General features: G+C 40.1%; 1 protein-coding gene across 2 annotated transcripts; it reads right to left on the bottom strand.

Annotated features, from left to right (window-relative positions):
- Nucleotides 1-31,487: 31,487 nt before the first annotated feature.
- On the bottom strand, nt 31,488-59,779 carry N4BP3 (NEDD4 binding protein 3). Of its 2 annotated transcripts, none has more exons than XM_072146277.1 (5): nt 59,599-59,779; nt 41,159-41,593; nt 38,183-38,755; nt 37,258-37,518; nt 31,488-34,828 (listed from the first exon to the last, which is right to left on the bottom strand). In XM_072146277.1, the coding sequence occupies exons 2-5, from the start codon at nt 41,564-41,566 to the stop codon at nt 34,283-34,285; spliced, it is 1,788 nt and encodes a 595-aa protein (XP_072002378.1). In that variant the 5' UTR covers nt 41,567-41,593; nt 59,599-59,779; the 3' UTR covers nt 31,488-34,282. The 2 variants fall into 2 exon arrangements, with proteins under 2 accessions (XP_072002378.1, XP_072002379.1); XM_072146278.1 differs by lacking the exon at nt 59,599-59,779 and adding an exon at nt 55,493-55,614.
- Between the last annotated feature and the right edge of the window lie 12,310 nt (nt 59,780-72,089).

The raw sequence follows: 72,089 nt of genomic DNA, 5'->3' as shown, positions 1-72,089 counted from the left end.
GAATTTATGTGTTTCTCCAAGAGCCACTACTCTTAACCGAGCCGGATATAACATGGCATATGGTAACTGTAAGGCTCTCAGACGCTTTTTAATATCCAAGTATTGTGCCCTTTTCTTCTGGACTTCTGCTGAGAAATCCGGAAATATCGAGACTCGGCGTCCACCAAGCATAAGATCAGGATTGTCTCTTGCAGCTCTCAATATAATATCTCTATCACGATAATGAAGCAATCTAAGAAGAATAGGTCGCGGAGGAGCGCCAGCAGGGGGTGAGCGAGCGGGGACTCGGTGCGCCCTTTCAATAGCAAACAGATGTGTCAGGGTATCCTTTCCAAATTGATTTGTAAACCAATCTTCTAAGAACTCAGCAGGTCGTTGTCCTTCCACCTTCTCAGGGACCCCGATCAGGCGTAGGTTATTTCTCCGTAAGCGGTTTTCCAAATCGTCCGCCTTGGATTGTAAGTTAGAGATATTGTGCACCACTCTGCCCATATCACGGTGCATTGGCGGTATCTTATCCTCCAAAACTCCCACTCGATCTTCCACCTCACGCACTCTTTCATTAACTTTCCGTATATCATGCCTAATAAGGCCCACTTCTTCCGTCAATTCTCCTATTTGGGTACCCAGAGCATTTATAGCAGCCCCACTTTGTGTGACCACTTCAAATATGTCTTGCAGAGAGGGTCCCTCTATTATCATGTCATCTGCAGCAGCCTCTCTCCCCTTAGCTGCTGTACCAGCTTTGCTGCCTGCTGATGATGCCCCAGCTCCTGCCGCTCTGGTGGTCACTTGCGGCTGTGCCTCCTCAGAAGCAGCCCCAGACATGTCTGATGTCACTTTCACTGTCCGGGCATATTTCTCCAGGCGCGCCGCTACTGCCTGTAGCTGCTCCGTAGCGGCGGCGCCATCTTGTTTGGCCGGCGTGGCGGGCATGCTCTCCTTCCCCTCACCTCCTCTGTTCTTATGGCGCCCCGGCATGTCTCCACTCTGCTGCGCACAGCTCCCGGGATCTGTCGCCTCCGTTTCGGCGTACTCGGGACCGGGCCGGAACACCCGAGCAGGATTCTATAAAGGATGGTGAGTCGGGAGCGCTGTCACATGCGACCGCTCACATCGCGCGTCAGGCCACGCCCCCCTACTTTCTTATTTTCAGTTCATCAGAGTCCAATATTTTTCAATTTTTGACAACCCCTATAATAATGAACTTTTTTGTGACACCTCCCTTTTGTGGTAACCATGGTTTATAATGCTCCCTCTTATGACCCCACTCTTAATAATACCCCTAATTATGGACCTAAATTCTTGATAATGTCCCCTTGTAGACCCCAACACTTTATTAAAAAACAAAACTTATTATTTACCTCTCCTTCCTACTGGGGACATTTGGGGCCTAGTAATGCCTCTAAGAACAACATTCTGAACTTGACTGCTGTATCAACGGTAGTCCTTAAAGAGGACCTGTCACCCAATTTATCAGCACTAGGAGCTGCTTACTAAAGTAAGCAGCTCCTAGTGCTCGATCAAACGCCGTAGTGTTATAGTGATAGCGTTACCGGAAACCTCCAGTAATGCTATCTAACACTGCTGCGGAGTACAGTGTAATCAGCGGACAGCTCCCAAAGCTGTCTGACGTATTCATGAGGAGGCGGGGTTGGGGCATGGCTAGGGGCGGTGACTGCCGCCTAGCACGCGTCAGTCTCTGCCGGCCTATGGAGCGAGCGGGGCGGTCTGGGGAAGACCGCCCCCTCATAGATTATAGTATATAAGGCTGGAAAAAGACGCAAGTCCATCAAGTCCAACCTTTAAGAATTAAATAAATGTTTTATCCCCATAACCCGTGATATTTTTGCTCTCCAGAAAGGCATCCAGGCCTCTCTTGAACATGTACATAGAGTCCGCCATAACAACCTCCTGCGGCAGAGAGTTCCATAGTCTCACTGCTCTTACAGTAAAGAACCTTTGTCTATGGTGATGGTAGAATCGCCTCTCCTCTAGGCGTAGAGGATGCCCCCTTGTCCTGGTCACAGGCTGAGGTATAAAAAGATCTTTGGAGAGATCCTTGTACTGTCCGTTCAGGTATTTGTACATTGTAATGAGGTCTCCCCTCAGTCGTCTTTTTTCTAAACTGAATAATCCCAAATTTTGTAATCTGTATTTGTATTCTCATCCCCCCATTCCCCTAATAATCCTGGTTGCTCTCCTCTGCACCTGTTCCAGCTCTACTATATCCTTTTTATGTATTGGAAAAGATGGGGTAAATATATCTCATCAAGAATTTAAGTCACACATCCATAGATATAATAATGCAAAAACAAAAGAACGAAAGAGATGTGTATGAATGACAAGAAATAAACTTTATTATGTTATACATTAAAACATACTTAAAAACCCAGGAAAAGATGGGTACATATCACATGACTTCCCCCGAAGGAACCACATGTATGGATGGTATAACCACCATATAAAGCAGCATAAAGAGGTAAGTAGGCATAAAAAGAAATACACAAAGAAATATATGAAAGTAAATATAAATACAGGACCACGGAAGTATATAGGTAAATAAATAGTTAAGTTATAACCACAAATGAGGTCAGTGACAAACCGGGTCCGCAATATATAAATCACAAAAAAATTTAATGTAGCTCTACATTACCAGGTAGTGAGGTTCAGTCTGGGGGAAGAAAAGACGCCCCACGCGTATCGCCCGACACAGCGGGCTTCGTCAGGGGATAACAGCACAAAGCATGGGATATGTTTAAATACCCTGGCCGCTCCGTCACGGCGCAACCCACTTCCGCTCCGCAATGACGTCACTTCCGGTATTATACCTCACGGAACGAAAAAACATGGCCGTGCGTTCCAATACACCGGAAATGAGTAAAGCTAGCGTGTCAGCATAGCTATAGTTAAAAAGGTATTGAACACACACTTAAAAACGAGCTGGGTATAATAGCATATGCATGTTAGATCGAATATGCAAGAAAAAGGTGCGTGTATGACTAAAAGCATGTACAGACCAATCAGCGATTAACAAGCACATGTAGATGCAGGGAATCTATCTTACATATATCGAATATAAAAATAGAAACCAAATAAGGAAAAGTGCAGACAAATGTACATAAGTTGTGAAATTTGTTTTTATACCATGTATCACCAGGTTCCGGAGTGTCTACAGGTAAGCATCAATGCAGTATAAGAAAAGGAGATCATAGTTCGACGAAGAAAAAACATGTGGACAACGTTGTAGTGTGGAATATCAGGTAGCAGCATAAAGAAGTATAAATACGGGAATGTCATAGGTCGACGAATATCAAGAGGCGGTGATAAAGTACACAAACTATCTAGGTAAGTATCGGCGCAATGATCTGTAGGGTCACTACAGATAAAAAAGAGAATCGTAAGGCAAGAAGTGATGAATTACTCAAGCTGACTCAGTAAATATCAGAGAAATAATCTATAAAGTAAAAAACTATAAATACAAAAAAAGGAAATATTCGTGGAACAAAAGATGATTGAATACACAGGCTGTCCAGGTGTATGTCAACGTGATGATCTGTATAAAAAAACTACAGATACAAAGCAAAAAATATGTATATGAGACAGAAAGTGATTATACAAGCTATCTATGAAGAATTTGTGAAGCAAGAATAATAAATCATATCAGCTATCTGAATAAATATCGACGCAATAATTTATATAGAAGTAGTAAAAATACAAAAAAAAGGGGACATGGAGCGGATAGGCGGCACCCAAACATGTAGTAGAAAAATTAGAAACATATATGATAATGTAGATCCACAAAGGGGATCTAACGTAGAGACAAAGTAATTTATTATGTGCTAAACGAAAATAAAGAGCCAATACAGACGATAATATATAGGCTACGCCTACAAGGAATGTCAACACAATCAAGTAAGCCCCTACGAGTAGTCATTGCTCGATAGACGGACATATAAGTGCAACAATTATATAAATACAAAAATAAATAAATACGCATATTAAGAATTCCAATATATTGCATATGCAGCTAATAGACACCCCAAAGGCGAAAATTAGAGGTCGTCAAGCGCGGAAAAAGTGGGCTGGGCCACAGCGGAGCAGCCAGGGCACGAAAAGGCATAGAATAAAAAACATAGACAGATATTCAAAAACCTGTATCACAAAAAAGTTAGGAATATCATAAATATACAATAAATCAAGCGATCACATTATTATCATGAAAGAACCCAATTAGCAAATATAGTAGGGGGTCAGACCAGGACTAAGGGACACTCATGGTGCAAGTATTACAGCGAAATAAATATTCATAGAGTAAATACAGCTGAGAGAGCAGAGGAGCTATTAAAGGTGGTGAGAGCAAAGCTGAGGTGTACTCAAGGATCAGGAGGGGGGGGAGAGAGAATAATAATAGATCCTGGCCAGGTGTCAATCGCTTAGACATCGATGTTAATGGTGCACGAACTCTTCAATTGGCGGATGGCTTTGAATGTCTCGACAGGTGCTTCACCAATAACAACATCAGGTATGTCAGTAATTTTGAGGAAGAATACTAGGGAATACAAAATTGAAAATTAAAATAGAGAAGCAATAATAAAATTATAAATGGAAACAGAGGACAGGAGAGAAAAAGAACAATTGCAGACACGAAACTCAAACGTAAATAGTGATGCTAGGGGGCCCAAAATAAATACGCACCGTAGGGGGTCCAGAGGTAAGGTGAAAAGTGTGAGTGAAAGGTGTGAAAAGAATGTGAAAAAATATATGAAAGATCCGGATATATGAGTGTAAAAGAACGTGGTAGAAAGGTGAACAAATAATATACACCAAATTTAAGTAAAGACAAGGCTGCAGTATCAGCCTGTGAAGGTGATGGACGTGCGATCAACCAATAGTGATGAAGTGGAAAGGTGAGATATATACGAAAAAGAGTGTGTTGTGTACCTAAAGTACAAACCCAAAAAACAGAGAATAAACAAAGATAAAAATAAAAATAAATATAAAAAAGGCATACCCTTGAAATATGTTCGAATTTTGCTGGTTTATATTCTGTAATGACCAGTGAAGAGAAGTTCCTCATTCAGTCCATTCGGTGCGGTGGTATTCAGTATATAAATCCACCTAGATTCCTGGCGCAATAGAAGAGGAATAATGTCCCCACCCCTATTATTGAGTGTAACCCTTTCTAGGCCAATGATCTGGAGCCCTCGTGGGTTGCCCCCATGAGAATGTAAGAAATGAAGTGCGACCGAGGTAAGTTTTTTACCCTTTTGTTGGTCAGAGGGGGCCATCCGGATTGTTGATAGGTGCTGCTGGCACCTCTTCCGAAGCTCCTGTGTGGTTTGTCCCACATACAATTTGCGACAGGGGCATCTCAAGACATAGATTACTCCTCGAGTTTTGCAGTTAATATAGCTCCTGATTTTATATTTTTCTTTCAATGCCTGATCCTCCAAGAACTCGGAGCGTAAGATAAAAGGGCAAACGGAACATCCCCCACAAGGGAAACAGCCTTGTAAACGTATCCCATGTCCAAGTGGAGTAGAAGGGCGTTGAAAGTGGCTGTTGGTCAGAGTATCCTTCAAGTTCTTAGAGCGTCTCGCTGTAATATGTGGCTTCTCAGTGAGGAATGGAATAAGTCTGTTGTCGCTTTTTAGAATGCTCCAGTTTTTTCCAAGGATGTCATAAATTTCAGACCACTGGTTGTTATAGGTCGTGATGAGCCTCGGTCTGGAATCTGCTGGTCGTACTCTAGTTTGAAAAAGTTGGTTGCGGGGTTGGGGCATGGCTAGGGGCGGTGACTGCCGCCTAGCACGCGTCAGTCTCTGCCGGCCTATGGAGCGAGCGGGGCGGTCTGGGGAAGACCGCCCCCTCATAGATTATAGTATATAAGGCTGGAAAAAGACGCAAGTCCATCAAGTCCAACCTTTAAGAATTAAATAAATGTTTTATCCCCATAACCCGTGATATTTTTGCTCTCCAGAAAGGCATCCAGGCCTCTCTTGAACATGTACATAGAGTCCGCCATAACAACCTCCTGCGGCAGAGAGTTCCATAGTCTCACTGCTCTTACAGTAAAGAACCTTTGTCTATGGTGATGGTAGAATCGCCTCTCCTCTAGGCGTAGAGGATGCCCCCTTGTCCTGGTCACAGGCTGAGGTATAAAAAGATCTTTGGAGAGATCCTTGTACTGTCCGTTCAGGTATTTGTACATTGTAATGAGGTCTCCCCTCAGTCGTCTTTTTTCTAAACTGAATAATCCCAAATTTTGTAATCTGTATTTGTATTCTCATCCCCCCATTCCCCTAATAATCCTGGTTGCTCTCCTCTGCACCTGTTCCAGCTCTACTATATCCTTTTTATGTATTGGAAAAGATGGGGTAAATATATCTCATCAAGAATTTAAGTCACACATCCATAGATATAATAATGCAAAAACAAAAGAACGAAAGAGATGTGTATGAATGACAAGAAATAAACTTTATTATGTTATACATTAAAACATACTTAAAAACCCAGGAAAAGATGGGTACATATCACATGACTTCCCCCGAAGGAACCACATGTATGGATGGTATAACCACCATATAAAGCAGCATAAAGAGGTAAGTAGGCATAAAAAGAAATACACAAAGAAATATATGAAAGTAAATATAAATACAGGACCACGGAAGTATATAGGTAAATAAATAGTTAAGTTATAACCACAAATGAGGTCAGTGACAAACCGGGTCCGCAATATATAAATCACAAAAAAATTTAATGTAGCTCTACATTACCAGGTAGTGAGGTTCAGTCTGGGGGAAGAAAAGACGCCCCACGCGTATCGCCCGACACAGCGGGCTTCGTCAGGGGATAACAGCACAAAGCATGGGATATGTTTAAATACCCTGGCCGCTCCGTCACGGCGCAACCCACTTCCGCTCCGCAATGACGTCACTTCCGGTATTATACCTCACGGAACGAAAAAACATGGCCGTGCGTTCCAATACACCGGAAATGAGTAAAGCTAGCGTGTCAGCATAGCTATAGTTAAAAAGGTATTGAACACACACTTAAAAACGAGCTGGGTATAATAGCATATGCATGTTAGATCGAATATGCAAGAAAAAGGTGCGTGTATGACTAAAAGCATGTACAGACCAATCAGCGATTAACAAGCACATGTAGATGCAGGGAATCTATCTTACATATATCGAATATAAAAATAGAAACCAAATAAGGAAAAGTGCAGACAAATGTACATAAGTTGTGAAATTTGTTTTTATACCATGTATCACCAGGTTCCGGAGTGTCTACAGGTAAGCATCAATGCAGTATAAGAAAAGGAGATCATAGTTCGACGAAGAAAAAACATGTGGACAACGTTGTAGTGTGGAATATCAGGTAGCAGCATAAAGAAGTATAAATACGGGAATGTCATAGGTCGACGAATATCAAGAGGCGGTGATAAAGTACACAAACTATCTAGGTAAGTATCGGCGCAATGATCTGTAGGGTCACTACAGATAAAAAAGAGAATCGTAAGGCAAGAAGTGATGAATTACTCAAGCTGACTCAGTAAATATCAGAGAAATAATCTATAAAGTAAAAAACTATAAATACAAAAAAAGGAAATATTCGTGGAACAAAAGATGATTGAATACACAGGCTGTCCAGGTGTATGTCAACGTGATGATCTGTATAAAAAAACTACAGATACAAAGCAAAAAATATGTATATGAGACAGAAAGTGATTATACAAGCTATCTATGAAGAATTTGTGAAGCAAGAATAATAAATCATATCAGCTATCTGAATAAATATCGACGCAATAATTTATATAGAAGTAGTAAAAATACAAAAAAAAGGGGACATGGAGCGGATAGGCGGCACCCAAACATGTAGTAGAAAAATTAGAAACATATATGATAATGTAGATCCACAAAGGGGATCTAACGTAGAGACAAAGTAATTTATTATGTGCTAAACGAAAATAAAGAGCCAATACAGACGATAATATATAGGCTACGCCTACAAGGAATGTCAACACAATCAAGTAAGCCCCTACGAGTAGTCATTGCTCGATAGACGGACATATAAGTGCAACAATTATATAAATACAAAAATAAATAAATACGCATATTAAGAATTCCAATATATTGCATATGCAGCTAATAGACACCCCAAAGGCGAAAATTAGAGGTCGTCAAGCGCGGAAAAAGTGGGCTGGGCCACAGCGGAGCAGCCAGGGCACGAAAAGGCATAGAATAAAAAACATAGACAGATATTCAAAAACCTGTATCACAAAAAAGTTAGGAATATCATAAATATACAATAAATCAAGCGATCACATTATTATCATGAAAGAACCCAATTAGCAAATATAGTAGGGGGTCAGACCAGGACTAAGGGACACTCATGGTGCAAGTATTACAGCGAAATAAATATTCATAGAGTAAATACAGCTGAGAGAGCAGAGGAGCTATTAAAGGTGGTGAGAGCAAAGCTGAGGTGTACTCAAGGATCAGGAGGGGGGGGAGAGAGAATAATAATAGATCCTGGCCAGGTGTCAATCGCTTAGACATCGATGTTAATGGTGCACGAACTCTTCAATTGGCGGATGGCTTTGAATGTCTCGACAGGTGCTTCACCAATAACAACATCAGGTATGTCAGTAATTTTGAGGAAGAATACTAGGGAATACAAAATTGAAAATTAAAATAGAGAAGCAATAATAAAATTATAAATGGAAACAGAGGACAGGAGAGAAAAAGAACAATTGCAGACACGAAACTCAAACGTAAATAGTGATGCTAGGGGGCCCAAAATAAATACGCACCGTAGGGGGTCCAGAGGTAAGGTGAAAAGTGTGAGTGAAAGGTGTGAAAAGAATGTGAAAAAATATATGAAAGATCCGGATATATGAGTGTAAAAGAACGTGGTAGAAAGGTGAACAAATAATATACACCAAATTTAAGTAAAGACAAGGCTGCAGTATCAGCCTGTGAAGGTGATGGACGTGCGATCAACCAATAGTGATGAAGTGGAAAGGTGAGATATATACGAAAAAGAGTGTGTTGTGTACCTAAAGTACAAACCCAAAAAACAGAGAATAAACAAAGATAAAAATAAAAATAAATATAAAAAAGGCATACCCTTGAAATATGTTCGAATTTTGCTGGTTTATATTCTGTAATGACCAGTGAAGAGAAGTTCCTCATTCAGTCCATTCGGTGCGGTGGTATTCAGTATATAAATCCACCTAGATTCCTGGCGCAATAGAAGAGGAATAATGTCCCCACCCCTATTATTGAGTGTAACCCTTTCTAGGCCAATGATCTGGAGCCCTCGTGGGTTGCCCCCATGAGAATGTAAGAAATGAAGTGCGACCGAGGTAAGTTTTTTACCCTTTTGTTGGTCAGAGGGGGCCATCCGGATTGTTGATAGGTGCTGCTGGCACCTCTTCCGAAGCTCCTGTGTGGTTTGTCCCACATACAATTTGCGACAGGGGCATCTCAAGACATAGATTACTCCTCGAGTTTTGCAGTTAATATAGCTCCTGATTTTATATTTTTCTTTCAATGCCTGATCCTCCAAGAACTCGGAGCGTAAGATAAAAGGGCAAACGGAACATCCCCCACAAGGGAAACAGCCTTGTAAACGTATCCCATGTCCAAGTGGAGTAGAAGGGCGTTGAAAGTGGCTGTTGGTCAGAGTATCCTTCAAGTTCTTAGAGCGTCTCGCTGTAATATGTGGCTTCTCAGTGAGGAATGGAATAAGTCTGTTGTCGCTTTTTAGAATGCTCCAGTTTTTTCCAAGGATGTCATAAATTTCAGACCACTGGTTGTTATAGGTCGTGATGAGCCTCGGTCTGGAATCTGCTGGTCGTACTCTAGTTTGAAAAAGTTGGTTGCGTTCACTGCTCTTGGCTCGTAAAAAGCCCTGGGAGATGATCTTCCGAGGGTAGCCTCTATTTCTGAACCGGGAAGTGAGGTCATAAGCGTGTTGTTTAAAGTCCTCCTCACTGCTACAATTGCGTTTAACCCGAAGAAATTGTCCAGCGGGGATGCCTTTTTTAAGGTGGACCGGATGGAAGCTAGAGAAATGTAAAAGGCTATTGGAAGCCGTTGCTTTACGATATAACGATGTAGTCAATGTAGGGTGAGCGTACCTGATTTTGATGTCCAGGAAATCCACTGAGGTATCCGAGATGTGTGCAGTGAGTCTTATATTCCATGGGTTGGTGTTGAGTTGATTGATGAAGTTCTGGCAGTCTTCCTGATTCCCTGTCCACAAGAGGAGAATGTCATCGATGTAACGATACCACCCCGCTACCCAGGTCTTATAGGCGTCGAGGTGGTAGACAACATTCTCCTCCCACCACCCCATAAATAAATTCGCATAAGAGGGGGCACACTTGGCCCCCATGGCCGTACCTGAAACCTGCCTATAATAGACACGGTCAAACAGAAAATAGTTTTGATGTAAAACTAGGTACAGCAGGTCCAGAAGGAAGGAGTCATGCCTCCTATCCATGGACCACTGTTTGTCCAGAAAGTAAGTGATAGCAGTGATGCCTACCTGGTGTCCAATGATCGTATATAATGCTTCCACGTCGAGAGTGACCAACAGGATAGGGGTTGTGGTTGTAAATCCTTCAATTCTCTGGATGAGGTGTGTGGTGTCGCGGACATAGGAGGATAACTCGGTAACCAGGGGCTGAAGGAAAAAGTCCAGATAAGTACAAAGTTTCTCATTCAACCCCCCAATTCCCGAGACAATCGGACGCCCTGGAGGTTTCACTGTAGATTTGTGTACCTTCGGTAACATATAGAAGGTCGGTGTTGTAGGTTTGTCTGTTGTGAGAAATTTTGCTTCACTCTTGTTCAGAATGCCCACTCTAAGAGCTGCTGCCAGTAGTCGGTCAATCTTTCCTTTGAAGATAGAGGTGGGATCTGAGGGTAGAACAACATAGAATTGAGTGTTACCCAACTGTCTTTTTGCCTCCTCTAGATATAAATCCAGGGGCCAGATGACAATGTTCCCCCCTTTGTCTGCTTCCTTAATCAGGAAGGACTGTTCCCGTTTAAGGTTATTAAGGGCAGTACGCTCAGGCTTAGATAGGTTTTCCATCTTATTGTTGTCTAATTTGAGTGCCCTGATGTCTTGTAAGGTGGTCTCATAGAAGATCTGTAAGGCAGGGAACATCCTAAAACTAGGTGTACTATGGGATGGTGTACGAAGAGAAAACTTTCTCCTACCTTGTTCAATCGGGGTCTCCTCGAGTAGGTCCAAAAGGTCTCTGAGGACCTGTCTGTCTTCAAGTGGAAAAGAATCCAAAAGAGATGGTTGGTGGTATAGCAGTTTGAAGGCTAGTTGCCTACAGAACAAATACAAATCTTTAGTTAAAACAAATTTGTCCAAGCGATTCATGGGTGAGAATGATAAACCCCTCTTAAGGACAGAGAGCTCGGTAGCATTGAGCTGATATGTGGACAAATTTATAATCTGAAGATCGCAAGTATTACCTCCATTTGTAGGTTTCCTGCTCCGGGTCGGTTTATCTCGTTTGTAATTCGGCGACCAGTCTCGGTGTCTCGGGCCGCGTTTCTTAGAGTTTTGCTGCCTAGTCGTAGAGTCATCTTGAGATGAATCAGACTCACTCGGGTCCGTAGATTGTGAATCACACATCTCGGGGTCAGTCGTTGGTTTGCTCCGTGCAGTTCTGGAATAAAAGCGTCGACCATTGCCACGGTGGGTCCAATGATAGGCTTTATTTTTCTCGTAGTCCCTCTTATCACGCTGTAATTTGTGTTGTTTCGTTTGAATAATATTTTTCTCATATTTCTCGATAGTTTCCTGAAGTTGCTTACGAAACGGCTCTACTAGTGTCGTCGCGTCGTATCCCGTTAAGCGAGATTCCAATTTCTTTATCTCCTCTCGCTGGTGGTTTAGTAGCTCCCTGTCGTGGTTTAGCAACATATTGACCAAAATCAATGAGCACTGTGCGAGGCCTTTCTCCCAGTTGGTTTTCTCTTCGTGATCCACTTCCCAGGAGGGAAAAATTTGTACCCGCAAACCTCTGGGGAAGATTTTTAATTTAAGATACTCTTCTAGTGTCCGGATATTCCACCACAGCCTGGTAATAGCCTTATGTTGTGTGGTAAGGTCGTTGGAAACTTTGTTAAAGTCCTGGTTGGTAGTGGATTCAGCTGTTTCGTGGAAAATACTCACAAATTGGTTGTTCCAGGCATTCTCTCGGGCCTGTAGGTCCATGATGTCCCGCCGGGGACCAAAAAGAAGGGGGGGAAGGGAAAGAAGGAATGGGTTCTAAAAAATTTAGATGTGTAAATTGAATTAGTAAGCGTGATCAAAAAAATTTTTTATAAACACCATAAGTAATTAACTACCCCGGAAAAATTAGGGAATAAACCCTAAATAAACATAAATTGTGTATTGGAAAAGATGGGGTAAATATATCTCATCAAGAATTTAAGTCACACATCCATAGATATAATAATGCAAAAACAAAAGAACGAAAGAGATGTGTATGAATGACAAGAAATAAACTTTATTATGTTATACATTAAAACATACTTAAAAACCCAGGAAAAGATGGGTACATATCACATGACTTCCCCCGAAGGAACCACATGTATGGATGGTATAACCACCATATAAAGCAGCATAAAGAGGTAAGTAGGCATAAAAAGAAATACACAAAGAAATATATGAAAGTAAATATAAATACAGGACCACGGAAGTATATAGGTAAATAAATAGTTAAGTTATAACCACAAATGAGGTCAGTGACAAACCGGGTCCGCAATATATAAATCACAAAAAAATTTAATGTAGCTCTACATTACCAGGTAGTGAGGTTCAGTCTGGGGGAAGAAAAGACGCCCCACGCGTATCGCCCGACACTGCGGGCTTCGTCAGGGGATAACAGCACAAAGCATGGGATATGTTTAAATACCCTGGCCGCTCCGTCACGGCGCAACCCACTTCCGCTCCGCAATGACGTCACTTCCGGTATTATACCTCACGGAACGAAAAAACATGGCCGTGCGTTCCAATACACCGGAAATGAGTAAAGCTAGCGTGTCAGCATAGCTATAGTTAAAAAGGTATTGAACACACACTTAAAAACGAGCTGGGTATAATAGCATATGCATGTTAGATCGAATATGCAAGAAAAAGGTGCGTGTATGACTAAAAGCATGTACAGACCAATCAGCGATTAACAAGCACATGTAGATGCAGGGAATCTATCTTACATATATCGAATATAAAAATAGAAACCAAATAAGGAAAAGTGCAGACAAATGTACATAAGTTGTGAAATTTGTTTTTATACCATGTATCACCAGGTTCCGGAGTGTCTACAGGTAAGCATCAATGCAGTATAAGAAAAGGAGATCATAGTTCGACGAAGAAAAAACATGTGGACAACGTTGTAGTGTGGAATATCAGGTAGCAGCATAAAGAAGTATAAATACGGGAATGTCATAGGTCGACGAATATCAAGAGGCGGTGATAAAGTACACAAACTATCTAGGTAAGTATCGGCGCAATGATCTGTAGGGTCACTACAGATAAAAAAGAGAATCGTAAGGCAAGAAGTGATGAATTACTCAAGCTGACTCAGTAAATATCAGAGAAATAATCTATAAAGTAAAAAACTATAAATACAAAAAAAGGAAATATTCGTGGAACAAAAGATGATTGAATACACAGGCTGTCCAGGTGTATGTCAACGTGATGATCTGTATAAAAAAACTACAGATACAAAGCAAAAAATATGTATATGAGACAGAAAGTGATTATACAAGCTATCTATGAAGAATTTGTGAAGCAAGAATAATAAATCATATCAGCTATCTGAATAAATATCGACGCAATAATTTATATAGAAGTAGTAAAAATACAAAAAAAAGGGGACATGGAGCGGATAGGCGGCACCCAAACATGTAGTAGAAAAATTAGAAACATATATGATAATGTAGATCCACAAAGGGGATCTAACGTAGAGACAAAGTAATTTATTATGTGCTAAACGAAAATAAAGAGCCAATACAGACGATAATATATAGGCTACGCCTACAAGGAATGTCAACACAATCAAGTAAGCCCCTACGAGTAGTCATTGCTCGATAGACGGACATATAAGTGCAACAATTATATAAATACAAAAATAAATAAATACGCATATTAAGAATTCCAATATATTGCATATGCAGCTAATAGACACCCCAAAGGCGAAAATTAGAGGTCGTCAAGCGCGGAAAAAGTGGGCTGGGCCACAGCGGAGCAGCCAGGGCACGAAAAGGCATAGAATAAAAAACATAGACAGATATTCAAAAACCTGTATCACAAAAAAGTTAGGAATATCATAAATATACAATAAATCAAGCGATCACATTATTATCATGAAAGAACCCAATTAGCAAATATAGTAGGGGGTCAGACCAGGACTAAGGGACACTCATGGTGCAAGTATTACAGCGAAATAAATATTCATAGAGTAAATACAGCTGAGAGAGCAGAGGAGCTATTAAAGGTGGTGAGAGCAAAGCTGAGGTGTACTCAAGGATCAGGAGGGGGGGGAGAGAGAATAATAATAGATCCTGGCCAGGTGTCAATCGCTTAGACATCGATGTTAATGGTGCACGAACTCTTCAATTGGCGGATGGCTTTGAATGTCTCGACAGGTGCTTCACCAATAACAACATCAGGTATGTCAGTAATTTTGAGGAAGAATACTAGGGAATACAAAATTGAAAATTAAAATAGAGAAGCAATAATAAAATTATAAATGGAAACAGAGGACAGGAGAGAAAAAGAACAATTGCAGACACGAAACTCAAACGTAAATAGTGATGCTAGGGGGCCCAAAATAAATACGCACCGTAGGGGGTCCAGAGGTAAGGTGAAAAGTGTGAGTGAAAGGTGTGAAAAGAATGTGAAAAAATATATGAAAGATCCGGATATATGAGTGTAAAAGAACGTGGTAGAAAGGTGAACAAATAATATACACCAAATTTAAGTAAAGACAAGGCTGCAGTATCAGCCTGTGAAGGTGATGGACGTGCGATCAACCAATAGTGATGAAGTGGAAAGGTGAGATATATACGAAAAAGAGTGTGTTGTGTACCTAAAGTACAAACCCAAAAAACAGAGAATAAACAAAGATAAAAATAAAAATAAATATAAAAAAGGCATACCCTTGAAATATGTTCGAATTTTGCTGGTTTATATTCTGTAATGACCAGTGAAGAGAAGTTCCTCATTCAGTCCATTCGGTGCGGTGGTATTCAGTATATAAATCCACCTAGATTCCTGGCGCAATAGAAGAGGAATAATGTCCCCACCCCTATTATTGAGTGTAACCCTTTCTAGGCCAATGATCTGGAGCCCTCGTGGGTTGCCCCCATGAGAATGTAAGAAATGAAGTGCGACCGAGGTAAGTTTTTTACCCTTTTGTTGGTCAGAGGGGGCCATCCGGATTGTTGATAGGTGCTGCTGGCACCTCTTCCGAAGCTCCTGTGTGGTTTGTCCCACATACAATTTGCGACAGGGGCATCTCAAGACATAGATTACTCCTCGAGTTTTGCAGTTAATATAGCTCCTGATTTTATATTTTTCTTTCAATGCCTGATCCTCCAAGAACTCGGAGCGTAAGATAAAAGGGCAAACGGAACATCCCCCACAAGGGAAACAGCCTTGTAAACGTATCCCATGTCCAAGTGGAGTAGAAGGGCGTTGAAAGTGGCTGTTGGTCAGAGTATCCTTCAAGTTCTTAGAGCGTCTCGCTGTAATATGTGGCTTCTCAGTGAGGAATGGAATAAGTCTGTTGTCGCTTTTTAGAATGCTCCAGTTTTTTCCAAGGATGTCATAAATTTCAGACCACTGGTTGTTATAGGTCGTGATGAGCCTCGGTCTGGAATCTGCTGGTCGTACTCTAGTTTGAAAAAGTTGGTTGCGTTCACTGCTCTTGGCTCGTAAAAAGCCCTGGGAGATGATCTTCCGAGGGTAGCCTCTATTTCTGAACCGGGAAGTGAGGTCATAAGCGTGTTGTTTAAAGTCCTCCTCACTGCTACAATTGCGTTTAACCCGAAGAAATTGTCCACCGGGGATGCCTTTTTTAAGGTGGACCGGATGGAAGCTAGAGAAATGTAAAAGGCTATTGGAAGCCGTTGCTTTACGATATAACGATGTAGTCAATGTAGGGTGAGCGTACCTGATTTTGATGTCCAGGAAATCCACTGAGGTATCCGAGATGTGTGCAGTGAGTCTTATATTCCATGGGTTGGTGTTGAGTTGATTGATGAAGTTCTGGCAGTCTTCCTGATTCCCTGTCCACAAGAGGAGAATGTCATCGATGTAACGATACCACCCCGCTACCCAGGTCTTATAGGCGTCGAGGTGGTAGACAACATTCTCCTCCCACCACCCCATAAATAAATTCGCATAAGAGGGGGCACACTTGGCCCCCATGGCCGTACCTGAAACCTGCCTATAATAGACACGGTCAAACAGAAAATAGTTTTGATGTAAAACTAGGTACAGCAGGTCCAGAAGGAAGGAGTCATGCCTCCTATCCATGGACCACTGTTTGTCCAGAAAGTAAGTGATAGCAGTGATGCCTACCTGGTGTCCAATGATCGTATATAATGCTTCCACGTCGAGAGTGACCAACAGGATAGGGGTTGTGGTTGTAAATCCTTCAATTCTCTGGATGAGGTGTGTGGTGTCGCGGACATAGGAGGATAACTCGGTAACCAGGGGCTGAAGGAAAAAGTCCAGATAAGTACAAAGTTTCTCATTCAACCCCCCAATTCCCGAGACAATCGGACGCCCTGGAGGTTTCACTGTAGATTTGTGTACCTTCGGTAACATATAGAAGGTCGGTGTTGTAGGTTTGTCTGTTGTGAGAAATTTTGCTTCACTCTTGTTCAGAATGCCCACTCTAAGAGCTGCTGCCAGTAGTCGGTCAATCTTTCCTTTGAAGATAGAGGTGGGATCTGAGGGTAGAACAACATAGAATTGAGTGTTACCCAACTGTCTTTTTGCCTCCTCTAGATATAAATCCAGGGGCCAGATGACAATGTTCCCCCCTTTGTCTGCTTCCTTAATCAGGAAGGACTGTTCCCGTTTAAGGTTATTAAGGGCAGTACGCTCAGGCTTAGATAGGTTTTCCATCTTATTGTTGTCTAATTTGAGTGCCCTGATGTCTTGTAAGGTGGTCTCATAGAAGATCTGTAAGGCAGGGAACATCCTAAAACTAGGTGTACTATGGGATGGTGTACGAAGAGAAAACTTTCTCCTACCTTGTTCAATCGGGGTCTCCTCGAGTAGGTCCAAAAGGTCTCTGAGGACCTGTCTGTCTTCAAGTGGAAAAGAATCCAAAAGAGATGGTTGGTGGTATAGCAGTTTGAAGGCTAGTTGCCTACAGAACAAATACAAATCTTTAGTTAAAACAAATTTGTCCAAGCGATTCATGGGTGAGAATGATAAACCCCTCTTAAGGACAGAGAGCTCGGTAGCATTGAGCTGATATGTGGACAAATTTATAATCTGAAGATCGCAAGTATTACCTCCATTTGTAGGTTTCCTGCTCCGGGTCGGTTTATCTCGTTTGTAATTCGGCGACCAGTCTCGGTGTCTCGGGCCGCGTTTCTTAGAGTTTTGCTGCCTAGTCGTAGAGTCATCTTGAGATGAATCAGACTCACTCGGGTCCGTAGATTGTGAATCACACATCTCGGGGTCAGTCGTTGGTTTGCTCCGTGCAGTTCTGGAATAAAAGCGTCGACCATTGCCACGGTGGGTCCAATGATAGACTTTATTTTTCTCGTAGTCCCTCTTATCACGCTGTAATTTGTGTTGTTTCGTTTGAATAATATTTTTCTCATATTTCTCGATAGTTTCCTGAAGTTGCTTACGAAACGGCTCTACTAGTGTCGTCGCGTCGTATCCCGTTAAGCGAGATTCCAATTTCTTTATCTCCTCTCGCTGGTGGTTTAGTAGCTCCCTGTCGTGGTTTAGCAACATATTGACCAAAATCAATGAGCACTGTGCGAGGCCTTTCTCCCAGTTGGTTTTCTCTTCGTGATCCACTTCCCAGGAGGGAAAAATTTGTACCCGCAAACCTCTGGGGAAGATTTTTAATTTAAGATACTCTTCTAGTGTCCGGATATTCCACCACAGCCTGGTAATAGCCTTATGTTGTGTGGTAAGGTCGTTGGAAACTTTGTTAAAGTCCTGGTTGGTAGTGGATTCAGCTGTTTCGTGGAAAATACTCACAAATTGGTTGTTCCAGGCATTCTCTCGGGCCTGTAGGTCCATGATGTCCCGCCGGGGACCAAAAAGAAGGGGGGGAAGGGAAAGAAGGAATGGGTTCTAAAAAATTTAGATGTGTAAATTGAATTAGTAAGCGTGATCAAAAAAATTTTTTATAAACACCATAAGTAATTAACTACCCCGGAAAAATTAGGGAATAAACCCTAAATAAACATAAATTGTGTATTGGAAAAGATGGGGTAAATATATCTCATCAAGAATTTAAGTCACACATCCATAGATATAATAATGCAAAAACAAAAGAACGAAAGAGATGTGTATGAATGACAAGAAATAAACTTTATTATGTTATACATTAAAACATACTTAAAAACCCAGGAAAAGATGGGTACATATCACATGACTTCCCCCGAAGGAACCACATGTATGGATGGTATAACCACCATATAAAGCAGCATAAAGAGGTAAGTAGGCATAAAAAGAAATACACAAAGAAATATATGAAAGTAAATATAAATACAGGACCACGGAAGTATATAGGTAAATAAATAGTTAAGTTATAACCACAAATGAGGTCAGTGACAAACCGGGTCCGCAATATATAAATCACAAAAAAATTTAATGTAGCTCTACATTACCAGGTAGTGAGGTTCAGTCTGGGGGAAGAAAAGACGCCCCACGCGTATCGCCCGACACAGCGGGCTTCGTCAGGGGATAACAGCACAAAGCATGGGATATGTTTAAATACCCTGGCCGCTCCGTCACGGCGCAACCCACTTCCGCTCCGCAATGACGTCACTTCCGGTATTATACCTCACGGAACGAAAAAACATGGCCGTGCGTTCCAATACACCGGAAATGAGTAAAGCTAGCGTGTCAGCATAGCTATAGTTAAAAAGGTATTGAACACACACTTAAAAACGAGCTGGGTATAATAGCATATGCATGTTAGATCGAATATGCAAGAAAAAGGTGCGTGTATGACTAAAAGCATGTACAGACCAATCAGCGATTAACAAGCACATGTAGATGCAGGGAATCTATCTTACATATATCGAATATAAAAATAGAAACCAAATAAGGAAAAGTGCAGACAAATGTACATAAGTTGTGAAATTTGTTTTTATACCATGTATCACCAGGTTCCGGAGTGTCTACAGGTAAGCATCAATGCAGTATAAGAAAAGGAGATCATAGTTCGACGAAGAAAAAACATGTGGACAACGTTGTAGTGTGGAATATCAGGTAGCAGCATAAAGAAGTATAAATACGGGAATGTCATAGGTCGACGAATATCAAGAGGCGGTGATAAAGTACACAAACTATCTAGGTAAGTATCGGCGCAATGATCTGTAGGGTCACTACAGATAAAAAAGAGAATCGTAAGGCAAGAAGTGATGAATTACTCAAGCTGACTCAGTAAATATCAGAGAAATAATCTATAAAGTAAAAAACTATAAATACAAAAAAAGGAAATATTCGTGGAACAAAAGATGATTGAATACACAGGCTGTCCAGGTGTATGTCAACGTGATGATCTGTATAAAAAAACTACAGATACAAAGCAAAAAATATGTATATGAGACAGAAAGTGATTATACAAGCTATCTATGAAGAATTTGTGAAGCAAGAATAATAAATCATATCAGCTATCTGAATAAATATCGACGCAATAATTTATATAGAAGTAGTAAAAATACAAAAAAAAGGGGACATGGAGCGGATAGGCGGCACCCAAACATGTAGTAGAAAAATTAGAAACATATATGATAATGTAGATCCACAAAGGGGATCTAACGTAGAGACAAAGTAATTTATTATGTGCTAAACGAAAATAAAGAGCCAATACAGACGATAATATATAGGCTACGCCTACAAGGAATGTCAACACAATCAAGTAAGCCCCTACGAGTAGTCATTGCTCGATAGACGGACATATAAGTGCAACAATTATATAAATACAAAAATAAATAAATACGCATATTAAGAATTCCAATATATTGCATATGCAGCTAATAGACACCCCAAAGGCGAAAATTAGAGGTCGTCAAGCGCGGAAAAAGTGGGCTGGGCCACAGCGGAGCAGCCAGGGCACGAAAAGGCATAGAATAAAAAACATAGACAGATATTCAAAAACCTGTATCACAAAAAAGTTAGGAATATCATAAATATACAATAAATCAAGCGATCACATTATTATCATGAAAGAACCCAATTAGCAAATATAGTAGGGGGTCAGACCAGGACTAAGGGACACTCATGGTGCAAGTATTACAGCGAAATAAATATTCATAGAGTAAATACAGCTGAGAGAGCAGAGGAGCTATTAAAGGTGGTGAGAGCAAAGCTGAGGTGTACTCAAGGATCAGGAGGGGGGGGAGAGAGAATAATAATAGATCCTGGCCAGGTGTCAATCGCTTAGACATCGATGTTAATGGTGCACGAACTCTTCAATTGGCGGATGGCTTTGAATGTCTCGACAGGTGCTTCACCAATAACAACATCAGGTATGTCAGTAATTTTGAGGAAGAATACTAGGGAATACAAAATTGAAAATTAAAATAGAGAAGCAATAATAAAATTATAAATGGAAACAGAGGACAGGAGAGAAAAAGAACAATTGCAGACACGAAACTCAAACGTAAATAGTGATGCTAGGGGGCCCAAAATAAATACGCACCGTAGGGGGTCCAGAGGTAAGGTGAAAAGTGTGAGTGAAAGGTGTGAAAAGAATGTGAAAAAATATATGAAAGATCCGGATATATGAGTGTAAAAGAACGTGGTAGAAAGGTGAACAAATAATATACACCAAATTTAAGTAAAGACAAGGCTGCAGTATCAGCCTGTGAAGGTGATGGACGTGCGATCAACCAATAGTGATGAAGTGGAAAGGTGAGATATATACGAAAAAGAGTGTGTTGTGTACCTAAAGTACAAACCCAAAAAACAGAGAATAAACAAAGATAAAAATAAAAATAAATATAAAAAAGGCATACCCTTGAAATATGTTCGAATTTTGCTGGTTTATATTCTGTAATGACCAGTGAAGAGAAGTTCCTCATTCAGTCCATTCGGTGCGGTGGTATTCAGTATATAAATCCACCTAGATTCCTGGCGCAATAGAAGAGGAATAATGTCCCCACCCCTATTATTGAGTGTAACCCTTTCTAGGCCAATGATCTGGAGCCCTCGTGGGTTGCCCCCATGAGAATGTAAGAAATGAAGTGCGACCGAGGTAAGTTTTTTACCCTTTTGTTGGTCAGAGGGGGCCATCCGGATTGTTGATAGGTGCTGCTGGCACCTCTTCCGAAGCTCCTGTGTGGTTTGTCCCACATACAATTTGCGACAGGGGCATCTCAAGACATAGATTACTCCTCGAGTTTTGCAGTTAATATAGCTCCTGATTTTATATTTTTCTTTCAATGCCTGATCCTCCAAGAACTCGGAGCGTAAGATAAAAGGGCAAACGGAACATCCCCCACAAGGGAAACAGCCTTGTAAACGTATCCCATGTCCAAGTGGAGTAGAAGGGCGTTGAAAGTGGCTGTTGGTCAGAGTATCCTTCAAGTTCTTAGAGCGTCTCGCTGTAATATGTGGCTTCTCAGTGAGGAATGGAATAAGTCTGTTGTCGCTTTTTAGAATGCTCCAGTTTTTTCCAAGGATGTCATAAATTTCAGACCACTGGTTGTTATAGGTCGTGATGAGCCTCGGTCTGGAATCTGCTGGTCGTACTCTAGTTTGAAAAAGTTGGTTGCGGGGTTGGGGCATGGCTAGGGGCGGTGACTGCCGCCTAGCACGCGTCAGTCTCTGCCGGCCTATGGAGCGAGCGGGGCGGTCTGGGGAAGACCGCCCCCTCATAGATTATAGTATATAAGGCTGGAAAAAGACGCAAGTCCATCAAGTCCAACCTTTAAGAATTAAATAAATGTTTTATCCCCATAACCCGTGATATTTTTGCTCTCCAGAAAGGCATCCAGGCCTCTCTTGAACATGTACATAGAGTCCGCCATAACAACCTCCTGCGGCAGAGAGTTCCATAGTCTCACTGCTCTTACAGTAAAGAACCTTTGTCTATGGTGATGGTAGAATCGCCTCTCCTCTAGGCGTAGAGGATGCCCCCTTGTCCTGGTCACAGGCTGAGGTATAAAAAGATCTTTGGAGAGATCCTTGTACTGTCCGTTCAGGTATTTGTACATTGTAATGAGGTCTCCCCTCAGTCGTCTTTTTTCTAAACTGAATAATCCCAAATTTTGTAATCTGTATTTGTATTCTCATCCCCCCATTCCCCTAATAATCCTGGTTGCTCTCCTCTGCACCTGTTCCAGCTCTACTATATCCTTTTTATGTATTGGAAAAGATGGGGTAAATATATCTCATCAAGAATTTAAGTCACACATCCATAGATATAATAATGCAAAAACAAAAGAACGAAAGAGATGTGTATGAATGACAAGAAATAAACTTTATTATGTTATACATTAAAACATACTTAAAAACCCAGGAAAAGATGGGTACATATCACATGACTTCCCCCGAAGGAACCACATGTATGGATGGTATAACCACCATATAAAGCAGCATAAAGAGGTAAGTAGGCATAAAAAGAAATACACAAAGAAATATATGAAAGTAAATATAAATACAGGACCACGGAAGTATATAGGTAAATAAATAGTTAAGTTATAACCACAAATGAGGTCAGTGACAAACCGGGTCCGCAATATATAAATCACAAAAAAATTTAATGTAGCTCTACATTACCAGGTAGTGAGGTTCAGTCTGGGGGAAGAAAAGACGCCCCACGCGTATCGCCCGACACAGCGGGCTTCGTCAGGGGATAACAGCACAAAGCATGGGATATGTTTAAATACCCTGGCCGCTCCGTCACGGCGCAACCCACTTCCGCTCCGCAATGACGTCACTTCCGGTATTATACCTCACGGAACGAAAAAACATGGCCGTGCGTTCCAATACACCGGAAATGAGTAAAGCTAGCGTGTCAGCATAGCTATAGTTAAAAAGGTATTGAACACACACTTAAAAACGAGCTGGGTATAATAGCATATGCATGTTAGATCGAATATGCAAGAAAAAGGTGCGTGTATGACTAAAAGCATGTACAGACCAATCAGCGATTAACAAGCACATGTAGATGCAGGGAATCTATCTTACATATATCGAATATAAAAATAGAAACCAAATAAGGAAAAGTGCAGACAAATGTACATAAGTTGTGAAATTTGTTTTTATACCATGTATCACCAGGTTCCGGAGTGTCTACAGGTAAGCATCAATGCAGTATAAGAAAAGGAGATCATAGTTCGACGAAGAAAAAACATGTGGACAACGTTGTAGTGTGGAATATCAGGTAGCAGCATAAAGAAGTATAAATACGGGAATGTCATAGGTCGACGAATATCAAGAGGCGGTGATAAAGTACACAAACTATCTAGGTAAGTATCGGCGCAATGATCTGTAGGGTCACTACAGATAAAAAAGAGAATCGTAAGGCAAGAAGTGATGAATTACTCAAGCTGACTCAGTAAATATCAGAGAAATAATCTATAAAGTAAAAAACTATAAATACAAAAAAAGGAAATATTCGTGGAACAAAAGATGATTGAATACACAGGCTGTCCAGGTGTATGTCAACGTGATGATCTGTATAAAAAAACTACAGATACAAAGCAAAAAATATGTATATGAGACAGAAAGTGATTATACAAGCTATCTATGAAGAATTTGTGAAGCAAGAATAATAAATCATATCAGCTATCTGAATAAATATCGACGCAATAATTTATATAGAAGTAGTAAAAATACAAAAAAAAGGGGACATGGAGCGGATAGGCGGCACCCAAACATGTAGTAGAAAAATTAGAAACATATATGATAATGTAGATCCACAAAGGGGATCTAACGTAGAGACAAAGTAATTTATTATGTGCTAAACGAAAATAAAGAGCCAATACAGACGATAATATATAGGCTACGCCTACAAGGAATGTCAACACAATCAAGTAAGCCCCTACGAGTAGTCATTGCTCGATAGACGGACATATAAGTGCAACAATTATATAAATACAAAAATAAATAAATACGCATATTAAGAATTCCAATATATTGCATATGCAGCTAATAGACACCCCAAAGGCGAAAATTAGAGGTCGTCAAGCGCGGAAAAAGTGGGCTGGGCCACAGCGGAGCAGCCAGGGCACGAAAAGGCATAGAATAAAAAACATAGACAGATATTCAAAAACCTGTATCACAAAAAAGTTAGGAATATCATAAATATACAATAAATCAAGCGATCACATTATTATCATGAAAGAACCCAATTAGCAAATATAGTAGGGGGTCAGACCAGGACTAAGGGACACTCATGGTGCAAGTATTACAGCGAAATAAATATTCATAGAGTAAATACAGCTGAGAGAGCAGAGGAGCTATTAAAGGTGGTGAGAGCAAAGCTGAGGTGTACTCAAGGATCAGGAGGGGGGGGAGAGAGAATAATAATAGATCCTGGCCAGGTGTCAATCGCTTAGACATCGATGTTAATGGTGCACGAACTCTTCAATTGGCAGATGGCTTTGAATGTCTCGACAGGTGCTTCACCAATAACAACATCAGGTATGTCAGTAATTTTGAGGAAGAATACTAGGGAATACAAAATTGAAAATTAAAATAGAGAAGCAATAATAAAATTATAAATGGAAACAGAGGACAGGAGAGAAAAAGAACAATTGCAGACACGAAACTCAAACGTAAATAGTGATGCTAGGGGGCCCAAAATAAATACGCACCGTAGGGGGTCCAGAGGTAAGGTGAAAAGTGTGAGTGAAAGGTGTGAAAAGAATGTGAAAAAATATATGAAAGATCCGGATATATGAGTGTAAAAGAACGTGGTAGAAAGGTGAACAAATAATATACACCAAATTTAAGTAAAGACAAGGCTGCAGTATCAGCCTGTGAAGGTGATGGACGTGCGATCAACCAATAGTGATGAAGTGGAAAGGTGAGATATATACGAAAAAGAGTGTGTTGTGTACCTAAAGTACAAACCCAAAAAACAGAGAATAAACAAAGATAAAAATAAAAATAAATATAAAAAAGGCATACCCTTGAAATATGTTCGAATTTTGCTGGTTTATATTCTGTAATGACCAGTGAAGAGAAGTTCCTCATTCAGTCCATTCGGTGCGGTGGTATTCAGTATATAAATCCACCTAGATTCCTGGCGCAATAGAAGAGGAATAATGTCCCCACCCCTATTATTGAGTGTAACCCTTTCTAGGCCAATGATCTGGAGCCCTCGTGGGTTGCCCCCATGAGAATGTAAGAAATGAAGTGCGACCGAGGTAAGTTTTTTACCCTTTTGTTGGTCAGAGGGGGCCATCCGGATTGTTGATAGGTGCTGCTGGCACCTCTTCCGAAGCTCCTGTGTGGTTTGTCCCACATACAATTTGCGACAGGGGCATCTCAAGACATAGATTACTCCTCGAGTTTTGCAGTTAATATAGCTCCTGATTTTATATTTTTCTTTCAATGCCTGATCCTCCAAGAACTCGGAGCGTAAGATAAAAGGGCAAACGGAACATCCCCCACAAGGGAAACAGCCTTGTAAACGTATCCCATGTCCAAGTGGAGTAGAAGGGCGTTGAAAGTGGCTGTTGGTCAGAGTATCCTTCAAGTTCTTAGAGCGTCTCGCTGTAATATGTGGCTTCTCAGTGAGGAATGGAATAAGTCTGTTGTCGCTTTTTAGAATGCTCCAGTTTTTTCCAAGGATGTCATAAATTTCAGACCACTGGTTGTTATAGGTCGTGATGAGCCTCGGTCTGGAATCTGCTGGTCGTACTCTAGTTTGAAAAAGTTGGTTGCGGGGTTGGGGCATGGCTAGGGGCGGTGACTGCCGCCTAGCACGCGTCAGTCTCTGCCGGCCTATGGAGCGAGCGGGGCGGTCTGGGGAAGACCGCCCCCTCATAGATTATAGTATATAAGGCTGGAAAAAGACGCAAGTCCATCAAGTCCAACCTTTAAGAATTAAATAAATGTTTTATCCCCATAACCCGTGATATTTTTGCTCTCCAGAAAGGCATCCAGGCCTCTCTTGAACATGTACATAGAGTCCGCCATAACAACCTCCTGCGGCAGAGAGTTCCATAGTCTCACTGCTCTTACAGTAAAGAACCTTTGTCTATGGTGATGGTAGAATCGCCTCTCCTCTAGGCGTAGAGGATGCCCCCTTGTCCTGGTCACAGGCTGAGGTATAAAAAGATCTTTGGAGAGATCCTTGTACTGTCCGTTCAGGTATTTGTACATTGTAATGAGGTCTCCCCTCAGTCGTCTTTTTTCTAAACTGAATAATCCCAAATTTTGTAATCTGTATTTGTATTCTCATCCCCCCATTCCCCTAATAATCCTGGTTGCTCTCCTCTGCACCCGTTCCAGCTCTACTATATCCTTTTTATACACTGGTGCCCAAAACTGTACACAATATTCCATGTGTGGTCTGACCAGGGATTTGTATAAGGGCAAAACTATGGGGCACATTTACTAAGGGTCCGCAGCCGCGAATCCGTCGGGTTTTTCCCGAATATTTCCGCTTTGCGCTGTATTTCACGGGATTGTGGCGCACGTGATCGATTGTTGGCGCAATCGCGCCGACTTTCGCGCAACAGAAATGGGGGGGCGTGGCCACCGGACAACCCGAAGGATTCGGAAAAACCGCAGAATTTAAAAAGCCATTTGTGTCGCAAGATCAAGCACTCACATACACCAGAAAAAAGCAGGTGAACTTCGGCGGACCTCGGCGCAGCAGCGACACCTGGTGAATATCGGCGCACGGACCTTAGTGAATCCCGGCAGAACCCGAATCAGCGTCGGAGAACCCGCCTCTGGATCGCGACTGGACCGGGTAAGTAAATGTGCCCCTATGTCTTTATAATGAGAATCTATTCCTCTCTTGATACATCCCATAATTTTATTTGCTTTGGCAGCAGCTGCCTGGCTCTGGTCACTAAAATTAAGTTTACCATCCACCAATACCCCCAAGTCCGTTTCAGCTCCAGTTTTACCAAGTAATTGACCGTTTAGAACATAATTATACTTTTTGTTTCCATGGCCCAAGTGCATAACTTTACATTTATCTACATTAAATCTCATCAACCATTTCTCTGCCCACTCCTCAAGCTTCCACAAATCCCTCTGTAATGCTAAACTATTGACCTCAGTATTTATTACTTTACACAGCTTAGTATCATCTGCAAATATTGAAACTTGACTGTGTAAACCCACTACAAGGTCATTAATAAAAATATTAAAAAGAAGTGGCCCAAATACTGACCCCTGTGGCACTCCACTAGTAACATCGGACCGCTTTGCAAGTGGTCCAATGATTACATTGTACCCCGCCGCAGTGTTTTGTAGTGTTACGCTATCACTCTAACACTGCGTCGTTTGTTCAAGCACTAGGAGCTGCTTATTTTAGTAAGAAGCTCCTAGTGCTGAAAATTTAGGTGACAGGTCCTCTTTAAGGGTACTTCTTCTGATGCAACGCTTTTCTAAGGTGCACATCAGAAGAAGTTTGCAGTATGGTGTCGTAGCTATGCAGAGGGAGCAAGCTCTCTCTGTCATCCATCAGCACCACGGAGCAACGATTTCGGGGTGCCGATGGTGTTGCACTGAAGGACCCTGGGGCTGCCTGGGTTAGCTGTCTATTAGCTCAGGCATTATGTAAGAGATCAAATGATCACGTGAGTGTCCACTTGTGAAACAACCAAATGTAAAAAAAAAACCAACATTCTCCTCCCTTTTGAAAAAAAAAGTATCAGACCCATTTTGTACCTCTACACTGTACCAAACTAGGCAACAAAACTCTAACAGTATTTATCCCGTACAACAAAAAACTTAAAAAAAAATAATAAAATATTCCTAACTTGACATTGTTTCATTACTCATTACACCCAAACACTTTATGCACCCCAGTTGTGTAGTAATAAAATATTCTTCACACAGCCAAATGAACCAAAAATTTCACATGTAATGGCGCAAAAACCCTATATATTTGTTATAGCTGTATACATATTTAGGCAAAAAAATGTTAATGATAAAAAAACATTAATGATAAAAAGAAATAGGTAAAATGGCCTGGTCATTAATGTGGAAAACAGGTGCAGAAATGAGGGGTTAAATTAATGAATGGAATCATTTGTCTAGAAGCAGAAAATTCAGGGTACGTTCACACGTTCAGTTTTTCAGGAGTTTTCAAAAGCAGCCTCTGATCTTTTATGATAATAGGCGGGAACATATGATTGACAGATTCTACTCTATTGTCACTCAATTCCTGGTTTGGACATCGAAAACTGTATGTGTGGACGCACCCTTAGGCACTTTCACCAGCTAAATTACCAAAAAGGTCGTTACTTGGCAGCCATATAATCTATTGGAACCAATTAATGTGAATAATTCCTGGTTCTATGAAATCTTTTCACTGACAGATGCCTAGAAGAAAGAGAAAGCTCTGCACTCAGGTCTGTATTAATGGTAGACGTCTGTGTTTAGATCAAAGCCAGCAGCATCCTCTGATCTTTTATCAAGGGTTTACGTATCATGTAGGACTGCACAAGATTAATCTTCTGACACCTCACTTTCCAAAAAAAAAAGGAAAACCATAGTTAAGCGCTGAAGATCACTAATATTTTTTGGGCATGTGATGAAACTCTTCCGGTGTTTTTTTTCCAGATTCGGATATAGCTAGGCTTGGTTTCTGCTAGGGCTGCCAAGTTTTGTAGACACCCACTATGATTTTTCTGTCTCAGATCTTCATCTCTCCGCAGCTGCTGGTGACAAGTGGGTACTTGCTCTAGCGCCCTATGTAATGCTCATAGTAGAGGGAAATGAAACTAGACAGCTTGTTGTTTTAAAGAGACATTAGAAATGGGCAAATTCTGCAACAACTCGAAAGGACAAAAGTTCAATGAATCAGAGAACACGTCACATTACGCATTGTGATTCTTGCCCATTCTCGCCTGCTTACGTCTTGCCAGTTCCAGAATAGGAATCGTATTTCACGAATTTTGTCTTCCTCCTCCAGATTTTTAAATGAACACAATTGTTATCCTTCATATCAGTGTCCTAAAAGAGCTCAGATGACGAAGAAGAATTATATTCCTTAACGCATCTAAAAACCACTGCAATTACATCTACTTCAGCTTCATGTAGAGTTTGATCCAGGTGGGCGGACATTTTTGTTACACGCTAATTTGAAGGAGTCACTTGAAGGAAATGATGCAGGCAGCTGAATGGAAAAGCAGAACGGAAAAAACCCTCCAGACAAGAAGACTCCAATATATTCATATTGCCTTTAGAATTTATCTGATGTTTAATAGAGGAACTGGCACCACTCGCATTTTAGTAAATTCCTAGAAGGTTCTCAATAAACTATTAATGAGTGGTACTAGATGTGGGGTACTGTGTCCCTGCACCATCTTTCTTTGTCCCGTGCTGACTGTGGCAGACTGTGAGGACACACTGTTGGGCAATGGAAAATTCTAACACCCAGTTGTTTCATTAATTACTAAGAAGATATGGATTGACTTGCAGGTGGTGCATTTTAGTGTCATGAGTGTGGTTGCATCCACAAGAAAATCCACATATTGCAGTGGACTTTCTACATGCTACTTGCTACATATATAGAGCACAATGCAATGAGGTATGTATTACTAAAGCAGACATTTCAGAATATAGCAGGGGATAATAGCAAACTACTCAGCTTTTTTTCTGCTTCTTCCTCATGTAGTGAGCAGTTTATCCACCTCAGACCTTTCAGATTAGTAGTGAAATAATTCACTGTTTACATAATAGGATGTATTCCTTGACGATTCAGCTTTTTGAAGAGATTATAGAGTCCTTGGACTCTATCATTAGACACATTCTCTGGTTCCTTCATCTCTGAACTGTCAGTGGAGAACAGCACAGAAATCTACTTTGCACAAATTGATTAAGTAAGGGAGAAAGACACAGACACTAAAGTATATTGCCATGTTTGCTATTATCATTTGCACTATTTATGTATGCGATTTTGTCCAGTTAAGTTACTCTTTGAAGGGGTTTTCCCTCAAAATAAAATTCTCACATTTCAATCTCCTAGTGTTGTTAACACAATAAAGATCATTTTAACCCCTTACTTTACAATTTTACTTAGTTTTATTGCTGTTTTAACTCCTACCCCTCCCTAGGCTGCTCAGTGCAAAATCCCAGGGCTATGAGCGGGGACTCTCTAAACAGACACATTAATACCCATCTAGTTTTGTGGGGTGACATTGGTTAAATTATCAGGGTACACGTGTAAATACACTTTCATCTGGCTTCTGACATTGTACTAACACACTGACGCATAGAAAGAGATGAGACAGATCAGAGATGCATGAGATTACACAGAGGCATGACAAACACAGGTTGACAGACAGAGGCTTACAGACTTTTACATTGTTACACTGTGAGCTCTGCTATATCTCCCAAATGTGTGCCTGTCTCCACCTTCCCTCGGATAACTTATATCCTTGTAGGTTGTAGTTTGCAGCCTCTCTCTCTACTCACAATCTCCTGGCAGGAATGATCAGTGAATGTCTCTGAGATCCATGCAGGGGGCGTGGCTATGGGCAGACAGCAGAGAGACACAGAAATCTCATCTCTACGCTGTCACACAGAAATCCAAGATGGCAGCCACCAGACCCTAAGTCAGAAGTTACAGGGTCGTGTCTAGGGGCAACTGAAATTGTGCACAGCAGGACTGATAGAGGCTGGTTGGAATTATATGTGTGAAATGCTGCATTTTTCTTAATAACAGTGTATTAGAGAATGTGTTATTTTCTTATGCTGAGTACATATAAGAAACTTGTCTTTGTGGGAATAGCCCTATAAGTGAATTTCCCACAACAATGAAATGTTGCAGAATTCCTTTGAAATGTATGGGTGTGATATCACGCACAGACTGTGAAGGGAAAAAAAATGCAGAGAATCTGACGTGATGCAAATGAATTATTATAACTGTTGTAACAATTATAACAATTGTAAGCTTCAGCTTACGATTCAAGCATTTCAGTTTTGATTGAAAAGTTTTAATGCAAATGAACCCAAGGTACTGAATGTTCTTATTGAAAAAAGAACATTTTTAAATGAAAAAGTAATATCACAGCGATCAATGTAATACAAATAAAAAATGTCAATTTATTTTCTGCATAAGTTTCACATTTCAAATTTAAAAACTGTTTAAAAAACAAAAATGACAATAATACATAATAAAGAATCCAATGTGTGACATTGTATAGGAAAAGCTTGTAGTCAAGGTCACTAAAATTCACAGAAGCAGACATGACAGCTCCATGTTCCTTTGTACAGGCTATAGGTTTGTTACATGGGATGGCAAGAACTTTACATCTTCCAATAATTAGCTGAAAGAACCTTACACCCTAAGAAATGTGCTGTTCACACTCCAGTATCCTGCGCAGTATTTTTATGCCAATGAAGAAAGTTTGATGGAAAGAATTGTTTTATTGTTTTGGATCCTTTTCTGGTTTTTGGTTTTGAAATACTGATGCACAATACTGCTGTTTTAAGGCCTCAGTCTCATAGAAGTTTTTTTTAACACATACAGCAGACGACCTTAATTATGGATGTGAGATTTTGTAGAATTTTACTTCAAAATAGGGCATATCCATATGAAACAGAGAAAGGACATGTTGGGGCAATTTATTATTAGACCAGATCTAAACTGGCAAAGTTTTAGCTATAGACTCCACCGGTTTTCAAGTAGAGAGTAGCAAATAAAATGATGCCCTGCTCCTCATCATGCCCAAAGTGGTGTGTGGGGTGAAAAAAACTGAAAACTGATGCCACCAGAAAACTGGCAGAAAAAGGCTTTAGGAAGTTCCCTATTAAAGTTTATAGATGTGTGTGTTGTCTGAAGCAAACATGGGCAGCGCATGTTCCATTAAACTCACTTAGCAGGTATACAGACTTTCTGAACCAAGAACTACAAGCATTACAGTTCAGTAGTTCTAGGTCTGGCTAATCCAGCATGCGCACTTAGTTAATTTGTACGACCAAACTGCCCACTGGTGGGCAACTGGCCTAAAGTCTAAGGCTTCCCTTACACAGCAAGTATTTCATGAACTTGGCCAGTCTGCCAAAATAATAATGAAAACATAAACAAAAAAACATGTTGTGTGTTGTGCATTTCATATAATGGCTTTCCACCAACATCTGGCAGCCTTTGTCAAAAATAGAAAACCTTGTAAAAAAAAAAGAAAACACCCTAGAGCAGTGATGGCGAACCTATGGCACTGGTGCCAGAGGTGGCACTTGGAGCCCTTTCTGTGGGCACTCATGCCATCAGCCTAGGAGAGAGTTTACCAAACAGGAACAAATCCATTAAATCTTCCTGCAGTCCTAGGCAACTTATGAGATGTGGCACAGCACTATTTTACAGCGACACTTCATTGACTGTTTGGAACTGCTAGAAAAGTGAGAAGGTGTTGAAAGAAGTGCAGAGAGACCCTGGAGAGAATCTACAATGATAGTCTGAATTTGCCCACCTTGTTTCAACTGTATTGGTGGCCTCAAGTGGCCGATACAATTGAAAGATGTGGAAGAACAGGTAGCAATAAGTTACTGCTTAAAATGGCACGTTGGCACACCAGGGTAAATAAGTGGGTTTTGGTTGTAGTTTGGGCACTTGGTCTCTAAAAGGTTCGCCATCACTGCCCTAGAGGAACTGTCATTTCTTCTAATACATCTGTATTAGCAAATACTTCTGATTCCCATCATATATCAGTCAACTGAAATTTATTTTATGAATGACCAAAAATAACTAAAGAAAGGCATAACGCAAGGTTCACTGCAGAGCCACTCCAGCATAATTTCTCGAGGAAAACAAGTATTTACTAAAACACATGCTTAGCTGACAGGCCTCCTTTAATATCAAACATAGCCTCATAACATGTTATATAAGACTATTAACCATAGCAAAAATAAATGAGTCACTCCCAATAAAATGCCTGTCTGTCACCGAGCTTCTAAATTAACAGGACATGTTCTTTCCTTTGTCTTTATCTTAGGACAGATGCTGTATACTGGTAATGATAACATTACATGTGATTGCTCCTGTATAACCAGTTCTGGAATCTTCAGAAAAACTGTAAGCAGATTCAGAAGGTTAAAGGAACCTCCTCCATCAAACAAGCCAGCTTATCCTCACAGTTCCGACTGCTAAGAGTGTATTCACATGATGTGGATGAGGTGCGGTTAGAAAATTGCATTTATTTCTGTGCTATGCGGTTGTAATGTGCTTTGAACGCACTGTAAAACTATGATTTTTGGATCATTATGTACCTTTTCAGGGATTATTGACCCAATCATAAACGACATACCAGTTAATAAAATTCTGTACATTGTAACCCAACTATTGTGTCAACATTGTAAAGGTTCAAGGCTTAAAAGCTCCTACAAGTATAGGTTTGTCTTCACAGCTCTAGAATAACAAATATTTCCATAAGTCTCACTAAAAGTGTGACCTGAGGCAATAGATAAAGTGCCGCAAGAAGTCTACACACAGGTAGAGGTTTCCAGAGCTCAGTAGTAGGATAACATTTCCGTCCACACTCTACACCATGGATATCTGACTGGTTTTAATCACCAACATTTATACACATTTATCTTAAGGTACAAGTGGTTTTCCCTTATGTTGTAGCAACAATTGAAGGTCTACAGAAAGATGCCAAAATGTCACCATGGGTCATTATTGTGCAGTGGTCTAAAGGTTTAAGTGACCAAAAATAATGCTCTGGTTTCTCCCTATAACAAAAGATAATTTTTTTGCAGAAAGCAACAGATTTCTTGGTGAAAACTGGAAGATTCTGAGCTCATAAATAAACAGATGATCTATTCCTATGTCCAGCATGCGTGGTTATCTCACAGAAAGTACTGCACAGTCTATATTTCATGTCGTCTCAAATGATTCCACAGCGTCCATCCAAAGCGATGGGGTACTTGGGGAATGAACTGGAATTGGTCTATTTCCTTGAAGCTGTCTCTCAAGAGCCAAATTGCGATGATACATCTCTAAGTAGCTTGCCTGAATCTCCTTTTGGTACCTGAGCACTTTATCTTTTTCCTCTTTCCAAATTTTCCTTTCAATTTCAAAATTCAACATCTGTGCTTCATTCTGCCGTCTCTCCAGCATCAACTCAGCCTTTACCCTCTCTAGATCTGAGGCTTCTGAGCTTTCTTTTTGGCACCACTTTGAGTCATCTGCCCTTGAGATATTTCCTTGAGTACCTGTTGGAGATTTTTCTTTAGCAACCTCCAAAGCCTGAAGACGAGCTTTTAAGTCTGTAGACTCTTTCTCTTTCTCTCTTGCTAAAGTTTTTGCTTCCCGAAGTTGTGTTTTCATCAAAAATATTTCCCCCATTTTCTGTGTAATCTCAGCTTGACAGTCTCTTAGCTGTTGCTTCAGAAGAGAAATTTCCCCAGCCTTCTGAGAAATCTACAAAATGAAATTAACAAATAAATTCCATTAATGAGGCAATATGTACCATTAAATGACAAAAATATGTAAGTCCTGACTTGTGAAGTTCTGATAAAACCTTTTATGTGCTGCATAGGTCTCTCTATGGTTGCACCATTCCTTAGTAGATAAGGCTGAATAAAGATGCAGGTCCTGCAGTGTAAATAATTCCACAGTGTTGATCCAGAGGGAGGCAAATAACTCCATAAGGCTGATTGCAATTCAGATTCCTTCCCAACTCCAAATACACCAGTCAGAGTAACTCACTGGATCAACTATTCACAAAAATCTAGTTTTCATAACAGGTTTTATATATATATATATCTTTAAAAGGAAGGCATCCTATTGATCTTGCTTGCATGCTTAGTGGCCTAGTTGACTTTCCTGTACTACCCTTTCAGATATTTTTATATATTTTTAGATATTATTGTAATGAGCCCCCTTTTCTTTCCATAACTGTCCATTACCAATATCTCTTCCAGGACCTTAATATATGGTCATTAGGATCACATGATCCTCCTTCTCCTACCATTGTATGGCAGCTGCTAAGGTAAAAGACATTTGTGAGCCAAGAAGCAGTGAAGAACATTTAACAGATGTATATCGGTAAATAGCCTTATATTCTGCCCACCACACATTACATAAAACATGAAGTACAGTGGCCCACCCCTTTAATGCAACTTATAGTTAAATAAGTGAAATAGACTGTTTTACTTCCCCCACAGCTCCCATTTGCCTGTTGATGTCAGATGATGTGTCGTTTGAGGGAGTGTGTGTACAGGTCACCGTTTTAGTCGTTGTGATTGGCTACAACCATGACTTATTTACACATCAGGTCAAACAGGTTGCCAATTATGTTTTTCAAAAATGTCTGTGTTATATGGTGCATAATAAAGTACGTGAAACCCTACCTGACTCCTTGCCAAATACCTCAGCCTGAGTCCCAGAGAGAAAAATTTTTAAATGACAACTTCCATCTGCTCTGTAATATATTCGTTGCTCTGCTGGCTCCTGCCGCCCAGCCCCCTCCCACACCCTCTCCCTGCAGTGAGACTCTGGAGGGAGAGATTGTCTGTAGTGAGTTGACACATCATCAGGGAGGGGCAAGAGGCAGGAGTGCTGAGCAGGGCAGTGATTACATTATAGAGCAAACGGAAGTTGTCATTTAAATTTTTCCTCTCTGGTACTCAGGCTAAAGCACCTGGCAGAGAGCCAGGTAACATTTCACATACTTTATTTCAAACACCATATAACAAAGACATATTTTAATTTTTACATAATTTAATATTTGACATAAACAGTACTTTCTCTATAGCAACTTGTCCCGCAATAAAACATTCGGGTGACAGGTTCTGGTGACATTCAGGTGTCCTAACTGATTCTAAAACAGTCTCAACCTGTGGCTTTCAGTCTTTAATAATGTTGCTCCATATCTGTTGACATCTATAGATACTATTGAGCACTAGTGGCACCAGTGATATCACTATGTTAGTTACAATTAACACTATGATCTAGATCTCTGTTACTTGACTACTGGATAAGGAGGATATAATAGAAACTTGGCATCACACAACTGGACTTTGCACCAAAATAACATTCCAAAGAATGGCCAGGCCCTTCTCTAACAAGCCACTAACAAATCTTTTTATCGTGTTCTACAACAACATGAAAATATGGACAGACCAGATTTAAAGCAATTCTCTGTGGACAGGAATATGTTGGTTGTAATTATAATCCACTAGTCTAGACTGTCAGTCACAGATGTAGTCTCTAGTCTACAATGATTAAAACATTAGAACCCCCAAGTGTCACAGGTGCTTGAAATACATTCCCCATGTGGTCACAACAATATTGTTACTTTGTGGTCTGCCTCCAGTTCCACCCATAGTAATAGCTGATGTGAACACTGTGGAATCACAGTGTACAATGTTCTGGATCAGTCATAAAGGCAGCAGCACTTATCAAACAGCTTATTAGCAGGAGTGACATGAGTGATACTGTCATTGATCTGATATTAATGGCTTATTATAAGGATGGGAAAACTATATAGTTTTGGAAACCCCATTTAGGATAGCAGTCATACCCTGATTTCTTTATAAGCATGTTCCCTCTGATTGGCCAGGTAGAATTCTAACGGTGCCTGGTCCTTTCTATGGGAGATTGTAATGTACTATATGATTCTTGTATAGGGAAGCTCTATATAGATGCTCCTTGTGGATACTTTGGTTTAATTGAATCATCATCCAAATGTGACATACTACATGTGCTGGGTGAGTACTAAGACATTGATGAATAACAGCATACAGGGATGACCGCACATTGTTTTCCATCAGAACATAGATTGATTGTGAAGGAGTAAAAAACATAAAAAGTTGAAAATAATGACTTATGACTTTGAATTGTCATACCTCCCATTTTGATTCTTCAAGTTTAGGACTGAGATTTTCAGTTGGGGTTGACTGCTTTTGCCTCAGCTGCTCACACTCTGCTCTCGTAGAGTTGAGCTCCTCATGAAGACGCTTCTTCTCTTGCTGAACCTTATAAAGCTGTAGCTGTAAGGCTCGCTGGCTGCGCAAGGCCTGCTGAGAGATCTGCTGCAGCTTACTTATATACATCTGTTTTAATTCTTCCAGTTCTTCCATCCAAAGACGACGCTTGTCTTCAAATACCTGTAGAGGAGGAAGTTCAATAACATGACAACCTCCATTAATTTAGGTCACAATTACAATCACTACAGACTCTTCAAACATCATGTATGACTAAGGCTACATTCACAATAACGTGTGCTACCTCGCTGTAGCCCTTAAGCAGCACATTGGAGAGGAGAAGGGATGATGGCTGCTCACCCTCCCCCCTCCATGGGAAACAGCAGCGCACGGCCATAAACACAGGTTAAGATGGAGCATGTTCTATCTTTTCCCCATGCATGTACAGTATGGTGCCACACATGTGTGCACTGTGCTGCAGCCAGGTGCCAACAGCCTTCTATGGGAACGTATATCTGGCCGAATACGTGCAGTGTGAAAGGGGCAAAGGTTAGGGTAAACGTGTCGGCCATTTTCTTCAAAATGTGGGACTGTCATGACTCCATCATAATTTGTGATGCAGCTACAGACCATTTCATCCAACAGAATAATGAATGAAGACGTGGCCACGGAGGTGCAGAAATAACCTAGCACCCATGCTCAGTAGTGGAAATCAGACATAAGGTATGCCAATAAATACTTAAGATGTCTCTGACATGTGACCACGCAGTATACCATAGTACAGACTATACAGTTACAGATATTGACAGTTTTAAAATATTCTTTCTGCTGCAGTAAACCAACTCACCTGAGTAAAAGGATCATCTTTGTCACTTGGACTTCTTCTAAGCTGTCTTAGTTCCATCCCCTTCTCATTTAGCCTTTCCTCCAGCTGACGGGCTACATCTTCTACAGACTGAGAGTATTCATATGGAGGCGGAGGTTCTCCTGAACAGTGTAAGCGACTTAAAGTTGCCATACTCTTGCAAGACAATGGTTTCTTCTCTCCAGATCCCAGGTCTCGTACACCCCGGGATGCTCTGTCTAATGACCCCCCAATATGATTAATATGTCCGGTGGAAGCGCTGATTTGACCACGTGCGACACTAAACCCAGGACTGTAAGTAGTGAAGCTGTTGATGGAATTTTGCTTTGAATCAGACAAACTCTCATTCTCATCATTTTCACTCTCATGATGACTAAAATGATGAATATTGTTTGACTTTCGTGGCCCTTGACGAGGAGGACTGTTCAGACTGCCTAAGGTGTTTAGGCTGCCATTGCTTTTGGATAACTTCTGTCCTCCGGAGGAACACAAGCTCTGCATGGACATGAAGTTTTTAGCATTTGATGGCTTCAAAGCAGATTGGCCAAAGCGAGACTGTAAAAGGAATACATGAATTTTAGGTTACATTTTTCATTACAGTTGTAATGCAAATCACACTGCATAAATGTTTATGATCAAAATCAAATATAAATCAAAATATATATGCTATGAATTAATACAACTCTTTTATACATAACAAACAGCAATTTTGTAATAAATATATTCCTCTATTTCCTTGAAGACTTTTCTCGTGCTGCACCAGTCCTCTGGCTTATGCTAATGCTTACAATCACATCTATTCTCATCATCCACAGACTTAAGTGTGCCCCAAAAACACATTTTTAGACAGATTTCAAACATGGACTCCTTTTTTGGGTCGCCGTTATTTCACAGAAACACGCCCTTCATTCAGGACTACCATACATACCCCATGCATCCTAATGCATTTAAGTTCTGTCTATACAAAAATAGTGAGTGACTGACTCATGAAGTTTTATGTGTACTACACTATTTAGTATAAAAGCTGGAGAAATACATTTTACATCCACCCTATTTGCTCATATACAGGCAGTCCCCGGGTTACGTACAAGATGGGGTCCATAGGTTTGTTCTTAAGTTAAATTTGTATGTAAGTCGAAACTGTATATTTTTTAATTGTAGTTCTAAACACATTTTTTTTTTGCCCCAGTGACAATTGGAGTTTCAAATTTTTTTGTTGTAATGGGACCAAGGATTATCAATAAAGCTTCATTACAGACACTTTAGAGCTGATTATTGAAATCTAGGACTATAGTAAAGCATCCAGAGAGCTTCATCAGCGGTCACAGTGGGCAGAGGGGTCCATCTTTAACTAGGGGTCGTCTGTAAGTCGGGTGTCCTTAAATACTGTAAGTCTTTGTGAGCAGGGCCCTTACCTTTGCCAAGTTACTGTATCATTGATTTTTATTTATACATGCCCCCTATGAAATGTACAGCTCTAGAGAGTTTTTTAGTGCTATAGAAATATAGATTATTATTGTGCAGAATTTATGTAGAGGTTATGTAGAACATGTAGATGAAGAATTTTTTTTAAAGCTCTATAACTTCAGTTTCAGGTAATTGTAGACTGCAATATAATATTGAAAAAATCCATCTCTCTCATGAAAAGTCAAAACATTTGATTAAACCACCCTTGCCACCCCAGCCCTTATCCATTTTTAAAGTTTCCATTTTTTGCAACATCCCTCCCAAAAGCCACAACTTTTTTTTATTTTTTAGAGACATATGAATGTTTGTTTTGTGCATAACAATTTGGACTTTGACTTCACTGTGCATCCAGATGACACATCCCCTTTATTTTTTGAATCAGTATTGTCATGTAGATTACATTTTTATATGTTTCATTATGTTTTGAAAAAAAGTTTTGAAAAATTAGAAGCCTTTGTACAAAAAATAGCTGTATTGTCATATTCTGATGAGCAAAACTATTTCATACTTTAGTGTACAGACGGTCCCCAACTTATGAACACCCGACTTACATACGACCCCTAGTTACAAACGGACCTCTGGATTTTGGTAATTTACTGTACTTCAGTCCCAGGCTACAATGATCAGCTGAAACAGTTATTAAAGGTGCCTGCAATTAAGAGGTAATCCTGGTTCTTATGACAACCCAAAAGTTTTAAAATCCAATAGTCACAGAGACAAAAAAAAATTGCCTGTGTTTACAATTATAAAATATACAGTTCCGATTTACATACAAATTTAACTTAAGAACAAACCTACAGAACCTATCGTGTACATAACCCGGGGACTGGCTGTACAGATATCTTTGTGTTGTGTCTTTAGCAGGAAAAGCCAATATTTTAATTGATACTGTTTTTAGGACTGTATGACTTTTTGATTTGCATATTTGGATGTTTTTTTCAGTTACAGTGCTCCTCACATGGAATAATAATTTTTGTATTTTAATAGATTTGGCACTTGAGGATACGTAAAGATGTCTAAATTATTATTAGATGATTGGACACCCAGAACTTCTGCTGATCAGCTAATATACACTAAGGTCAGCCCTGTCTTTAGTACAGTGTCCATCCAGGGTGCAGGCGATGCCCTAATTCACATCAATGAGAGCTGGTCCTGAAGTGAGCATCACATTCTGCCTGTCAACAAACTGAATAACTTAATGATACCTTATGGTATATTTCAAGGTTACTTGGATATTTTGCCATTTCATCAATATGATGTTCATAAGTGGTTAAAACCTAATGCATGCCTAAAGCCCGCAAATCAAAAGCTAAGGGTGTTTAATGTCACTTTTAGAGTTCTTAGAAGTGCAAGCTAAAGTGTCTATTCAGTGTATGGATTACGCTTATACTGAAGGTATGTTTCAGCAATGTGAAGCTACAAAAAACATCTACAAATCAATATAATATTCTAGACCACATTATTCACTATGAAATGATGAGAGGTAATGACCTTTTCGAAACGTCCCCTTTCTGGGAGGGAACTTTTGCTAAAGTCTGTCCCCCGGCGATCTTTGTGATATAAAACCGGATAGTCATTCTCGCCTCCTTCCATGCTGCGTTCTCTGCGGAATACCAGCCCTGAGGATTGCTTCTTGCCACTTTTACCATCCTTTTTTGTGATGCTTAAATAGCTAAGCAGTTCTTGTTGATTCAGACCCCTCTTGAAGATATTTCCAGGACTGTGTGAATTTGGAAGAGGCTTGAAGTCTAGTTTAATGTCATCTGGTGAGAAGTCATGTTTCTCTATTAGGCTGCTCACACTACCCATGTTGCACCTGTACGAAACGTCTGAGTTGAAAGATCGGAGATGATGGTTCCTAGCGTCACAGGACAGGCTGAACGTTTGTGCAGCTGCCATGTGGAATTAACAAATGTCTTGACAATTCTGTAAAAGAAATTCACTTTGTTAGCCAGACGTTTACAACACTTGTGCAATTCTATTTCTAGTAGCAATGGTAGTGCCTCTGGTTACTAAATATGAGGCTGGAGATTAAGCTGCGGTATAATATTCTGTTTAATAATAGAACAATCGTAGGACTGAGACTTCTAAAGAACATTGCTGTATACTGTATTATTCTTTCTAATAATGACTGAGACTTTAAAACCCACAGAATTTTGCCTAGAAATGTCATCACTTCCTCAGTTGCCAAATTGGGAAGCCCTTAGGGGTGTAGGCAGCTCCACAGTAAAAAGTTCAACCTCCATAGTGGACCACAGAGGATTTCTAGTAAGGACCAGTAAGATAAGCATCTATCAGTGTCAAACTGGAGTTCCTGGACTCACCCTCCAGCAACTCCTAGAAATAGATTGGGTTGTCTTCTGCAGACCCATCATTCTCTCTCTATGATACAAAAGTGGTGGTACATACTGTTCCTGCACCAATGGCTCATACACAACGTTCCAGTTGAGATCTTTCAGTGCATTCAGCACACCCATATATTACCGGATTACAATTCTTGTAAAATAATAACTGATATATACGGTAGTAAATGATAGGTGTGATTAAGAATAAGTCAATGGTCATCTATGTTAGCCCTATAATGAAGCCTTCCTGAAATGGGTGCAGGATAGTGTTACATAACCTCTCAGCAAAACAAATTAGAATAAAAATATTATGGTTGTGTGCATAATAGGATGCCCATCATTATCATAACCCTGCTATACAGGACATGTGTACACTTCCTGTGATTCACATGCCTTATCATTGTGACTTGACTTATCTCATTAAAAGTGAGATGTAGTGAGTTGGCTACAAATGTATCCAGTCTTAACATACCTGGCTCCTATCATACTGTTCCGTAACAGGCTTCCTAGTTCAGGGTAACAGTGACCTGCCCTTGAATGGAAGATTGAATGGAAGGTTGAATGGGTGGCAGAAGGGGTTAGAACTGAGCAGCCAGATAGAACAGGGGGGTCAGATATGATTCTTTTACATTTAGTTTGCCACAATGCTGCATTAAAGGGAACCTGTAACCAGGGACCTCATGTTCACTAAAGACAGATTGTAAAATCCCATGACACCTGCAGTGCAAAAATGCCTCTCTGCCTTTTCTAAGCATTTTCATTACAATATAATTGTGTGTTATAACTTACTCTTGCACCCTGACAAAATCCTGTGGTAGTCACAGGGGTTGTGCTTTGGTTTGGATGCATTTAAAAAAAACAACATGTGCCTGGTCTGTATTACTCACTCCTCAGAGCTTGGCCCCGACCTTTGTGCTCCTGTACAGCTCCCCCTCCTGCTCCTTCTCAAAGATGACATCAGTGGGGGATGGACAGAGCTGTACAGGTGCACAAAGATGAAGGCAGCCTGCAGCTCAGACAAGTCACATGTTGTTTTTTGAAATGCATCCAAACCAAAGGCCAGCCCCTGTGACTACTTCAGGATTTTGTCAGGATGCAAGAGTAAGTTATAACACACAATTATATTGTAATGCAAATGCTTAGAAAAGGCAGACAGGCATTTTTGCACTGCAAGTGTCATGGGTTTTTACAATCTGTCTTTAGTGAACATGAGGTCCCTGATGACAGGTTACCTTTAAAGCAACTTATAATATAGGTTTCTACATTCACAAGAAAGAAAGGAATAAAAACTGGGTCCCTGTCCATAAGTCATCCTAGTGCATGAAGGAAATAAATAAGAATAAGCTATCACAGTTAAAGGAAATCTACTATCAAAATCAATAATGATAAACCAGGGACACATTCTCATCCAGATCCAGTCACTGGGACTGTGTTAATCTTCATATATTTGTTATCCATGGACTTCTTCCTTTTAATATTATCCAAATGACCCAGAAAGTCTCCTGGGGTTACCAGAGCACATCCGTGCTGCATATTCATAGGCTGTTATATTAAGCAGGAGCACTTCCCCCCTCCTACTGCAAATTCTCCTGCCTCAGTGAGATTACTTCAGGCAGAGGGAACAGGAGGAGAGAAGGAAGCAGCTCAATAGCCTGTGAAGGCAGAGAACTGAGGGGTTCTGGTAACAATCTCCAAAGGGCTCATAAGCATAATTTTAAAAGTTGATTTTAGAAGGAAGGAGGACATGGATAAATAGAAGAAGAATAACACAGTCACCGTGTCTGGATCTATGAGTAAATGCTTGATTTTAATGGTAGTTTTTCTTTACGTCAACTTCATCCCGTTCTGCAGTATTCCAAAAGATAATAATAAAGAAAGTTAAAAACTACATGAATTTGCAAGAAAGTTGCTTCAAGATTATTAAAGACTGAAAAGACATTTAGTCAGTGACAGCTGAAAGCCACCCACAGGATTTCATACAGAATAGTGAGCACATGTTCTTATACAGACAATCCGTTACATACAGAATGTTCATCTTCTCACAAAAAATGAGAGAACGAAGTGAATTTCTGATCTTAAACTGGTTGTATCATTCACACTTCAAGACATGACATGACTTCCGACAAGGCCTGTTCTTTTTCCTCTTGACCCATCTTATGTGGAATCTTGCCCTTTTTTACCTATTAAAATTTAGAGGCTGCAGAGCAGTCACTTTAGATGCCCCTATCTATAGTACCTGGAGACATGCCTTATCTCAAACAATACATGACTCTCCTCTGCTCATTTTGTTTACAATATTTTCATAGGTAAACAGGCAAAATTTAACATAAAAGAATTCTAGAAAGGAAATGTCATACCCTACCTGAGGGGAGCTAGTTGTTAAGTGGTGACAGATTCCCTTTAAAGCTATTTATGAACATTCGATGGCTGCAAGTCAAGCAATCATTCAATTTCATAGCAATCTCTCCAGAGTCTAACTAAGTTTTGTCAAAACTTTATTGGGGACACTTGCTAAAAACAGTGCAAACTGTACTATGTGTGTAGTGTGCAGGGTGTGCCCGATTCATTAATTGTGGTGCTTTTTCTTCATAAGCCTGGCACCCCCTGCACTGCCCCGACTGAGTGCACCAACTTTTTGTGCAGGTTAAATAAGGGGTGTGCAACACAATACTGTGGGACTTTACATGTTAAATGTAGTGCGGAGTTCAACTGTGCACCAGAACGTCCCCATCAGTGACGAAATTTGTGTTGAGTAAATAAAAGTACAGCCTTGACACAAAAGGGTCACGTGCGACACAAATGTGGCGCGGACACTTGTAAAATACCTGTCCAATAGAAAGAACGTGTAAAGTCCGACAGTAAACTGGAGCAAGGACTTAGTAAATGTGCCCCTTTGTGTAATGAATAAAGGAGACATAGTAACAATATATACCCTGATAAATATGTGCACTGCAAGCAGAACAGGAATAATTTAGGGATTATCCCATAGTCATATCATAGAATCTAGGTAAACAGCGGTGGGTTTTGGATGAATGGTCACCTTTTCCTAGCCACCTGATAAGAAAAGCTTAATGGGTTAATGCACCTGCATGGAGTAACACAGAGCCCAGACTACTTCCCAAAGCAGACTGTTCCTATCAGACATTCCTTTACTGATATGGTTCTGTTTAATTAATAAACCAGGAGTCCAAACATTAATGTGTAAGCTACGGGTCAGTCCTGATAGTGGCTGGAATGTGTTGGTCTTGCCTCAATTGTCATAGACACAATAGCCAGTTTTCAAGAGAGTCACAGAGTGAATTCCATGCGTTCCTAGCAGAACAATAATTAATTCACACCACAGGAGGCTCTACAGCCTTCCGTATGTGCATTCTGGCTTTCCAAGAAGCAAAACACCACTAAACATGCCCACCAAGCCAGTGTAGCATCTGCCACCAAGGATCTAGATCTACATTACATTCAGTGTTGTTGGCAGGTCTCAAGTTCCTCTGATCCAAGAAACAGAAAATATATGCATTTTGTAAACTTCTCTCCATACTGAAACTTTTTATATTCTGTCACACAGATAGACATCTTGGATGAGACAATGGAGACGAGTACGATACAGCCTGTACGCGGGTACATTTCTCTCTTCCCCATCTCATGCACACTCAGGCCAATTTTGTCAGGAGCCAATTTTTCTCTCCTTATGGTTTGTTATTTTGTGGAAGGACACAGGAGTATCTGGAGGAAACCTATGCAAACATGAGGTGAACGTAATGGTTAGACTTGAATCCAGGACCGCAAAGTTATCAATATATGTTACCCTAAGTATGGGCAGCATGTCAATTCAAATCCTATATGTATGGCTTTATTATTATTTTCCCCCCTAGAATTCCATACTTTGCAGCTCACCTCTTTGATTAGTCCTATGCCACAATATCTTGGTATATTGGCAGAATGCTAACATAATTCTTAATATAACTGATTCATTGTATATCAGATCATTTGTACATAAAATCCATCATATAACCTTTGATGGGTCTCAGTAGTGATATTATTTGTGAACTACTCAAGAAAAGTAGAATATTGCAAATATTAATTGGAGTAATATTAGAAATGTAAACCTTACTATAACTGATAGACATACAATATGGTGGACTTCAGGGGACAGAATGTGGCATTCGGCAGTCAGTGTCCCAGACTAAGTTACACTTGTGAGGATTAAAAAGAAAGCAGATGAAGCTTTTTGAATAGGACACTCCTCATATCTTGTTAAAATACATTATACTAGTGTCTATACAAACAATGACAGGCTTAGTAAGTGCACTTTTTCCCAGCCTGACATATGAGTGTTCATCATTCACGGCGCTATGCACATACTTTAGGGCAGGGGTAGGGAACCTATGGCTCGGGAGCCAGATGTGGCTCTTTTGTTGGCTGCATCTGGCTCTCCGACAGATCTCTAATAAATAGTGATGGCTGCTGTGTGTCTCTTAGACTGATCACAGGCAGCAATGTTTCTGCTGCCTACGTCCTTTGTATGACCCAGGTGCCATCGCCTCCATCATCTAAGACTGGGTCAAAGAGAAGAGCATGGGAGCGATGAGGAGCTGGCTGCAGGGAGCGCTGGGAAGTGAATATTCTTTTTTTTTTTTTTTTTTGCTGTGCCTACCTATCTACTGGGAGTATGTGCTGTGCCTACCTATCTACTGGGGGTATGTGCTGTGGCTACCTATCTACTGGGAGTATGTGCTGTGGCTACCTATCTACTGGGAGTATGTGCTGTGCCTACCTATCTACTGGGAGTATGTGCTGTGGCTACCTATCTACTGGGAGTATGTGCTGTGGCTACCTATCTACTGGGAGTATGTGCTGTGGCTACCTATCTACTGGGAGTATGTGCTGTGGCTACCTATCTACTGGGAGTATGTGCTGTGGGCAGCACCAATCAGCGGCGCACTATCCCTTTAAATATGCAAGCACCGGCACTCGCCTACTGGAGCCCAAAAATGGTGAGTTGAGTGAGCTCGGAAAGGGACGCCGCCACGGAGAGGGGCACGGGTGTGCCTGCGATCGAGACGTAGATCGCAGGGGCACCTGTGACGCTGGGACTACCAATCTACTGGGGGGCATATGGTACGGCTCTCTTGGAATAACATTTTAAAATGTGTGGCGTTCATGGCTCTATCAGCCAAAAAGGTTCCTGACCCCTGCTTTAGGGGTTAACAGAGTTTCACATTGTGTTTCACATTTTTATTGCTGTACTCAGTATAATGTTATGTGTTATGTGTTTCCTTATTACAGCTACTGTAGGAGTTTCACTGTCCAGGAGGGTCTACACTTGTTACATACAGCTTTACCTGCTTATATCATTGATAGGACATTGCGACATTGCAAAGGTTTCTAATGGTCAATAAACTCCTAAATGATCCAGCAGCTTAGCAAGGGGAAAGTTTTCAATATAAACTTCCCTGATGATCTTGCCGTAGCAGCACATGAACCAAAAACATGGTATGCAGATACATAGGGGCACATTTATTGCGCGTTCCCCGAGGTACGTTGTCCGACGAGGATTAAGTCTGCTGCGATTCAACAAGATCGTGTGCCCGAGATCCTGCATGTGTAGCTTCCCCGCTCAGGACCGCCGGAGTTCACCGTCTTCTTCCCGGTGTATGTGAGTGCATGTCTTGCAACACAAGTTGAATTTTAAATCCTGCGCATAGTCCGAATCAGTCAGGTTGTCTGACGGCCATGCCCCCCGATTTGTGTTGCATGAAAGTCAGCGTGATTGTGCCATGTGCGATCGCGTGACAGAAACCCGTTAAATGCGGCACAAAATGGAAATAGTCCGGAAACCCGACGGAAATACGGTCCACGGACTCTTAGTAAATGTGCCCCATAGTCTAGGAATGTTCTGTAAGACATTCTCCTAAAGAATAGGGTTAGGCCGTTCCATGAGCCCTAAGTCTGAGCCCAATCTGAGATGGAAACCTACTCCGAGTGCAAACCTGTGTTATCTTACAGAGGAAAAACCTGCTCCCAGGGTTGAAAAGAATACCCTCTTTCAGACCCTGTGCAGAACCCTCATTTGCCCATGCAACAGAAATCACTAGACCGGCATTAAAACTAGAGATGGGGGAGATTACAGGATCAGCTAAACTAATCTTCTGAGAACTGTCTTGTCGATACTGAGCCAGGAGATGCTGGCGGGAACAATGAGCTTTTTTCTGCTTGTGCAGTCAGGCATAGGTGCATGTCTGTAGAGCGGCTGCACCATTGCTAGCAGTCACATAATAGGAGGTGAAGTCTTGCTGACCACTGCTGAGACATGAACTATCCCCCAACTAGAGGACAAATTTGCATCCACACTCAATAAAGTGCTTGAGGCAACATTGATAACTAGGCAAAAGCTGATCGTTTTGGTACTCCAATTATAATCTGTCACAGAGACTGCATCGACCCGGTAGTATGTATAATGCTGGTGTTGTCTGGTGTGATAGAAAGGACATAAAAAATACACAACCTCACAAAAAAGAGCTGCGTTTATTGTATTGTATATTGGTAAGAATTACAAAAATCTGCTTGTAATGCATTTTCCATAAAATATTTAGTTACCCTCTTCTTGTTGGGCAAAATCAGTTTTAAGCGATCTAAATGGCTATAGAGATAGCATTATCTCTATGACTACAGCCACAACATTTCCTAAATGCATAGAGAGGAACGTTTATTATGTCCATAGTAATTACGTCAGGCTTCATTAAGCAAAACTCCTTTAATTTGTCCTCAACAAAAGATCTTCTGTACATCCCAAAGTATGTGGGAGGTTTATATGTACAATTTGTTCTAGGTGTGTCATATCATAGGAACATTAAAAACAAAATCCTTCTTACTGATAGTATAATGCACCTATGTAGTATTATTAAAGTACAAGCTGTAGTAGACAGTCACCAAGAAATATATGCACACTACAAAAGACTATCATTAATGCTGAGAAGTTTCATTTGCAGTAGTCCTTTTAGTGTTATGGCTTATAGGCTTCCCTCCAGTTCAATGGCCCAATAGCGTAAGGGTTGAAGCATGTTTTTAGAGGACTTGGAGACTGTTAGCTAAAAAACGTGAACAGTTGGGACCTATGAAAATTTGTCACGTTAATTTTATTTCCCAAAAGGTAATATATATAACCAAATGACAACCCAAAAAATAAACTTCTATGCATCCTGGAAACAGTGAAAATTTTTTGAGGCTGCCCTAGGTGTCGCCAACCTAAGTGATCCAATTGGGGAGACTCACTAGTTCAGGGGATGGAACATTTTCCAGCACTGAAAGCTGGATCTGACAATGGGCACAATAGGGGTAATTTATCTTTCTAGTTGGGTCTGCTTTCAGGAATATTCATGTCACTAAAATTTCTCATCAGCTGAAATGAAAATTTGTTTTGTGATTATTCCCTACCCTTGCAACTTTTTAATTTTTTTTACAGCTTTGGCTCATTTATCACTAGAATCCAGATGTTTAAAGACTTATGGTGCACGACAATTAAAAAAGTTGCAAAAAAAAGTTTGCCACAAAGCATTCCAGTCCCTTCTGATATAGGAAATCAGTTGCTGAAAAATGAGTGACTTTTTTTTTGCAGACCTTAACGTCATATTGCAAGTTTATCAAGCGGTCTAAGCTAGTATGATAAATCTTTCGTGCATACAACTTCCCCAGTATGCCTGGAGTGCATGACCTTCCTATTACACTCTACACAACTACTAATATGTTGATTGTTTCGTTGTAGAAGGTCTGATGCGATTACAGGCAATGTATACAAAGACGGATAAGCACAATGGTCTGCTAGGACTTATCTTCCCCACGTGCTAATTTCCACTTTTTGTGGACATATATCACCAAAGGTGTGTATGGCATTTAAGTAGCAAACTCTTTGTTCCCTAAAATTTTACAACCTGTGAAATGTTGACTACTTTCAGTTGGAAGATATTACTCTCTTTATATAGGGAATTTCCTGGAGGGGAAATCAATGAGTAACAATGAGTATTAATGAGGTATTAAATCTTAAAATTAAACTCCATAATGATACCAAAACAAACGGCATTCAATTAGGAAACAAAGGAAATAATAAGTCTTCTATAAATCACCATCAGCTGACTCATTTCTACGCCAGCTTTCATGGCTGTCATTTCCCCTTCTCTCTAGGTGAGAAATGCTTTATCAAAGTCAATGATCTGGCAGTGGAGCCCTCAGCCACTTAACTGTAAACAGAAACTCTTCCATATTCTGCAAAAAAAATCCCTGCAGGTCAAGTTTCACCCATTGTGAATACAACCACAGTGTCATATGCTGGCTCTGCAGACACAACATTCCCTATTAAAAGATTGCTAGCAAATGATCTGTGCCAAGATGGTGGTTGGCCAGGAGACAAGGTCCCTTCTTCTATTCATGTATGCAACCATAGCTACCATGATTTAGCCGTGACTTGAAAAAAATTCCTATGTCAGGACATTCACTGGTTAACTACATACCATCAATAATATTTTGAGATGGTTGAATCAAATTTTCCCAAGGGAAAATTGTACGTGTAATGGGAATGAGTTAACCTGCTGTGAATGAGTAATTCTCAATCACCTGTAAGAATTGCTACATTTTTGTTTCTGTGAATGGGACATCCAGCTGATTTTTTTCCAGTGAATGGCTTAGCAGACATTTCATGCATTTCCGGTGACACAGAACCAGAGTCCCATTCTGAAACTCAAAATAAAAATATCAGTCAGACATTTTATCCACTTCCATAAAATGTTGTTCATGCTTTTCAGAAGTAAGCCTGTGAAAATATTCACATTTGATATGGTCCCCACCGGTAAATATTGGAGTAAGCTCACATTAGACAAGGGGGCGGTAACCTATTTTCATTGTGCACAGAGATATCATTGTCCTTTTTCGAAATAAGAGGTTTGTAGTTTATAATTGATGACCAAATCTCCTTTAAAGGCGGTTTATTGGTCTAACTTTATCTGAGCTATGTTATCAGATCATGAAGGGACAGTAGGTATTATATCCACTCATTATTAGGGTCGCTTAAATTATTTCGTTTTAATCTTGAAGAAAATGTTAATTCTGTCAGTACAAAATAATTTCTTAAATATACAAAAAAGATAAAAAATAATTATTTTGTTAAAAGCTGACAAAAACTTCCGGCCAGTGTTCCTCCTGTACAGCATTTGCTTATTGAGAGTCTATAGTGTGTTTTGTATGGGGAAGGAAGACCATTGTCTCCTCCTTATTTCCTTCACCTTCTGCTTTCAGGGGAGAGAGTCAGGATTATTATTTATTATGATAGGAGGCCCCTATGCACATTTGACAGTCCTGCTGAAAGCTGGGACTTTGAATAGACATAGCATGACATGAGGCTGCTTTAGTTCCTTAAAACTTCCCAGAATGTCCAATTGACAGTATACAAATTATACTATCTCTTTATCTTGGTTCAGTGGATTCCTGGAATTTCCAAACTTCAATGAAATAGATGACAAAAAGATGGTGCAATATAGTTGTATTTTCATAGGCTCCACCAAAGATAGACAAAATACTTAAATCCAGTTTTCATTCCTCAGTTTTCCTGCTCTTTTTTACGTTAGAATGCAGACAATACAGAAGACCACTGCGATGGAAGTGTATCAATAGATAAATGTCTAACCAAACCTTTGTATGTGACCACTGTGGTAACAGTCATATGTCCCAATGATACACCTGGAATATACACCACAAATGCAAAGTGAAGAGTTTAGAGCTCAGAGTCTGCATGATAACCTTGTATGTACTGCCCTTCATGTGCTGTATGTACATGCATATCCTCCTACAAGCAATAATGTTTTAGGAAAAATACCTCCCTCAGCCTATTATAGGGCAAGGCTCTGGAATAAAGACGAGAGGAAAGCGCCCCTGCACCTGCATGAAAGCCTAGTGTAGTCATAATTTGTCCTGGCGTGTAAGCCCAAAGTTTATATAGAAAGTTTTATCAATGGAAATCCACATTCCTTTAACTTTCCCAGAGTGATAAAAACTCTCCTTGGGCAAATACATACTATTATAAGAACAGCAATTTATACAATGATGCTTTGGTACAGTGCTACTTTCATTCTGTACATGACGTCCTTTGTGTAAGGCTACATAGTGAGTGTTATACAGGCCATAAACAATGAACGGGTTGTCAGTATTTGTCACCCCTATGTGTCCAGTTTTTCTCCCCAGTATGGACATAAATATGGTCAATGTGTCACCCATAAATCCAATGCATTTACGGTCCATATAAAATATGAAAGCTTGGCTTATGAAGTCATTGGGGGGTCAATTATCTTAGATTTTCCTCCTTTATCTCTTTTATTTTTGCAAACTTTTTTGGGGAAAATTTGATGTATTTGTACCTAAATTTGCGACTTTTCTACTCGCATATCAAAACTAGCCGGGCAGGTATTTTTCAGTGTTGCGCCTGATATATCTTTAAAATCCAGATGTGAACGTATGAAAAAGTTGCAATTTTGGTGCAAATCAAGGTTAAAAAGTTGCAAATAAACCCTAGTTCTGGACTTTCAAAGCAGTTGAAGAGTTTGAGACTTTTGTGTGATTTTTTAATGAAAAGTCGTAAAAAACAAGAAGACATGCACAAATGTCTCATCTAAAGATAAATGACCCCCATTGGCTTGTTCCAGTCATTTGATTTTATGCGGATGACACCTGTGCGGCATCATTATTTTTCACAGCTTCATAGACGGCACAGACTGCAAATACGGATAAGCATAGGACCTGATGAATAATAAACGTTGTGGACTTGACACACAGATATTGACCTATGAATAAACTGTGTGCATGACTACATTGAATCATGAGACTGATGTATAAAATACGGATGATACATGTCTGTTAAACAACATAATGTGCATGTGGCCTAAGGCAGCATATTATACAGCAAGCAGAGCTGTGAAAATTTTTGGAGGAAAAAAATAAAATAGAACTTTTGTTCGGTTTGGGAAATACAGCCAAAGTCAGAATTCCATGCAGCCATATGAATGTTCTGTTATAATAATAGCCATTGATACATAAGTGTCTGGATAGCCTGGATTTTCCAATGACTGTATTATCAACATTCTACTAATGCTGAGGAGAAGGTGAAACTATGGCTGGATATATCCGGTATAAAGTAACCCCATGAAACGTTGATAATACCTTAGTGAAGTCCAGTTCTGTATATCCCTTTAGCTGTGAGGGGAAATATCTTCATATCCAATCTGGGTTTTTTTTGCTACCAATATGCAGGAAGTTACACTGTTGTCCGAAAAAGGGTTGGCAGCAACAATTGGAATAAGACACAAAAGGAAATGACCCAGAATACAGTAGCATGTGTGTTATTTATTATTATTCCTTTATTTATATATAGCGCACACAGATTACGCAGTGCTACACAAAGCTTGCCAAATCAGTCCTAGTAATATACGATTATAGAAAGGAATGTAGACATGGCTGGTCATAATCATAGTGTTAGTATCACCCTGCACAGCTAAGGTATCATTCTCTCCTAACTATACATTTCTGATTTACCTAAACCTATTCATAAGAAGTCTCATTAACATGTTGGTGTCAGGTTGTATCCATGAACTCCTTGAGCTTCCTGCATTATGATAGTACTACTGTATGTTGTCATAGTCCAGTGGTGGCGAACCTATGGCACGGGTGCCAGAGGTGGCACTCAGAGCCCTCTCTGTGGGCACCCAGGCCATCACCCAGCACAAGGGTCACCATTCAGGACTCCTCCTCCTGCAGCCACAGGCAGCCCAGAACGTGCCATGTTCAGCACTATTTTAAAGTGACTTGAAGAGTAAGGGAGGAGCAAGGAGGAGTGGGCAGAGCTGGATTATCATTGAAGCCCCTTCTCAGGGCCTGCGATTTATCCTGTTAAGAGGACCTTAGAGGGAAGCTACAATAATAATCCAAATTTCTCCATCTTTCTACTGTATTGGTGTCTTCAGGACACCAATACATTCAATTATGTGACACAGCAGGGAGCAATAATTTACTTTAAATTGGCATTTGGCACTTTGTGAAAAATATGTGGCTTTTGGTTGAAGTTTGGGCACACAGTCTCTAAAAGGTTCGCCATCTCTGTCATAGTTGTTAAGGAGGTCGCACTGGTTTCGGACGCCATCTTGACTACTGTCCGCCATCTTAGATGCAGCGGCCATGTTCCCTGACCATTGTCAAGTTAATGTCATGATTCAAACTTCATTTTATGTAACCTGTTTGCTCGCCTGTCAGCTAATACCCTTTGACATTTAATGAGAAACCAGTCTGTCCTTGATGCTGCATGATATTAGGATTCTGGAGCCACTTATCTTCTTCTTAGTATAAACAATATCTGTGTACAAGGTCTCTGAGAACTGAGCACAATTAATTAACTTTTTCCCAGAATGTGCTGATGTCTAATAGCTTTACAGTATACTATTCACGCCTCTTTGATTACTCTTCTGTCTGTGATATTATGCATTTAAGATATTAAAATGGGAGAAGATCTTTACATACACTAAGAGACTGACGTGTGTCTTAGTTTTTATGTTCAAGTTCCTGGTACCAGGACAACCATGGGTTAATTAGGACTCACCTTACAAAAGTCAAGAGGGCTGTTGGGGCCCTGCTTAAAAATCCCTATCATAGTCCATACTTACAAGGTTTCATTGACTAGAAACAACCCCTCGGTTGTGCCCAGCTCACAAGTTGTCGCTCTCTTGCCAATGTAAGACAATGGATGCTCATGAACATATCGCAATGTCTTTCAAACAGTTAGGCATTATAATAATTATCCCCTTTGCGCCAGATCCACGCCAAGGGGGCATGGAGGAGTGTGAATGGGGCACAGTCGGTGCCCCATGGAGAGTGGGCGTTCATGTCTCCCGCACTCTACCTAGACCGTGCAAATGTTCACCTTATGCCGCTGATGTAGTTTTGGGTATCGGCACAACCACCTGCCAGATACATCCGAAGGTCTAGGCCTTTTAATGAATGTGCCGACATTAGGGAAATAGGGCTTCCATCATAAACCGGGAGATATATCTCCCCCAATCTATATGCAAAAATGAATTAAATGAATAAAACCTAGTAGAAGATTACTAGTCACTAGTAAAGGGATTAGGTCTAGTAACACTTTAACCAATACTTTGGCACTCAGGTGACCTTGGCCGTCCTCCACATGGACTTCCAGTTGGTAAGGGAATCAGTACTTCCTCATTCCTGGCTTTCATGATGGCCACAAAGGTAAATAGATGGTGGGAACTGACAAAATCCCCTGGTAGGTAATGTCAGAAAGCTGCTTTCATCAGAGAGGGGAAAATCCTGGTGATTGATTTCATTATCTGAGATAATAACGTGGAGCATTCTACGAGCGACTTCTTGGAATCAATGTGTTCCTTGAGTAATATAAACAACCAAAACCCAGAGACCTAGAAGACAAATCTACCTGCAGGCAAAACTGGTTGATCTCCAACAGAAACTATTCATGCTGTGACCTCGACTTGAGCAGCTGTGCAGAGTGGAAGCATAGGGCTGGGGCTTCGATAATCCAGCCGGCTCTATAAATAACCAGGCAGAAGGAACAGGGATTACTAAATTTCCAGACAAGTCAGGCTGGACTTGTAATGAGCTACACCTAATGGTGACACCCTTACTATGACTAGAGCAAGCTATGGGAAAGTTATCCAGTCTCATCACAGTCTCATGAGTCCAATAACATAAAATCTGCTGGGAACCTAGGTGTTTTGGGGGTCTGTTATAAAGCTGTTGCTATGTTATCTTTCATATATCGCTTAAGTTCCATTAATTTATTCATATTTCCTTGTAAAACCAATCAGGATCCCACAATTATATATTAGAGTTGAGGTCCAAAAGTTTATATACTGTGAGACCATGAGTATTTATAGTGGTTCCGAAATATCAGCAGTATTTATGTTTCCCTAAACCAGTCACATATGCCATGTACAGGTGGCCTCCTACTTAAGAACACCCGACTTACAGACGACCCCTAGTTACAAACGGACCTCTAGATATAAGTAATTTACTGTACTTTATCCCTAGGCTACAATGATCAGCTGTAAGAGTTCTGAAACGTGTCTGCAACGAATCTTTATCGTTAATCCTGGTTCTTATGACAACCCAATGTTTTTAAAATCCAATTGTCACAAAGATCAAAAATATTTTGGCTGGGGTTACAAATATAAAATATACCGTACTCGTCCGACTTACATACAAATTCAGCTTAAGAACTAATCTACAGAACATATCTTGTACATAACTTGGGGACTGTCTGTGTATGAAAAAATTATCAATCATCCATCTGGACACACTTAAATGACCACTAAAAGATACACTGGCACAATGGTAGACGATTATATTACTATATATATTATACGGTTCTGGGGACATAATGGCCTTGTCTGCCGACATTACCGTCTATATATTTGTAACATTGTATATAGCAAATTATAGGAATTTCTCACCTGCCAGCTAAGTCATAACCTCACAATGAAAACATAGCAGGGAATGACAGAAAATCTGCATGCACGCTGGTAGTTCAGACATGCCTATAGGGTGTAGTGAACTTCTCACATGTAGTAGGCGGAAATTACTTGAGCATATTCAGAACACAATAGGAATGCACCCATTAGTTGCTGCGGAACAATAATGAATGGGTTTGTAGGTGAAAATTATAAAAGCAACAATTACAGTCTTAACAGGGTATAAGGAACAAAAAAATAGAAAAATGTATTAACTTTACCATTGTTTTATTAAAAAAAGCACACACAAGGAGGCAAATGACAGTAGCCTTATTTTCCACTTTGATTCATTACAGTCCATAAATGCATGACTCTTAAAGGCGCATTCCTTGCTATTGCTAAAAAAATTAAGTTGGGATCAAATGTGGAATACACACAGCTGTTCGCCTCCAGTGGAGTCTGTGTTGTATAGTAGCAGCATAGAAAATTTGATTTCATAGTTTATACGGTTGAAAAAAGACACTTGTCCATCAAGTTCAACCAAGGAAGGGAAGGGATTGGATGAGGAAGGGATTTAGAGGAAAAAATTCTATATAACAAAACCTTATCCACATGGGACCAGTTTACACCTGTGTTCAGACCTCCATCTTTATCTAACATCATTAAAACGATAATAATAGAAGTCCAATAAATTGTCAAATGATTTAAATCGTCTTTTAATGGCTTCTGTTAGTGTCTGTTTTCCCTGCTTCCATTTGTATTTCCAGAAGCTTCAGCCCTATCTCCAGCAACAGAAGAAAAATGGAAATGGTGCAAATGGACACTGACAAAAGCCATTAAAAGTCCATTGAAAACAATGGTTACGTTATTATCATTTTAGTGGAAGATAAGAGTGGATGTCCGAACACGTTTGCGAACTGAGCTATATAGGATAAGCGGGATGTTAGTTTTTGCTGTGATTATACACTGTGGTTTTAACATTTGCAATGCATGTCATGTCAGTACAAATGTTGGGTTGTCATAAGAATCAAGATTAATAATAAAGCTTCATTACAGAGGCTTGTGATAACTGTTATAGCTGTTTATTGTAGCCTAGGACTAAAGTACTATAAATGACCAATATCCAGTGGTCCGTTTGTAACTAGGGGTCGTATGTAAGTCGAGTGTTCTTAAGTAGGGGACTGCCTGTAGTCACCTATCACCACTCAGATATAACCATTAAGTAGTTAACAAATTTTTAGCTTCTCTTACTAAAAAGTTAGGTGACAAACAATATTACCCTTATTTATAGACCTCACATGGGTTGCCATCTAGCTTTCCCAATTTTGTGGAAATCTTCCACAATGTACGTGACAGTCTAAAAAAGTTGGGTGACTACTTATGAGCAGAAGGAACAACAGCCATATAAAAAGGTATATCCAACCTTTTTGTAGGAGAGTCTCCAAAATCTAACACCATTATTTACCATCATTACTTTTCCCTAGGTTTTATAAAAAAAAAATACTTTTACATTGAATTAGCCCATGGCAGTGAAGAGGTTAAAAGGAATTCCTGTGATAAGCATCAATTGGTGATAATCCTGTGCCCAGGTTGTGTATTCCAGCTCATCCTGTAGTGCACTCAGTTGTATACCACAGCACAAACATCATAAGTGAGGACTACTAGAAACTTATCTGTGGGGTCATAAATGACCAATGTTAACTACAACCTGTGATAATGTGATACACATAACATACTAGAATAAGCCATATAATACCTCTGCAGGGGAATATGGAATGTAACCCCCCACCTCTGGTCTTATGGGTACCAGGCACCACCACAGCTTTAAGAGGCAGTGCACTGGAAGAATATAGACTGCAGAAAGTGCCATCTACTGTAGGATCTAGTGGCACCGGATGATCAGTAATTTCACCTGTAAAGCAGCAGGTACATAATAACATTACACCTTGATGTAAAAGTAGTTTTTTTTTCTGATAGTGGTTTAGAACATGTGGTGGATGTAAAGCCTTATCTATATGATGCAGATTTATAATGTCACCAGAACAACAGTCTTCAAAGAAAATTGCATGTTTTGGAATTTTGGATCCTGTTGGCACCCAGGGTGGGTAGGGATCAAGGTGGACCATGGAAGGGGAATCTCTGCCTTACAGATTTACTATAATTTCTGGCTGATTGTCATACATTTTCAAATTTGGGACATGAGACCTTCTAAGATGCAGCAGAATTATTTGGAAGCTGAAGCCTCTGAATTACTTGTCTTTATGTATTGGCCCAGAAATCTATACAGAATCCAAGTAGAAATTCACCCCTACTCCTCAGCGGGGCAATAAATGTAGCAAATTTGCACTCTGCAAGTTGTAAGGCAACAAGATATACTAGGAAAGTATCCAGATTTCATGGTGAAACTACAACACATCCAAACAAAGCAACAATCTGTACACAATCTGTCCTAAGTAGCAGGGATTTTGATTGATAAGCTACTGGGGAGTTAGATCTATAAGATGATGGCCAGTATGCGTAATGTACGGAGGAATTGAACATCTGTCACAGGGAATCCAGTCTGTTCTTTTCACTTATTACTGGATTATCACCGGATTATTAGATGTCAATATAAAGAAATTCCACTTGTCAGGAAGACGGCATCACAAGGAAAACTCAATTGCCTTTCTCCTAAATAGTCAGAATGGTTACATTGTAACTGTAGCCTACCACAATTTGGGGACATTAATTCCCAATAAGAGGATGAAACAATATTGATAAACCCTAATAATCCAAAATCAATAAACTAATGCTATTACACGTTCCTGTGGTGCCCCCCTCCCTAAAAAACAATTATCATGTATGAAAACAAGGGACAATGTAACCAGTGCAATGCCAAGGTATGGAGGGGCATAAGGGTGGACAGTAGTGCCCCCATCACATTCCTGCAGATTATCCAGTGACCACATTATACAGTATACAACTCTCTCTCTATAAAGTAACGCTTCTCCCTTCACAACATACGACCCCCGGGAAGGAATGCAGCCACCTGCTGTGTAGAATCCCCCGGGACTATGGAATCCCCGCCACTCACCATATTCCAGAGCTCAGCAATGTCCCGGGAAGATGCGGCTGTGGCGGCGGCTGTGTCACACTGACTGCACACTTCCCTCTCTCTCCCAGCCCAGGCAGATGCCAGCGAAACCAGGGCCACCAGTCCTGTGCTCCAGTCACACACAAACCGCGGCCTGGAGTCCCATTACTCACTGCTCAAGTCACTAATCCCTGCCAAAGCCTCAGAGAAAACCTGGCCTGGATCCCACAGACACATGGCAGCCGCCCACAAGGGACGTGTGTGTGGAACACTGCTGTGCACAGCTCCCTGACAGAAATACTTCAGTTCTATATCTCTATCATAGCTTTTACTGCTAAATGAATTATTGATACAACTAAACAATAGACTAACAATCAATAATGTATTTCTAATTACTAATAGATTATGGTATAATACTTTTTGTTGTTTTTGTTTCTTCTTAGAAAGAGTGAATGCACAGTGGTGGTAATTTCTGAAGCCACTTTGGCAAAGACGTCTGCCATGATTTGCTCCAAAATAAGCCATCTGACACATTTATGAAGGCTTTTAGACCATTTTTCCAAGTTTTTCCGTCTTCTCACAGGGGGGAGGACTCTGGAAAGGGTGTGTGGTCTCTAAAAAAAGTGTGAGCCAGGTGGGAAATAGTCATTGCAACAGATTCATCGGGGGAGATTTATCATACCTTAGCGCCCCTGCGAAAGTGCGCTGGTCTTGCAAAAGAACGCAGGCATAGGGCGGGACTGCCCTGTGCCCGCCCCCTTCAGCAGCTGCGCCCCTCTATGCCCCCTCTATGCCCACATGACGTGGAGGTGTCGTATCTGTGAATTAATTGCAAATTCTTGCACTGCGCAAGGATTTGCAATTATTCCACAGCTTCTAAACCAGGAAACTATCGTAGAAGCAGTGATAAATCTCCCCCATCATCACAATGATGAATCTGGCGCAGCAGTAGGCTAGTGTTGTCATGCTCTATCAAAATTTTTCAAAATGGTATCAACGGAAAAAAACATTGTCCCCCCCCCCCAAAAAAAAAATAACCCCTAACACATCTCCAGAGATAGAAGTGTAAAAAAAAACAAAAAAAGCTTTTGTTTTTTAACTGGTTCCCACTCACCGATGCATATATCCGTCACTGAGCTTGTTTAGTTAACGCTCAGTGACGGATATATATCATGAAAGTCAATTACAGAATTGATGGGTTTTTTTTAACTCCCCTCCACATAAAAAGTTGATATACTGTATTCTCAACAATAAGGCATAGCCAACCCAAAATAGTATCACTGAAAGTGCATTGCATCTGCAAAGAAAAATAAATAAATAACAGAAAGAGAAAAAACATTTGCTAGGAGTAAGTTACTCATCTATTCGAAACAGACACACAGATACAATATGGATTCAAAATGTCAGTGAAAAACAAATGTTAAAGTCTGGCTGAGAATTGCCTTAGTTGTGGGCATTTAGCCTTAGAGTCAGTTTAAGGAGGTTAGTAGTGCTTGCAAATTTTTGGGATTGCTCCATCAGGTCCACTAGTTTCAATGCAGCCTGGAAGCCCATCACCCAAGGGTCAAACAACTGCACCTGCAATTGTACAACCAAGCCAGTGTTGTATTATGTCCCAGATTGAAAAGCATGAGAGTCATTTAGGGAATTGCCTTAACAACACAGCAATTCATTTAGTACAGTTACAATTATATAGGTCACAGAAGGGGACAAAAACCTGAGACATATGCCCTTGTAAACCCATAGGCACCCTATATAGTGACGACGCTAGGGTAAATTAGAGGCTCTTCAATGGAGCTCTTCCTAGTGCTCATTTTAAGAGACATATTTCCAGATCTTATGGGCGGGTACTGGGTATAGATCGGGAGTGTTTGTGTTTTGTCATTTCTGTTCCTTTTGATAGGTCAAATTAAATAGGCTTCTAGAGATTGTGGTACCTTTTAATGGCTAACTAAAATATAAGATGTTATAGAGGTAAAAAGAAGTAACTTTTCAGGACAGCCAAGACATGGCACATGTTCAGTCTTACTATTGTGGCTCTAAATATTAGAAGTGGTGTGTAAAGGGAGTTTTCATCCTACCACAACATATAGAAGTTTTGGATACTTCCTGGGCTGGCTACATTACCTGCACCTGTTTTCATCAGATATATAATATAGAGTAGAATTAGAGAAACAAAATTAAGTCATCTAATATATATTTTTTCCAGAAGAGTCTAGTAGCCACTTATCTTTCCCTTGACATCAGATAGATGTCAAGTACAACACCAATTATTGTTTTCAACGGTGTCCGAAATGAAATATTTTTATCCTGTTTTAATATTAAAATTTTTCACAATAGCTATCTTGACCCCTCTTTAATGTGGCTGTTTGGAACACCAATACATATATGCAGTGTCAGATTGGAATGCTAAGAACACATAAGTAAAATTCAGTTCTTGAACCCACCGCTGAACAGGTCCACGTACGCATCTGCAAAACCCATTTCTTTTAGTAGTGGCTTGCTTACTTTCCTTAGCCTTGGACATTAATGATCCTCAGTACCCCATTAGCATTCTGGTGACTAGCTATGGCTTTCAATATATGAATAACTGAGCGTGCCCTATGCCATGCAGTCTGGGGGTCCATATGGGGATTCACATTTTACCTGTGGGCCACTATGAGCCTGCATGTATGTACATTTAAATAGGGAATAAGCTGCCCCCAGATGCCTCTGGTTATAGCTTATTTCCATTAGGAGCACATGATCCCCATATCTTTATGGACTTGTGCTATCAGGGGACTATTAGGCCAGCTCTGTACAAATTTTCTTACTTCAATCATAGGGCTTGAGAAGTTAAACCTAGTTTAAAGTGAATGTGTCATTAAGAAACATATTATAGAGCTGGGGTGCAAAGAGATGGCAGTCCTGTGAGTGATTGACAGATCCTCGTTGGTCATAGTAATAGCCCCCACACCTCACGATTTATTCACAAAGAAATCTATCTTCACAAAATATATATACCGTATCTATGAGCTCAGCTCCTCCTGCTATATAACATGCTGCCTGTGCACTGTGTATATATTGTTCAGCTTTTAATGCTGACAGGTCCACTATAAGGGAGGCAACAATTTCAACAGGGGTTATAGCATGTTGTACGTTGTATTGAAGTTGCTGACACTAGTTCACGATCAAGTGTATGGGTGGTTATTTAAGATAATAATGAAATACTAGGCTTTTTCTTATCCAGCAGGGGCCGAAAAGGATAAACATACCTGAAGGTTAATACTTCAATGATAATATTGACAGAAATAGAAACTACTTTTGGAGGACTTGTAGTTCAAGTAAATACCATGTGTACATAAGCAAACAGCATGGCGAAAATTCCATTTGTGCGAGTGGTTGTGGACAGGGTTAGGTTACTATAGAGCACTGACAGGAGAAATGCAAATAAATCTACATAGGCGTGCTCATCCAAGCACAATAAACCTTTCTACACTCTTATAATTCTCCTAAGCTGTAATAAGGACAGCGAGTCTTATGCTATGTGATCAAGGGCTTTCCGTTGTCTTAAAATATTTATGGTTGGCCGTTTATTTGTTTACACCATGAATATGGGGCACTGTGTCACTGACCCCCCTGACATTGTAGCCTGGCAGCCTGCACACATCAATTAGGATGCTGCTAACTAATGGGAAGAAAGAGATAATTATCATGAATGTTTGTAACCAAGTTAGGATAGTACTTTATGGCAGCATAAACATTAAAATGTAAACCTGTTTATCAAACATAGTCCTTTCGGCATAAGGTCACTTTCATATAAGGTCACTTTCATATGGCACTATTGGGATCTGTATTTTATTGAAGTGGTTTAACAGATTATAATATTGATACAATAGGTATTCATTATTGACCCTTTACATTAAATTAAATTCTACCAATTAAAGGGGCTATCCAAGTAGATAACCTAAAAAGCCAGTGAGCCCAGTAATTATAGATGTGCATATATAAAGATGCCATTACACATAACCACCCACCCTCTGCAGCCATGTAAACCTATACTGACAGATAGGACCAAAGCAGAGTGTTGTAAGTGGTAGTACTTGGACAGTCCTTTTTATTGGTATGAAGGAGTCTTGAATTTGGGACATAAGGACTGGGCATGTTGATTTTCAGCATGCCCAATCCTTTCTTCACATGTTGGATAAGTTGCCACTAGAGTTTTCCTCCTCTCCTTATTGAGAAAACAGGTTAGGAAGTAAGATTTCTCCTAACAGAGACTTTGCCAATTAAGGCTGCTTTCACACTAACGTGTGCAACACTCAGGTCGGGACCCGGGCGTAGCACACGTTCGGCTAAAGAGGCAGGGGGATGAGCGCTGCTTACCCCTCTCCATAGGACATAGGAAGTACTGCAAAAATAGAGCATGCTCTATCTTTTTTGCAGTGACGGCAGGTTAGGTGAGCACACATGCGCTCACTGTGCCGTGCACCATGCACTTATATGGCGGCCATATGCTAGCCGCCGTGCGGTTGTGTGAAAGCGGCCAAAGGCTGCCTGGTAGGCATGTGGAGACTTATAGCCATTAACGCTCAACTAGCAGTTTCTGGGGGAATATGCAAATAAGGATGGGATAAGGAAAACCACGCCTCTATTAGTTAGTTAGCTACTTTGTAAGGCAGCTCTATCAAGCATGACTTTCAGGAAGCCTAATAACATGATGCAGGATTAAAACCAAACCAGTAAATCTATTCCAGAAGAAACAGATTCCCAACTGTAGACAGCACTGTTTCATTGTAGTTGCATCTCTTCAGTACAGTGTAGGGAACTGTTTTGGCTAAGAGAGAGGCATTTGACTATGGTCGAGAAGTAAGAGTTCTCCTCACTGAGACTTTACCAATTAAGGCTTCCTTGGAGGTGTGTTTTCTGGTGGAAAAACAACATGAATCACCCTGTCTATTCCAGTTTCTGGCATTCTCCATGACTGGAGAGTGTGGAGGGATTGGGTAAACAACAGAGACTGGGGCATGAACGCCCAGCCCGTCACATTTATCGTAGTCTCCACTGGCAGAGACTATAGCAAAAAAACTGTTCCCCTTTCTGATCTGATCTACAGGTTGGAGCTGGCAGAGTTTATGCCCATATTCATTAAGAGGCTAGAGCCTCTTAGTGAATACAGGAGCCCAAGCTCCAGTAGGGGGTAGTTTTAAGACTGGTGCCAGTCTTCATGAATTCCCCCCATAGTGTACTAATAAGAAGACCTAATTCCTAAATACACATTAAACCTCAAGTGAATCTTATCATCTGATTCACTCTTTGATTAGGATTACCAGTAGAATCTTTACAGAAGGATTATCATGAGAAGTGCTCACATGCTTAGGATGTGTGCTCACCTACTACTGATCACAGAACTGATAATATTCCTTTCTGTATCACTACTAACAGCCAGGTATAAGAACTTCTTTCATTATTCATTATACATCTATAAGCATTCAGACCTTGCCATCACATATTCTGCTAAAATACATATCTTTAAGTAATAAAATACTTGACATGCTTAGGAAACTACATATACAACTGATCCCATAAAAGTGAACTTGACATTGCAGAGTAAATTAAGTGTATCCCGTATCGGTTGTGGAATGCATGGTTAATGTACGGAGCTTTCAGAAACACCAGAGGAATGCTGACACTTCATACTCTGATGACAGTGGATGCATGAGGAAACAGATTTGATAAGGTATCTCTCCAGCTTGTCTGTCAGCGCAGACGTGTTAAATACAATTCGGAGATTTCACACACGCAAAACATTCCGTAGTGACACAACTCTATATTAATTATTTAAAAAAGTTTATTATAATTAAACTAGAAGAAGACTACATTTCTTAATCTACTAAAGTCACAGCTGTTGCATTTCTGCTTTCGATCCCCTCCTTCTTAAAGCCATAATTTTTTTATTTTTACGTTTTTAAAGCTGTAGAGCGCTTATCTGTGGAACAGATTGTACTTCCTAGCGGCACAATTTAATATTCTGTGCAATGTAATATGGAAAAAATTCCAATTGGCATAAAAAATCCCAATTGCAACATTTTCTCATGGATTTTGTTTTATAGCTTTCAATGTGCAGTCTAAAATACATATTCCTTTTATATCCATTTATATGGGTTTCAATATCTAAAAAAAAATCTTTTGCACATGAATTTCTCTAACTTGCCATATTCGTAACTTTTATATTTTTAGATGTATGGTACTGTGTAATTTCTGCTTTCTATATTGCAGTAAATTGTTACTGAATATCATCCCTTCTATGAAGTCAAGAGAGCGGCAATCAAATTCAATATGCGCCATCCAGGGTTATTGAAACACGTACAGTGTGTGCTGTGGAGTGTTTTAACAGCAGTAAGAGGCCTTTAAGGAATAAGACAGGGATTGCAGACAAATATAGAATTGCTTTACTCGCTTTACACAATTTACTTGCTTTATGCTAAGTTGGTTCCCGAACAAAACAGCAAAAGTGGCAAAATGACAAAAAATTATATTTCTGCATTATAATTCTGTATCAGAGAATGATGATTTCCATATTTTTTGTTGGCCTGTATTAAATATATCATCAGTGGAATTAAATATCTGATTTTGTTTAACTATATAAGCGATAGAAAAACCTAATGACATTATATTAATGGCACTATATAACGTGCAGCTGTAGGGCACATGCCTTAAACAAATGTCAGGTACACGTTAAGGAGGATTCATTGTTTAATGTTTATCTATGGCACACTGCTCCTGGCAAACATAGCCAAAGTGTCAAACAAATCAGAAACATGGTGTGTTTGAGAGGGAGAAGGAGGACAAATATTACACTGCTATAAACCAGCTGTCACTTGGAGGGTCAAACTGGTAGGAAGACTGCTTTACCTGCAAGTAAGCCAATGCCGCCTGCTCCTGTTTGAATAATAAGTAAATTGTAGCAAGAAAGAGAAATGTATCTTTGCTTGAAATAAATCTACTACTTAATATTTTACAGTGTGCAAAACACATCTAAACATCTTCTTTTAAATAATCAATTTTTGGTAACGTACATGAAAACATAATATTGCACCCATAAAAGGCTATAGGCCCACACAAAAGTGCTTGGTCCCTGGAAATGGACGTGTGTGGTGGTCAGATATCATGAACTGAATAAAGTGCAGTGGATGGAGCTCCTTGTATCATACCAAAATATGATTCGGCTTGCAGACATGGATTCCTTTTATCATATGATGGTTATGGAATACGATGGGTTTAAATACCTTCATCACACCCCATAAATGTTTTAGTAACTTTTGCATATAAAGGTATTAACTTTGATGGGACATTGTAGATCATTGCAAACATGCATTAGCCACAAACCAGCTTGAACCAGCTTGATCGTATTGCAAAGCATAACATTGTGCTATATTAAACAAGGGATTCAGTTAAGTTTCTCGGTACAGTCAGCTAGAAATATGATCTGTATGGGCTTCACAATGTGTATACAACACGTCACAACCAGGAAAAGCTCTGTATAAACCTTTTGGCTCTGGGAGTGAAATCAACAATAAAGTCCACTGCATTTGAGTAAGTTTGGTCTGACAAACCCCTTCCGTGCAATTGTGGGAATTACTTGACAGGACATAGAATCACTAAACTGAACTCAGCTCATAGCTTTGGCCTGGTAAATCCTGCAAGTGCACAGAGCATCATATATACATCAATCAACAGTTTGACTGCGTTGGTTACTAGGGAGCGTGTGAATTGGGAATAACTACAAAACCTCAACCCTACATAGTGAAGAATCCTTGTAAACATTTTAAGTGTTTGAATCAAAATAAAAGATCTTAGGTAGCAAAAGGTACCCCACACCCCATATCTGTAATACCCTGCAGTCTATTGATATTCATCACACCCCCTTGAGGAAGCGACAGCGAAATGTACATCGGGGTGCTGTGGTGGTGGTCTGGAGATCTGAATACTATTGGTAGGCACTTGTGGGTTACATTATACTGGTTTTACTTATTACTGGACTTTCCTTTGTGCCTTACTTTGATACCCCACTGTGGGATGTACAGTTATTACACCACCACTCATTTTCTTGTTGTTTCTGTGGTTTCAATTCGTGTTTTTGTCCACTTGAGTGTCATTTTGTGTAGAAATAAAGCTTGAACAAATAAACTGACTTATATGGTATTTATGTATTGGTAGGGGTATGATTTTGATCCTGTATACTGTTTTTTGGTATTCATCCTTTGGTTGGTATAGGGATTATATTTGATTGTAGCTGGTGTCTTTATTGGTATTTATTGACATTCATTGATAGGGTCTGTGCAATGATTACATGCTAAAATACATTTATGAGCCTTAAACCATTGATTTAGGATGACTTGCTTTCAAAAAACATAACATTGCATGACCTACCACTGCCTTATATTAACGGATGCAAAGCTATGTTGATTTTTACACACAGCTGACTTAAACATACAAGTATATTCAGTTTTTCCACATATGTTTAAAATGTGTGTAATTCATCCAGCTAGATATTGAGATACACAGTTGTCTGAACACAATGCTTGCCAATCTCTATTCCATCCCAACCCCCATCTAAGGTTAAAGGACAAAAGCTGAATAAACCAGATGAAACTGGGCTTCCATGAGTCCAGCACAAAGCCTAAGTCGCCTTATTGTTTAACTGACTGGTTGATTATTAATGTGGATTATGTCAGTGGTATCTGACAGCTGAATACATGACATCATCACAGAGGAAAAGTCAAAGTTAATGACCAGAAATTTGTCTTTTACGTTCTTGATCATCGTCTTGTTACACATTCTTCTTCAGATGAGACAATGATGAAATGGAACACTCTTTGTACATTTAATGGCTTTTTACCAGTTATTTTTGGGAGTCATATTATAGTTTATAACATTGTGTGCATATTTTATTACCTTATATGTTACATAAACACATTTGCACTGCTCGTCAGTCTTTCTGTAGGTATTGTGTGTGCACTTGTTATGAGCAACAAGTGTAAGCTAAAGATGGACATCACTGTACAACCTCCATTTCCTGCCTTTCATCCAGTCCTTTATCATGTAACACATTCTTGCTATTGTGTGATAGTCGAAACATGCTGCTTTGCTTCCACCACTAAAGTTCCCATGTGCCCATTTAATTAACTAATGAAAGGAACAATGTCATTAGCATTAAGAAGGAACACAGCTATGGATAAGATTTACATTAAAACCTTATGTCTTGTATGAAAATATATTTTTTGATCATGGATTCGTTTACACTCAATTTATATGTTGTATGATAACTGCAAAAACAAGACAAATGTGAACAATTAAATGTGAAATTTTGTATTTAGGATTATGAATACTAAAGCAAAATAATGCAAATAAGACAGCAGCCTATAGGACACTTAAGTTTGGCTAATAATAGTCTATGGGTATATAAAATGCATATATTGGAAGAATTTATAGTACATATGGTGAAAAGAATGTCCAAAACAAGGGGCAAATGTAGCCTAAAGGAGATATTTTCAGAATTGCTGTATAGATAGTAAAAGAAAATAGTTATATATAAATGTAATAACTATTATTCGTTCCACTGTGATATACTTTTTACATGTTAATGGCCTGTACAGTGCTAAATAGATCCATGCACCTGTTGCACTCACAGAGCTAATGAAAACGAATAGGGAATCATGACAGTGCATGATGGACCTAGCCCCAATACAAGGGGGACTAAATTATGATGAGTTTTTATAAGAACATGTGAAGAGAATTAAATAATTTCTATAAATTTCCATCAATAAAAATGATTTATCTGTAAACTTGGAAGTCTCATTGTCAGTGAATGCTTGAACACTGAATTCACACAGAGCCATTAAGTTTTCTGTGGCATTCTCAACAATTTACTGTAAGGAGGTGTTATTTTAAAGGGGTATTACCAAGTAAACAATCAAAATTAATTTTATTCATCTGCATTTAGATACATTTCTTTAATTGTATAAGTAAAATGTACCTGTGTGAAGACAATTTCCCATAAATGTAGTCATATTGTCCCTTAGAAACAAGCTGTCCTTGGATACAACCATCACTGCTGAAGAGATTGGGCATGTTCCACAGCAGTCCTTTGGTAATGAATGCTGAATCCAGGTCATATCCTAAGACAGATATACCATCTCTAAGGGAACATATATGGCCACATATATAGGAAATTATCTTTACACAGGTACATTTGTTATTATGGTCAGTGAAGTAGTTGTGGTATTGAGAGAGTAAAATTACCTAAGGGTACATTCACACGGCGGTATGCTCTATCTTTTTGCGGTGTGAGGCCCGCATCGGTGGCACACATGTGTGGCACCGCATCTGCGCTGTGCCGCTATTGCCGTCTATGGGGACATACATGCGGCCGCATGTACATCCCCGCAGACGGCCATGTGAATGTGCCCTAAGTGTTATTTGTCTTGTACAATAAAGGAAAGATCTTGGGAACAAAAAGAAAACATATTGCATATATATTTTTCAAAGTCAAAGCATCATGCTGTGATATGTGGTTCGGTTCCATTTAATCTTCATTACATGATGCTGTGCTAATGGAATATGACTTTAGTCAGTACAAACAGATGACTAATGAACTTCCCTTATACCAGATCCTGTTGGTGAAAAGAAAACTTGCATTACAGAAGGAAGCAAAGCTGTTTTCCTATCAACATAATAAAGGGTTTCCTTATTCCAAGGTTAATCAGACCAAAAATCCCATACACATAGAGAGTTATAGCGGATTCAGTAATTGATTTGATGCTCCTTGTTTCTGATGTTAAGCTTGCCATCCGCACTTGTTAAGCTGACAACTATCTATTACAAAACCACCATAAACTAAGGGACATTAGGCCAAGTGAGCAATTGCATTTCAATGAAGAGAGGGGACAATGCAAACACCTTGTCTGTCCTCATGCAAATTAGATGAAAACAGTCTTAGGCTACATGCACACTGCGGCGGGCACACGGCAGCGCGGGGAGAGGAGGAGGAGGTGAGTGCCGCTCACCCCCGCCCCTTTCCATAGAGACATATGGCCGCGGCGCCGTAATACGGGAAAAGATAGGACATGTCTTATCTTTTCCCGGGCTACGGAGCGGTACGGTGCCGCACATGTGCTGCACCGTACCGCTCCCGTAGGGCACCGCGAGCCCATAGAAGTGTATGGTGGACGTATATCGGCCGCATATACGTCGGCCGTATATACGTCCCCCATACTGTAGTGTGAATGCAGCCTTAATAAAAGATTGAACTGTACAAAAAAAGGAGCTGTCCAGTATCTTTACCATTCATTCATATACTACAAAATAGTTCAAGTATACTGCTCATCTTTTATATAACTTTGCATTATTCACAGTTGAATTGTATATCCTCTAATTCTGCCATATCTAATGGAATATATACTGTCCTTTCATGGGCAAAGCAAAGCTAACACTGGTCTTCTCAAAGAAAAGGAACTGAAAATGTGTTGTGGAAAATCTTTTCTTGAAAAGATAAGCCTTTTGAGATCAGTTATTTAATATGCGACCGTAGCACAAGAGAAAGCATACAAAATATTTCACAGACAATCCTTACTTCACGCAGAGACGTACATCCTATACTTTCTACACCTGCTCAGAATGCCTATTATTTAGTCTTTATTGAAGGCCTTAAAGAGCCTGAAGGGCATCCAGATTTGGATCAAGGGCCTGGTTGGTAAACTTTAGATAGTAAACCAACATTTTAGTAGTAGATTACATGTGGATTACAATCTGATCTTGGCAGTGGATTCACTTGCGCCCAATTTCCTGCATGTGTCGCTTCCCCAATCAGGTCCGCCGGAGTTCTTCCCGGTGTATGTAAGTGCGTATCTTGTATCTTGCGACACAATCCCGCGCTCAGTCCGAAACTGTTGGAGCGCCTGACGGCCCGCCCCAAATTTCTGCCGCATGAAATCCAACGCGATTGCGCCAAAATCCAATTGCCTGCGACATAATCCCCTTCTAAATAGCTGTCACCACGGCGCAAATCCTGAAAATTTCCAAAATCTGACATTAAGTAAAGCATTACTTGCATTTTTTGCATTTCTCCCCAATTAAGGGTTATTATTAAAATTCATAAAGTTACAAGTCAAACCAAAAAAACAAGACCTCATAAGAATATGATGCTTTTGAAAAATTGACAAAAAGTGCCTAGACATCTTGGCTCAAAATTGGGGTATGGGGTTAACCCATTCTACCGATCATCACTGTCGGACCATAGTGCGGCACATGCGTCGCTATATGCTCCAGTACACTCATAGACTGAAATAAGCAATTAAAGGGGTTGTCCACTTTCAGCAAATAATTGATATATTGATATACTTTCTGCATCAATTCCTCATAGTTTCTAGATCTCTGCTTGCTGTTGTGCTCTAGAAGCTTCTTTGTTTACTTCCAGTGGATAGAAATCTGTCCATGTGATGCGATGGACA

Source organism: Engystomops pustulosus, chromosome 4, assembly GCF_040894005.1.
Source record: "Engystomops pustulosus chromosome 4, aEngPut4.maternal, whole genome shotgun sequence".
Lineage (NCBI taxonomy): Eukaryota > Metazoa > Chordata > Amphibia > Anura > Leptodactylidae > Engystomops > Engystomops pustulosus.
The sequence above is the reverse complement of the archived record's forward strand: the minus strand, read 5'-3'. Positions and strand labels throughout refer to the sequence as shown.

Coding starts and splice junctions, on each gene's coding strand:
- N4BP3 (XM_072146277.1), bottom strand. CDS start 41,566: ATGGCAGCTGCACAAACGTTCAGCCTGTCCTGTGACGCTAGGAACCAT. Junction 38,756..41,158: donor AAAGGGGACGTTTCGAAAAG/GTCATTACCTCT, acceptor TTCCTTTTACAG/TCTCGCTTTGGCCAATCTGC. Junction 37,519..38,182: donor AAGATGATCCTTTTACTCAG/GTGAGTTGGTTT, acceptor CCTCCTCTACAG/GTATTTGAAGACAAGCGTCG.